Here is a 72,089-nt window from a genome sequence, read left to right as displayed (position 1 = left end):
TGCTCTGATTTAATGGTATCCGTCCTATAACAGCAAAACCAGAACCGGACACAGTATTATAGAAGAGGCCTCCCCAACATCCTGTACAACCTCAACATAACGTCCCAACTCCTGTACTCAATAGTCTGAGTAATGAAGGTAAGTGTGCTGAACACCTTCTTAACACCCAGTCTACATGTAACACAAACTTCAAAGACGTGAAGCCCTCGGTCTCTTTGTTCCATGTCACTACTCAAGGCCCTACTTTTAATGAGTGTAACTCCTGCCCTCGTTTGTTTTATCAAGATGTAATATTTTGCATTTATTCCAATCCAAACAATCCTTTGAGTATAAAGGCAGTATGACTATAATTAAGAGGGAAATCAGGAGGCAAAAAAGGGGACGTGAGATAGCTTTGGTAAATAGGGTGAAGGAAAATCTGAAGAGTTTTTATAAATACATTAAGAACAAAAGACTAACTTAGGGAGAAAATAGAGACCCTCAAAGATCAGCAAAGCAGCTGCTGTGTGGAGCTGCAGACAATGGGCGGGATAGGGAAACAAGTATTTTGCAGAAGTACATGAGAGACATAGAATTTGGGAAAACAAATGGTGGCATCTTGAAAAAATGTCCATATTACAGAGGAGGTGGTGCTGGATGAGTGGCAAAAGAGCTGGTACAGGGGAAAAGGATTCACATTTTTGGATCATTGTGATCTCCTCTGGAGTAGAGTTGACCTGCAAAAGATGAATGGATTGTACCTGAATTGGAGCGTGTCTAATATCTAGGCAGGGAGACTTGCTAGTGCTGCTATGGAGGCATTAAACCAGTGAGGGAGTGTGGGAAAACCCAAATAGATAATGAGAAAAGAGGTATGTCTGAGGCTGGTACAGTTCAGAGGTCAAATAGTCAAGGCAGGCAAGGGCAAGGCACAGAACCAGATAGAACTGACAAGTTACACTGCATTTACTTCAATGCAAGAGGCCTGACAAGGAAGGCAGATCAGCTCAGGGTATGGTTTTTAAACATGGCACTGGGATATCATGGGTATGACAGAAACGTGGCTCAGGGATGGATAGGACTGGCAGCTTAACGTTCCAGGACGTCAATGCAAGCGTTAGGCTAGAAAAGGGGACAAGAGAGTAGGGTGAGTGGCATTTTTGATTAGGGATAGCATTATGGTTGTGCTTAGGGAGGATATTCCTGGGAGTACGTCCAGTGAAGTTATTTGGGTGGAACTGCGAAAGAAGAAAGTGATGAATTGGAGTTGTCTGCATGGGTTTCATCCGTGTGCTCTGGTTTCCTCCCACAGTCCAAAGATGTGCAGGGTAGGTTGGATTATACTGGCTGAATTGCCCACAGTGTTCAGGGGTGTGCAGGTTGGCTGGGTTATCGAGGCTGAATTACACACTGTGCTCAGGGATGTGCAGGTTGAGTGGATTATGCAGGCTGAATTGCCCACAGTGTTCAGGGATGTGCAGGTTGGGTGGATTATACAGGCTGAATTTCCAACAGTGTTCAGGGATGTGCAGGTTGGCTGGGTTATCGAGGCTGAATTACACACACTGCTCAGGGATGTGCAGGTTGAGTGGATTATGCAGGCTGAAATGCCCACAGTGTTCAGGGATGTGCAGGTTTGGGTGGACGACACAGGCTGAATTTCCAACAGTGTTCAGGGATGTGCAGGTTGGGTGGATTATACAGGCTGAATTTCCAACAGTGTTCAGGGATGTGCAGGTTGGGTGGATTATACAGGCTGAATTTCCAACAGTGTTCAGGGATGTGCAGATTGGGTGGATTATCCAGGCTGAATTGCCCACAGTGTTCAGGGATGTGCAGGTTTGGGTGGAGTATACAGGCTGAATTTCCAACAGTGTTCAGGGATGTGCAGGTTGGGTGGATTATCCAGGCTGAATTGCCCACAGTGTTCAGGGATGTGCAGGTTGGGTGGATTATCCAGGCTGAATTGCCCATAGTGTTCAGGGATGTGTAGGTTGGGTGGCCCTGGGAAATGCAATGTTACAGGGAGACGTTAGGAGGCTCTGAGGGCCACTGTCGATAGAATTGTTCCCTTCTAACTGTTGGGATTCTCTGAAAATTCTACTCGTTTTAAAATAGTTACAGAAAATAACAGACCAGGTCTAAAAGTTAAGTTTCTAAATTGGACCAAGGTCAATTTTGATGGTACAAGGCAAGAACTTTATCTGGCCCCTCATGCCTGCTCTACCATTCAATAAGATCAGGGCTGATCTTTTCATGGCCTCAGCTCCATATTCCTGCTATCTCACCATAACCCTTAATTCCTTTCCTGTTCACAAATCTACCTTTTGCCTTAAAGGCAAATAAAGTTGATAGCCTCAACTGCTTCACTCAGCAGGGAATTCCACAGATTCACAACCCTTTAGCTGCAGAAGTTCCTCCTAACCTCAGTTCTAAATCTGCTACCCCTTATTTTGACGCTATGCTCTCTAGTTTGACCCGCCCCTAGTGGAAATAACCTCCCTACTTCCATCTTATCTACTCCCTTCATAATTTTGTTTTTTCCTACCCAACCGCCCATTCTTGTAAATTCCAATTTTTATAGTCCCAGTCTATTCAATCTTTCCTCATAAGGCAACCCACTGAACTCCTGACTCAAATTAGTGAGCCTACTTTGCTTCCCCTCCAGTGCCAGTTAATACTTGCTGAAGTAAGGAGACCAAACCTGTACAAAATACTCCCGGTGTGGCCTCATCAGCACCCTGTATAGCTGCAGCATAACCATCCATCTAGCAATGAAGGACACTATTCCCTTCGCTGCCTTCATTACCTGCTGCACCTGTAAACCAACGTCCTGTGATTCATTCACAAGGACAACTGGCTCCCTCTACAGAGCAGCATGCTGCACGTTTTCACCCTTTCATCATCCAGTTTGCTGTCAGTCCAACCAAAATGCATGATTTCACATTTCCCAACATTGTCCTCCATCTGCCAGATCCTTACCCACTCTCTTAACCGATCTGTGTTCCTGTGCAGACTTACGTTGACCTCTGCACACAATGCTCTCCCACTCATTTTAGTTTCAAATGTGAACTCTGACACCGTACACTTCGTCCTCAACTCCAAAACATTTGTGTAAGTTGAAAACAGTTGTAGTGCCAACACTAATCCAAACACCAATTTATCCCCATTCTTTAAATTATGTTCGTTAACCAATCCTCTATCCATGCTAATACATTACCCATAATGCCGTGCATCTTTAACTTGTACAGCAGCCTTTCCTGTGGCAACTTGTCGAATACCTTCTGGAAATCCAGGCACACCACATCCACCGGGTCCCCTTTGTCCAATGTACTTGTGATGTCCTCACATAATTCCAGTAAATGGGTTAAACATGACCTGCCTTTCATGAATCCATGCTGTGTCTGCTCAGTGGGACAGTTTCGACCCACATAACTCACTACTACTTCCTTTAGAGGTTCAAGCATTTTCCCCACTACATAAGTTAAGCTAATGGGTGTTTTTTTTTAAAAATAGTGGCATCACATTTGCAGCTTTCCAATCTGTCAGATACGTCCCAGAGTCCAGCAATTTTTTTCGAATGATCGTGAGCACATTTGCTCTTTCCCCCACAATCTCTTTTAGCCCCTGGGATGCATTCCTTCACAGCCAGGTGACCCATCTGTCTTTAGGCTGATATCTTTTAAACATTACCTCTGTCCACATCTGGCAATGCCGCCATAGGCCTTTAAAAATGAAACAATGAGAGTAACCAGATAGTATGTTTCTCTTAAGGCCAAGGCTGGGAGGTGTAGAGAATGCTGCCTATCGAGAGAAATTGAGACTCTCGTCAAGAAAATGAAGGAGCGACATGGCAGCTACAGACAGCTGGGTTTGGGTGAATCCCTGAAGGAGTATAAGGGCAATAGGAGTATACTCAAAGTAAACCAGGAGAGCACAAAGGGGACAAGCGATAGCTTTTGGAAATAGGTTTCAGGAAAATCCAAAGAGATTCTACAAATACGCTAATGACAAAATAATAACCAGGCAGAGATTAGGGTGCCTCAAAGATCAACAAGACTGTCTATGGAACCGCAAAAGATTGGAGAGATTCTATATGACTACTACGCATCAGGTTTTACTGAAAAAGGATATGGACGCTAGAGGGTTTGGACAACGAAATAGCGATAACTTGGCAAGTGTCCATATTGCAGAGGAGGTGGTACTGGATGGCTTAAAATGTATAAAGGTAGATAAATCCCTGGGACCTGATCAGGTGATCCCAGAAATCTAGGGAACTGATTGTTGGGCCCCTCGCTGAGATATTTGTATCATCAATAGCCACAGGTGAGGTACTGGAAGATGGGTGCCATTATTTGAGAAAGGTGGTTGGAAAATCAGGAAAATATAGACCAGTAAGGTCAGAGGCAGGCAAGTTGGTGGACGGGATTCTAAGGGACAAGATTTGCATGTAATTGGAAAGGCAAATCATTGGGGAGTGTCAGCATGGCTTTGCACATGGGCATCATTAACTTGGACTTCAGGAAGATATAAGGTTCTACATAACAGACTGGTTAGCAAGTTCAACACCATAGAATACGAGGAGAACTAGACCCGAGCTCTGGGGATGCCAGGGTGCATGGAATTTCCATTGGATACCCAGGGCAGTACAGATCAAATGGTGTAGCCTAGAAACAAAATGTGTCCCGCAGTCTGAGTCGATAGATTCCATTATGCCATATCTCGGGACTATGTTCTTTAACAACACTCGGGCCACGGTTGGTGCATCGGCTTTGGCGGTTGGGAAAGCCTCTACCCAGTGAGTGAAATGGTCTACTATTACTAGCAGATACTTCCATCTCTGTACTGGGGGTAAGTCTGTAAAGTCAATTTGGATCCTCTGGAATGGCCTAATTGCGAGGGGCTGACCACCAGCTGGAATAGAACGCATGGCTTTCTTGTTAATTCGCTGGCAAGTGGGGCATCCGACTATTTCTTGTTGGGCTAACGTGTATATCCCCCTACATACATAGTCTCTCAGGATCGTGTCACACATGGCTTGCACTCCCCAGTGGGTCTGATGATGTAATCGGTGCAGAATACTCCGGGTGATCTGTTTGTTTAGTACTTGTCTCCCATCAGGAACCGTCCACTTCCCGTTAGTTTCTAGCCGGGCACCCAATTGATCCATTTTATCAATCTCCCCCTGGGTGAAGACGGGTTGTTTAGCGAGCCCTTCCCTCAACGGTATTAATGTTAATAATTGGACGGCTTTTTCGACCGCTGCCCGCTTGGCTTCCTCATCTGCCAGCCGGTTTCCCACCGCTTCCGGTGTCGACCCCTTCTGGTGACCGGGTACATGGACTACTGCGAGTTCTGTAGGCAACGCCAGGGCTTCCAACGTTAGGCTGATCATTTGTTCGTGAGCTAATTCTTTTCCCCGGGAAGTTATCAATCCTCGCTCTTTCCAGATTTTCCCGAAAGTATGAACGATTCCGTATGCACACTTTGAGTCAGTATATATGGTCCCCACTTTCCCTTCCAATAACTTCAGGGCCCTCTGGAGGGCGTACAACTCACAGGATTGGGCTGACCACTTCCCGGGCAGTCGTCCGGACTCGATCGTCCGTTTCGTTGCGCCATCTACGACAGCATAGCCACTGTACCGTACCCCACTGATGCACCAGGAGGACCCGTCGATGTACAGTTCCTGTCCTTCACCCAGCGGGGCCTCTTGCAGGTCCTCTCGGCTTTTGGTCTGTAAGTCTACAAATTCCACACAATTATGCTCCTGTTCCCCATCTGCAGGACGTCCGTATAGAAACTGGGCAGAGTTGCAACTGAGATCTTTTGCAAGATTGAGATCGTCTCCGGTCATCAAAATCGTCTCATACTTCAGGATGCGAGAGTCTGTTAACCAGCGGTGAGCCTTTTGAGCCAGTATGGTACTAACCGAATGTGGGGAGTATACTGTGATTCTTCCTCCAAAGGTAAGTTTCCGGGCCTCTTCTACTAACATTGCCGTAGCTGCCACTGCCTGTATACAGGTCGGCCATCCACGTGACACGGGGTCTAACATTTTTGACAAAAATGCAACCGGCTGACGTTTCCCTGCCCGCAGCTGGGTAAGCACACCTTGGGCAATTCCGCCGGCGCTATTAACATATAACTGGAACGGTTCCTTCAGGGTGGGTAAAGCCAATACCGGAGCTCGGATCAGTTTATTTTTAAGAATATTAAATCGCTGCTCCTCCTCATCTGACCAGTCCAGCTTTTGTTCTTCTTGTCCCAGTTTGTCGTACAAAAACTTTACTAGAGTGGTGTAACTTTCAATCCATATCCGGCAATACCCTACTAGCCCCAGGAATTGTCTGATTTCCTTCTTCGTCCTGGGTATTGGCATACCCGTAATCCCCGATATTCGTTGTGGTGTGATACGGCGATGCCCCTTACTGACCTGATGGCCCAGATACCTTACTTCTTGCTCCACAAACTGGAGTTTTGACCTGGAGACGCGTAGGCCCTGTTTCCCCAGGAAGTTCAGCAGGGCAACGGTGTCTGCTCGTACTTCCTCTTCTCTTGGTCCTAAGAGTAAGAGATCATCGACATATTGGAGCAATTGATTCTCCGCGTTACACCGAAATCCTCCTAAGATCTGCTCCAGTATTTGTCCAAACAAGTTGGGTGACTCCGTGAATCCCTGCGGCAAGACTGTCCATCTTAACTGTCGCTTTCGTTCTGTGAAGGGATTCTCCCATTCAAATGCAAAAAGTTTCCGACTTTCTTCATCAAGGGGGCAACTCCAGAAGGCATCCTTCAGATCTATTACGCTGAACCATTCATGTTCGGGGGGAATTTTACTCATTAACGTGTAGGGATTGGGCACCACCGGGTATCTAGCCTGGACTACTTCATTCAACCCCCGCAAGTCTTGCACCAGCCTATACGTCCCATCCGGCTTTCTCACAGGGAGTATTGGAGTATTGAAAGAGGACATACATTCCTCCAGTAGTCCATCTGTGATTAATCTTTCTATCACAGGTTGTAACCTTTCCCGTCCTTCCATAGCAATCGGATACTGTTTCCTTCTTACCGGGCCTCTTCCTGGTAACATGGTGATTTGGAGAGGTTTGATGTTTAGACCCCCTCTGTTCCCCTCTCGGTACCAAACTCCCGGGTCTATCTGTTGATCGTCTTCTTCGGTGAGGGCGAATAACCTTACCACCATTTCCCCGTTACTTGGTACCGTTCCGATCCCTAGTTTGACCTGCAAGTCTCTTCCTAACAAATTAAACCCCGCCGATGGCAGTAGAAGGAGGTCTCGTTTAGTAGTTCTGTGTTCATACCCAATTTCCACGTCCTCCACTTCTGGGACTTGCAATGTCTTTCCTCCAATACCAGATACTCCCATAACTGTTCTTCCTGCTCGGGCGCCGGGGGGTATTTGGATTATACTTGATCTTTCGGCTCCCGAGTCCACCATAAATGTGATCTCCGACCCTTGGGGCCCTACTTTCAAGTTTACCAGGGGTTCCTGTCGATAGTCCTTTTGCCCCAAGGGTAGGAACCCCCGACCTCCCTAATCTTCCTCCATCAGGGCGTACGACCGCACTTCCCGCTTGTAGCGGGGGCACTCTCGCTTAAAATGTCCCTGTTCATTACAGTAGTAACATCTGAGTATCCTCCTCGTTTCCCTGTCGCGGCCTCGAGCTCCTCCACCCTTCCTTTGTTCCGGCCCCGGTCCTCTTTTCCTCTGCTCTTGTCACGACTCTCCCCTTTCCTGTTCCTGCCACGGCTCCCTCTTTTCCCTCCTTCCAGCTGTCACTTGTTGCACCGTCTGCATCATTATCTTTGTCGCCTTCTTTTGCTTCTCATCGTCCCTTCTCACAAACACCTTTTGCGCCTCCCATAGTAGTTCACTCAGAGGTTTACTATCCCTATCATCCATTTTCTCTAACTTCTTTCGTATGTCTGGCCAGGGTTTTGATACAAACTCTACCCGTATGAGTTGCTGTCCCACTTCCGTCTCAGGGTCCACCCCAGCGAACTGCTGCAAGTTCTTCCTAATCCTGTCTAGGAAGTCTGTGGGGATTTCTTCCGGGTTTTGAAGATTCCCAAAGGCCTTGGTAAAATTGTGCCCCTTCGGGGCTGCCTGCCTTATTCCTTTTATCCAATATTCCCGCATGTCCCTCATGTTGCGTCTTCCTTCTTCAGTTTGTTTATCCCACTCGGGGTCGGTGAGGGGAAATTTCTGCTCCCCTCCTGCTCCTCCCTCTCTCTCCCAGACCAACAGCGCAGCTTGTCGTATCATCTGTCGCTCCTGGCTAGAGAACAATGTTCCCATGATGGAATACATCTCATCCCATGTGTAAGTATTTGGCCCCAGGAACTGATCTAATTGTTCAGCCAGACCCATGGGGTCCTCCAGTAGGCCCTTCATCTCCCTCTTGTAATTCCGTACTTCAGTACTCCTTAAGGGGAGGTTCACATATCCCGTCCCTCCTTCCGCGCCTCCCATGGGCACTTCCCGGAGTGGATTCATTCTTGCAATCGGGACAGAGTTTCGTCTGTGACTCTTTTCAGCTTGAGATCTAGTCTGTACTCCTGAGGCACCGGCTGGTTCCTCCCTGCTTTCTTCCCCTTCCCCTGAATCGTCGCCACCCGAAGGACTATTTTGCGGGGCAGACGGGGTCACGTAGGGCGGCTGTAAGTGATCTAAAGGTTCCCAATCTTTCTGCCCTTTCGAGTCTTCATTGGCTACCTTCATTTTGCAAGATATTGCGACTGGTAGCCAACAAAGGGCGTAATCACTTTCCTCCCGAGTAACATTAGGTTTCGAATTGACATATAAAATTAGAGCTTGCCGGACCCAGTCTTAATCAGTGCCGAATTTAGGCCACCACACTGAGTCTCCCTGAATAGGTTTTTGGGACCACGTTCGACAGTATTTCACCATCGTCTGTCTAGATTTTCCTTTTTCCCTACCCTGACCCCAATTATTTAACATTATACCTAACGGACTATCGGCAGGTACCCTGGGGTATTTTTCATTGTCTACGCTCAAGTCTACCTCTCCCTTATCCGCCTTGGATCCCTTATTTCCCATTGCCGAGGACTTTGTAAAATCGGAGATTCCTGTATTATCCCGTGCAAATTATCACTATTTAGCCAATTCCCGGACCTTCAGTCCCGTGATCGCCCAGGTCCCTTTGCAGGCACCCCCGGTCTTTGGATTCCTGTGTCCCACGTCTCTGTAGAAAAATCTACAGGCACCCCGTAGGTCCACGTTCCTCCGCAAACACAGTCTCTGCAAAATCTCGCACAGACGAGCCCCGGTCTCTAGATTCCTGAGTCCCACGTCTCTGTAGAAAAATCTACAGGCACTCCGCAGGTCCCCAGTCCTCTGGAAAGACGGTTCCCGCAAGTCTTTTCTTACCTGGGTTCGGTGCACCGAAACTACTCGATCGTTAACCGTCCCCACTGCCTCGGCCACACCCCTCCTTTGTTCTCCTGATATCAGTCGCTCAAGCCGCGTGGGGCGACAAGCAAGGAATCAGGGACTGCCGAACTCGGCAGGGTGCACCTTCTCCGATGTCCTTCCTCAGCCCCCCTCGCGGCCGGAGTGTTGATCGGACGAGCCCCCAAGTTTATTAGAAACGAAAATCGCTTCTCAATAATCGCTCTCGACAAATTCAGGAAAACGAAGTTTTATTAGCTAGTCTGCAGAGTTGGGCACCCTTCTGAGAAAAGCGCGCCGAGGCTAACAATGTCTTCTGATTAAATACAGGACAAGTCCCTCCCCTCTGTGGCTCTAAAGAGTCACAAGGTTCACATTCTAAACCGTTCAGTAATTTTCCATTCTGCATCCTTATCTTAAAGTCTACAGCAGATGTCTCCCGAGTTTTTTTTTTTCTTACCCTGTAGTCTTATCAGTCAAGGACTTGTTCTTCTCTGTCAGAGTTAGTGGTCCTATCAATCAAGGACTTGTTTTTCTATTCTGTGTGAGTGGTCTTATCAATCAAGGACTTGTTTTTCTACTCTGTCAATGTGAGTGGTCTTATCAATCCGTAGCAGCAGATGTCTCGTCTTTTATTACAGAGAAGCATGTTTTACCCTACCCCTATGGCTCTATTCCCCTCAGACTCTGGGGTCATGCACATCTCAATTGTTTGTACCGAAATCGTCTCTCACACTATGTATATTTCATCTGTATGACTGCAACATTCTCAAATATTTTCCAACGAATAATGATTGAGTGGAATTAGATACATTCTGTTATTAGTGACCTGAACAAAATAAATAGCAAATACTGTGATTATTGGAATGAACAACAGATGGAAGCTAATCTAATTTTGAACTGAAGGCAATTCAATTGATTCTGAGATATTTTCTAATCAACATTCAGAGCCGCTCTGGCACAACTCTGTGCAAGATGGGAATTGAAACTGTACCTCCTGGTCTGGTAACAGAGACACTATCAGAGCTGCACAACATTCCTTCATAATGTTCCCAACCAGGCTGGGCAGGTGGAGAATCACATGCTCACTGTGGTTACTCAAGTGAAATTTAATCAGATGTTTATTGTGATAATTGGATTGGAATTAAATGGATGGATCCTGTGTGTAATGTACTGAACATTAAATAGTAATTTACAATAATGATGGGAGGTAACAGATGTCTTAATTAAATATGATTTTTATGATCATTTGCAGAATGACAACTTGACAGAATTGTGTGATTACTGTAAATTGATAAACAAAAATGAATACAATCATTCTATTTGTTCATAACAGTTTCTCATTTTATGAAATGCAAAGTAAAATCTTTTTGTTCTACACGTAAATTGGAACAAAATGATGAATTAGTCAGTCAATGTGACTATTCAGCTGAAGACAACTTTCATTTTTTCTGAAAATGTATGATTTCTAAGAAGCCACCATTTCCTGTGATTGTTTAATGAAACAAGAAAGATGTCAATCCTTTTTTGGTGTACTTCAAAAAAAATCATTGGAATTTAAATAATTTTGCACATGAAAAATATTCAACCATTATTGTGATGTTAACATAGAAGAGAATTACACTCAAATCATTTCAAAAGTGTTTCCAACTTTAAAATGAAAAGCAATATTCACAACGATTGAGAGATTTTACATTGACATGTCCTTGTAATATTTATTATATGGAACCATAATTCCACAGTTACATCCTTTGCCAAATTGAACAATTATTAGATATTAGCAACAAACTGATTTTGAAATTACTATTAATGAATTTAACAATAAGGGGCTATCTCATCTTACTATTCCACTGAGTAATGTGCAGAAATGAAGAGAAATATTGCAGTGTAAAGTAATTGGTGTTCTTTGAATATCAATGCCTGAGATGACTGTGATCTTTCAAATGAGCAAAAGTCAGATATTTACAAATTATGTCGCAAGGGCAGTTATTGGTCTTTTCTGGGTGTATTGGCCCGACCAAACAGGTTTGTATATTGTAGCAATCACAATAAGAAACATGGAAAATATTAAAAACACATTAACTTAGACTTCGTAACAAGCACAAAGTGCTGTGTAATTATTATAATTGTTCATTGTTTCTAGAATATTGATAGATAAATTAACTTAATATTTTGAAAGCACTTTGCTCTGACGTCGGTTGTGTAATAATTAAGATTTATAAACAGAAAATTAATATATAAAAAGTTGCTTTAATAATTCTAAAAAAAACTCAGCAACAATTGACACAGTTCAACATTGGGGATGTTTGGTGAGTCATATTTATTTACTAAATTTTTATCATGATAAATGTTTAGATATCTATGTCAGAATAAGGAAGATAATAATTAGACCTGGAAAGTGAGTACTATTGTGAACAAAAGGTCGAGTTAATGACCTTTTTGCTCAAAATGACTGATAATTACGTTTTATTGTTCATTGACAACTAATGCTGAAAGTAAAAGAAACAGATTCTAACATTTCCAAAGCAGGTTTTTTTTCTTATAATAAAAATTAAAATATAAATCATTTTAGAGGTCACATGATTTGAAAAAGTGTCATTTAATGTGATATTTGAGATGAAGAATCGTTCTTTTTCCCCCAGTGTAGTCTTTTCAATAATTTAAAATTTAATGTTATTTGAGCTAAAGAACAAATGGTTGTACCTACATTGTTTTCTTGCATCCAAAAGAAGTAAAGTCAACAACATTTTTAAGTTTCGTAGAGTTAATTAGCAAAATGCATTGAAGCTATCATGCATGAAGAGAGATAAGTGAGAGAGAGACAAATTAAATGTTCAAATGAACACGTCAATATTTTGAAAGCATTTCAATCTTATGAATTATGAATAGGTGAATGGAAAATAAAAACAAATTCCTGACAATTCAAGAATGAATAGTGAGAAGAAATTTAATTTGTTCAAAGCACATCACAATATTTAAATGAATTGCAATATTTAGTTACAATTGTAGGTGATTAACTGACCAATAAATAATATGAAGTTGCATTTGGTTATTTTGCTGAAGAGGAATTTCGACTGTTTATTTTTTCATCTTTATAATACTGGAGAATAAGGATTTATGTGCTTGAAATGTCTGAACTAGCTTCTTTCAAACAGAAAAACAAATCAGTGAGTATCATTTCTTAGACTCTTCCAACTTTAAGATTGCAACATTCTCAATTACTTTTTCAAGGAATGTCGAACCAGCAGAATTAGATGCATCGTTTTATTAGTGACCTGAAGAAAATAAGTAATAAATATGGTGATGACTGAAATGCACAGCAGATTAAAGTATATTTCATGTTGTTTTGAAAAGCAGTTCAGTCTATTCTCAGGTATTTTCTCGTGAATATTTGGAGCCGTTCTGACACATCTCTGCTGAAGGTGGGAATTGAAATCATTCCTCCTGATCTTGTCGTAGAGACACTGTCAGAGCTCCACAAGGACCCTTCATAATGTTCCCACCCCCGAAGGGTCAGACCATAGTCACATGCTTACTGTGGCAACACAAATGAAAATGAATCAGATGTTTATTGTAATAATTTGTATTGGAATTAATTACATATTTCCTGTGTGTAATGAACTGACAAAATGAATTAGTATTTACAGTAATGATGTAACAAAGCAGTAATGACTTTAATTAAATATGAATCTCAGGATGATCCATGAGAGGAAAAAATGCCTAATCATTTGATCATTGCACACTGATGAACAAAAATCAATAAAATAGTTCCATATGTTCAAAGCAAGTTTTCACAGAATAAAAGGAAAATTACAATGTTTTTGCAACATAAATTAATAGGAAAATAAATGAATTAGTCACACAATGTGACTATTCATCTGAAGACAACTTCCCTTCTTTCCAGAAATGTTCAAATTCCCAAAGTTCAAAATGTACTGTGACTATTTCATGAAACAATAGAGATGTTAGTTCCATTTGTTGTACTTCAAAACGTCACAAGAATTTTAAATGATTTCGTTCCATGAAAAATGATTCATTTGTATTGTGTTTATAAATACAGTAAATGTTAACATGTAAGTGAAACATAATTAAATCAATTCAACTTTTGCTAGGGTTAAAATAAAAATTGATATTTACAACGCACACTGCAAATCTTTACATTATTTCATACATGAGCCATATTCCACAGGTATGCCCTGAACTATATTGAACAATGATTAGATAATAGCAGCAATTGGATTGTCAAAATTCTATCAGTTAATTTAAGAATACTGAGAAATCTTAGTTGATTATTTCACTGAACAATGTGGAGAAACGACCAGGAATTATTCTAATGAAAAGTAATTTCAGTTCTCTGAACGCTTCAGGCTGAGATTACCGTGATCATTCAAATGAGCATCATCAAATATTTACAATGAGGCATTGAATGGGAAGTCATTGGTTCCAGTATGGGATCGTTCACCTGAACAGTAAATTGATTTTTATATTGTAGTGTTCGTAGTCAGAAACAATTGATGTAATTAAAATGCGATTCTCACCAAATTTGTTTTAAAGATTAACTCCAATAATTGTGCAATTATTGTAATGGCAGTGACTGGAAAAATAACATTATAATCTGAAAAAATAAATTGATTTAATATTCTAAAAGCACTTCGCTGTGATGATTATTGAATATTCATTAAGATCGGTAAACTGAGGAATACAATATAATGGCTAGCTTTATGGATTCACAAAAATGATCCATTCAGTTATTATTCAGCAGAATTGTTTTTGGGTCAAACATACAAGATTACAAGAATGACATGTTTCCATCCATTGGTTTGCTTCTTGAGACGTACTTTTAATTTATATACTTTTGTTCATGACCAATGTTTAGACATTCCTGTCAGAAGTAGGAAGTTAATCAGTAGATAGTGAAAGTGCGTATGACAGTGAACGTAAGATACAGGGAACTTCCATAATTTTGTGATGATTGTACATTGATAAATAACTTTGAAGTAAAAAAAGTAAATCAGCATGTTCAAAGCAGTTTTTTTGCTCATAACAAATTGAAAATTAAAAAAATCCTTCTGCAGTGCACATGATTTGAAAACACATCAGTCACTAGTCAAAAAAAAAACCAGTTACAGAAAACATCGGCTCGAGACAATAAGACCCTTATGAAGAGTATTCTACTCAACAGTAATTCGAGGACCTGGAACATCTTCATGTCGTTCTTACAAAGAACACTCTTATTATTCCTAAAGTTTTATTATCGTAAATATTTCGACATTTGGATCAGAACTAGGAAGGAAATGAGAAGCGATTCACATGAGTATTTTCGTGAGTGAAAGTCAAAGTAAATTTACAGTGCCATCTTTCACTATTTTCTCTGAATAAGCAGATAAAGATTTTTAATGTGCAAGCTCAACATGTTGACACCTACAGGTTGTACTAAGCCAAAATACATTATTTTATTTTGCGATACTTCAACTGGATTCGAAATCTATGTATGCTGATGTTTGCGTCCTCGCTCATTTTTATTGGTTTTAGCGAAATATTTCGTGTGCAATTACCGAAGTGAAATGTTAGAAATCAAGTGCATTTATTGGATGGAACTGCTCACCAAATGTTTACTGTGGTTCTTGTTCTCAGAAACAATAAGATACTCAGATTTTTCTCTTGAGCAGTAATTAGATGACCAGGAAGACATTTGTGTGGCTGTGTGTGTCGTGTTCAGTGAGCATTTCTTTTCAATTACAATTATATTTTACGAACATAGGAAGGGATTAATAATCGTGTGTTAAAGATCATAATTAAGATAATATTTTCTTTTAAAAATTACGAGAATTCCTTTGTACAACAATAATTTGGAGATGTCGGTGTTGGACTAGGATGGACAAAGTTAAAAATCATATGACACCAGGTTATAGTCCAATAGGTTTATTTGGAAGCACTAGCCTTCAAGGCTATGGCTCTGCATCAGGTGATCTGGTCTCTTAGGAGACACACTACTAGAGCTACACAAGTGACTTTCCAAACAAGGAAGGGTGGGATTATAATCAATTGGGATTACTCAAATGAAAACTAACCAGTGTTCATTCCGATAATTGGGCTGGGAATTAATTAGACTGTTTCTGTGTCATGGACTGAGAATGAACTAGTAATTCACGTTAATAATGGTACTAAGCACATATGCTCTTACTTACATATTAATATCAGGATAATTGGAAGAAAGATAAATCGACATATCATGAGCTTATTGTAAATTCAAAACAAGTACAACTGCTGAATACGTTTAAAGCAGTTTTTCTTATAGAGAAAAAGATAATGAGAATGTTTAGCAGTCGGACAGAATCGGAAGAAAAGGTCATTCACTGTGACTATTCAGCTGCAGCATCTTCTCTCCTTTCACAAAAGTATAACTTGCAACAATTCCAAATGTATTCTGATTGATAAAGGAAAGAGCAAACACCTGTAAATTCTATTTTTTTGTTTACAAAAAATGTCACGAATTTAATTTTTTTTAGCTTTAAAATATTTAAATCTTACTGTGATCAGAATTACAATAAATCTTTGTGTTGAAGAAAAATATAATCAAATCTAATCAAAATATACATCGATATTCACAATAATTGGGAGAGTGAACACTGCAATATCTTTCCATCAGTTGATGTACTGAGCCATAATTCCACTTTTCTATCCCTTACTGGATTGATCAGTGGTTAGATATTAGTAATAACTAAATTATTAATATGCTGTCAGTAAACTGCATGTTAATGAGAAACTTCCCATTGCTGTTTGTTCGAATTATTGGTGAAATGTCATTAGATATCTCTTAATCGATGAGGTTGTGATTACTTTGATTGTTGAAATGAGTAGTATTCCAATATTTCTAATGGGTATTGGATGGAAAATCGATGCTTTTTGGTGTAGACCTGATTTTTTTATATTGTAGTATTGGCAGTAATAATCAATGGATTAAATTATGATGTGCATCACACCTTACTGAATATTTTCAATATTTCTAACAGGTTTCTAGTCCAATCTTCAGTTTAAAAAGGGTAATTTTGGCTCAGCACACCAGTAACTGCAAACGTTTTCAACACATCTCCAAAGTTATTAATGCTTTAATTTAAAAAAAAATCAAAAAAATACCTCTGTAAATGTCATTGACTCTAACTTTAGATTATAGTCAAGTTCGTTCTCTACTTATTTTCTTCCTATTTCTGACACCAGTGGCTAAATATTGATTAGATTAAATGTCTTATGAATGAGACATTAGTTTTCTCTCAAAGATCTTTACAGCACAGGAATTGGTCCTTTGGCCCATAACGTTATGCTGAACATAATGCAAAAGAAACTCATCCCTTCTGCTGACCCTTGATCCATATCCTTCCAAATTATCTAAATGAACATTAAATAGCCTTAATGTATCGTCCTCCACCACCAACCCTTGAAGTTCATCCCAGACATCAACCACTCCCTGTGTAAAAAATAATTGCCCCTCACATGCCCCTTGAACTCCCCCCCCCCCCCCCCCCCCCTTAAATGCATGTTTTGACATTTCAACTCTGGGGAGAAACTTCCTGACTGACAACTCTACCTATGTATCGCATGATTGTAGAGACTTCAATCAATTCTTCCCCCAGCCACCGCCACTCCACAAAAAAACAGCCTGAGTTTTTTCTCGCCTCTCCAAATCCAGGCAGCATCCTGGTAAATGCACTCTGTACCCTCTCCAAATCCTCCATATCCTTCCTGTAATGTGGCGAACAGAAGTGAATACAATACTTTAAGTATGCTTTAACCAAAGTCTTATGAAGTTGCAACATGATATCCTGACTCTTGTAACCAGTTCCCTGACCAATAAAGGCAAGCATGCCATTTGCCTTCCTAACCACCTAATTACTTGCATGGTCACTTTCAGGGAGCCATGGTCTTGAATGCCAAGATCTCTTTGAACGACAAAGCTGTTCAGGGTCCAGCCATTAACTATCTACTTTTCCTCAACATTTGAGCTCCCAAAGTGAGACACCTCACACTTGTATGGATTAAGCTATACCTTTAATTTCTCTGTCCATAGCTGCAGTTTATCTTTTTCCTGCTGTATTCTTTGACAACCTTCTACATTATTCACAACTGCACTGAACTTTGTATCATCTGCAAGCTTATTAACTCACCCAATTAGATTTTAATTCATGTCACTTCTATATATTTGTACTGTAACCAGAAGGGTTCCAGTACAGATCCCTGTGGAAAAAAGACAGAAAATGAGGGAAATGCAGAATTCTTGAATAAATGAGTTTTTTTCAATGACAAAACAATTCTGATGAATAATCTCTGAAGTTGTGATTTTTGTTTTCAAATTAACCCAATATTTTAATTCTCAGTTTACTGATCTTAATGAATATCCAGTACAAACTGCTTTGAATATATTGAATCATTTTAAGTGTTGAGTTCTAATATTAATTATTATTTAATTGTCATTTCAATTCTCACACTATCATGAGATTCACATTTTAGTTGAATCCATTACTTCTTAGTGCCAGTGTCATAATGAAATATTAACATTCTTTTCAGGTCAACACACCTGCAATCAACCAAATTTTTTTCACCCAACGCTCATAGTAACTATCTCATTCTCTTTCATTTGAATTTTCATATTAATGGAAGGATTATTAATTAGCCTTATCAATTAAGAGATGGCTAATTATTTTTCACTTCAATATTTCCGTTTTCCCGATATACTGCACAATTACATTGCAATAAGGATTTTCTTATCAACCTTAAATTTGTTTTCAGCCATTTTAAAACTAATTATTGCTAATGTCTAACTGGTAATCATTGTTTAAATGCAATATATCCAGCTGTCAATGTGGAACAATGGCTCAATACATCAACTGACAAACAATATTGCACTCTACAATCTCTTAATCTTAGCAAAATAATTTTCAGTGTGGAAGCTTAGTTGAATTGAATTGGCTGTGAGCAAAAATACATTCTAAGGAAGGGTCACTGGACCCAAAGTATTAACACTGAATGCTCCCCACAGATGCTGCCAGACCTGCTGAGTTGGTTTCCAGCAATTACTGGTTTTGTTTCTGAGTTCCAGCATCCACAGTTTTTTGCATTCTTGTACTGATTGTACTTCACTTCAATGCTAACATTTCTATATTTCTGATTATTACAAAAGAGCTAACTATTTTTCACGTTAAACATTATTTAAATTTCACGTGTTTCTTGTGTACACAAACCTGAATTAACAAATGTTTGATCAATTCTTTTACAATAAATCACAATTTTGTGAAACTGAGGGAAGTTGTCTTTCACTGAGTAGTCACATTGACTGACCAATGCTCGATTTCCAAATCATGTGCTTTACAAAGCAGTTTAATTTTAATTTATGTATATGAATAAATGCTTCAAACATATTGAATTATTTGATTATCATGAGACATATTTATTTAAGATCATTGTCGCTTCGTTCCATCATTATTAGAAATTACTAATTCTTTTTATCCATTGCACACTGGAACTGTCCAATACAATCCTAGTCTATTTATCACAATAAATATTAGATTAGATTACTTACAGTGTGGAAACAGGCCCTTCGGCCCAACAAGTCCACACAGCCCCGCCGAAGCGCAACCCACCCATACCCCTACATTGACCCCTGACCTAACACTACGGGGAATTTAGCATGGCCAATTCACCGGACCTGCACATCTTTGGACTGTGGGAGGAAACCGGAGCACCCGGAGGAAACGCACGCAGACACAGGGAGAACGTGCCTGAGTCGCCTGAGGCGGAAATTGAACCGGGGTCTCTGGCGCTGCGAGGCAGCAGTGCTAACCACTGTGCCACCGTGCCGCCCACAAATGTATGAGCAGATATCCCTGAGAGTAACCACAGTAAGTATGTGATTCTAGTCCTGCCCTTCCTACATGGGAACATTATGGAGGGTTCTGGTAATGTCTGTACTAATAGACCAGGAGGCAGGCTTTCAAGTCCTACCTTAAACAGAGATGTGTCAAAGCACTTCAGAGTTGATTAGAAAATATCTAAGTGTCAATTGAATTACTTTTCAATCCAACATTTTCTCAATTTGTATCTGTTGTTCATTATAATGATCACAATATCGTGAATTTATTTGCTTCAGGTCACTGATTAAAGTGTGAATGTCATTAAGGTGAGGGGGAAAGTTTTAAAAAGGATCTGAGGGGCAACTCTTTTCACAACGCGTGTTTGGCATATTGAGATGAGCTGTGAGAGGAAAGGCAGCGGCTGGTACGATTACAACATCTAAAAGACATTTGGACAGTTACATGGATAGAAAACATCCAGAGGGATATGGGAAAAACACAGGAAAATGGGACTAGTTTAGTTTCAGAAACCTGGCCGGAATGCCAAGTTGGGCTGAATGGCCTGTTTCCGTGCTGTATCAGTCTAACTTTCTACAATTCAAAATTGACTGTGATGGGTAAAGGAAAGCAAAAACGGGTGTTAATTCTATTTTGTGTCCATGAAAAAGAGACATAAATTTTAAATAATTGTGTCACATGAAATAGTTCACTCTTATTGTGATTAGAAATACAATGAATGCGAACATTAAAGTGAAATATAATGAAATTAATTCAACTGTGTTTCCATGGTTAAAATAAAAATTGATATTCACAATGATGAAGAGTTTGTACACTGCAATATATTCACATCAGTTCATTTACTGAGCTATTATTGCACATTTATACCCCTTACTGAACTGAACAATAATTACATATTACCCACATAGGTTAGCAACACATAGATTTTTGAAAATATATCAGTGCACTTCAAAAAGGAGATATTTAATGTTGCTATGTGACTGTGCAATGTATAGACATGAACAGCAATCATTGCAGTGAAAAGTAATTACAGTTCTCTGAATTTATAAGGCTGAGATTGCTGTGATTATTCAAATGAACAAAAGTCAGTTTTCAAAGCGTGTTGGATGCAAAATCATTGGTTCCACTGTGGGATAGTTGACCTGAAAACAATAGCATTGCTGCAATGGATTAAATGAAACAATGGATTAAATTAAAATATGGATCTGACTATACACATTAGAAAGACAAACAAACTATTCTGTAATTATTATAAGGATAATGAATTCATAATAAATGTTGTAATCTGAACAAATAAGTTGACTCAATATTTTAAAAGCACTTTCCTCTGATGTTGATTAGACATCATTAAGATCGGTAAACTGAAGACTAAAATATAACAGCTAGATTGATGGATTGAGGACAATAAATGAGCCATTCAGGTAATTATTGAAAAGAAATGACTTTTGCTCAAAATGCAGACAATACAGAAGTAATGTATTTCATTCAATTAGCTTACGTGTAGAAACGAATGTTTTTATTTATTTAATTTTATCCTGATCGATGTTCAAACATTTGTGCCTGTATTAGGAAGAAAATAAGGAGATAATGAAAGTGAATATCAGAGTGACCACAAGATACAGTCCATGACATTTGATAGAAAAAGGAATTTGCATAATTTTGTTAATATTGAACATTGATAAACAATTAACTCCTCAGGTACTGAAGCAGTCCAACAGCAAGAACAACAAGATCTGGACAATATCCAGGTTTGGGCTGACAAGGGGCAAGTAACATACATGCCACACAAATGCAGGCTGCGACCATCACGTATAAGAAATGACCTAACCACCATCACTTGACATTCAATACTGTTACCATCACTGAACACCCACTATCAATATTACCCTGGGGATTATCATTGATCAGAAACTGAATTGGTCTCACCGCTCAAACACAGTGGCTACAAGAGTAATTCAACTCCTGGCTCCTGAAAGCCTGACCAACAGCTACCAGGCACAAGTCAGGAGTGTGATGGAATACTCCCCACTTGCCTGGATTAGCGCAGCCCTAACAACACTCAAGGAACTCATGGCCACTTCCATCTCGAAGGACAAAGGCAGCAGCTAGATGGAAATACAACTACCTTCAAGATCCCCTCCAAGGTACTAACCCATCCTGACTTGGGAATATATCGCAATTCCTTCACTGTCCTGGAAATCCCCATTCTAATGGCATTGTGGGTCAACCCACAGCAGGTAGACTGCAGCGGTTCAAGAAGACAGCTCAGCACCAATTTCTCAACAGTAACTAGGGACGGGCAATAAATGCTGGGCCCAGCCAGTGACAACCAAATCACATCAAATAAATATTAAAATAATGTCTAAAAGATCAAAACAGCTCCAACTCTGTCCTAGCTGCAATCTCTGCCTCTTCTTATTGACAAAGATAAAAGGTTACCTTGCTCGACTTTCTCATCAGTACAGTATTCAACCCAGCCTTCTCTTATACCAACCAGCAGCATTTTCATCACCAGCAGCAACTCCGCTTAAAATATTTTGTCAGTGACTTTTCATTAACTGGTTACTTCAATTACAATGCAATCTCTACAAATACCCCAAGTACCTTTTAGGCGACAACAAATTTTCTAACAACTTTTCTTGATCTCTCTCTGCCATTCTTTTTGGTTATATGAGTTAGGGAGGGATGGGATCACCACAGTGATGTAAGATATATGTAACAGTGAGAGAGGAAAGCTAGTATGGATCACGTTGACTCTTAGATCCCACACAGTGGAACAACACATTCACTGCATAATAAACACAACACACCATTTCAACACGGCGTGACAGTAATAAAATGTGGATCGGTTGGACAGGCTGGATTTGTTTCAGCTGGAGTTTTTGAGAGTGAGGGGTGACATGACTGAAGTGTCTAAGATCCTGAATGGTTTGTTTCTTCTTGTGGGTCATACATAAACTCGAGAGAACTGGTTTAAAATTGGATTCACCCTTTCAGGACAGACATGAGGAGATTTATCTCCTCTCAGAGGGCTGTGCAACTTTGGAACTCTCTGCCCCAGAAGGTGGGCTCAATGAATATTTTTAAGACACAGGTTGATAGGTTCTTGTTAAGGGACGTTGGGGGAAGATGGAACACAAATCACTAACAGATCAGGCCTGGCCTTATTGAATGATGGAGTGGACTTGAGGGGCTGAAAGGTCACATTCTGCTTCTTTCTCACATGACACAGGACTAAGAGCTTTGTTGAAAATTCATTCACTGGATGTAGGTCCCACTGGCTATGGGCAGCATTTATTACCCAGAGGGCAGGTAAGAGTCAACCACATTGCTGTGGCTCAGGGGTCACATGTAGACTAGATCAGGTAAGGATGGAAGCTTCCTTCCCTAAAGGACATCACTGACCGAGATGGGTTTTTCCTGACAATCCGAGAATAATTTCATCAATAGACTCATAATTCTAGATGATTATTGAATTCAAACTGCTGAAACTGACTGACCATGTGGTTGTCAGTGAATCCAACACAAGTGAATGGAAACATTGCTCAGAGTCTGGTTCTGGAACATTCAACACAACTAGGAAATGGAAAGTGAATAATTAGCTGAAAACAAGGCCACTGCTCTGTTAGAGACAAAATCATTCAATGTTCAGTTATTGACCATTATTGACTCACAGAATATTCTAACCTGCAGAATCACAGTAAAAGGGGAAAGTAAACAACATTCTTGGCAAAGACACAATGAACCAACTGCTTGTATAAAAACAGCTCAGAACAAAGGGGCTGAATCTTCCACAAACTGACAAATCAGATTTGTAGATAGAGATTGGAATTCTTTAGAAAAAAACCCTTCCCTGCTGATGGTGTGTGCTAGAAACCATTCTCAGTGTGAACTGCCACTTATTTCCTTTGAAGAGAATCTGTTTCCCCTCACAAAAGGAGGTGTGTTGCTCACTTACAGACTGACTTACAGACAAAGGAAACCTAATCAGGGACTCGCAGGTTAATTAAGCTATTAGTGACAGTCCACTGCACACAACAAGAGCTCAGACCACAACAGATTCTAGTGAAACCAACAATGCAATGAAAACGGCGAATTGGTCTTTATAATCATGCAGCCTGTCTCAATCAAATAATCCCAGTCAACTTCTCAACATTTTAAAACTATTAATATCAATGAATATATATTTATTTCCATTCCCAATTTCCTCCAAAAATGTATCTGATTATTCTCTTCAAATTATATTTTAAATGGTGTATTCCAAATCACAATTTATTTCCAATTATTCTTAGTGCAAAACAACTTGCAAACTAAAATAGTTTTCACGTCAATAATGACACTGGAAACTTTGTTATGTAGTTTACCCATATTTCCAAATATTGTTTTGTTTCATTATTGTAGTGAAGCTAAAATTAAAGTCTATTTATTTTCTCTGATATCCTTCCATTACTTTATTCCCTAATAACAATGCCCATGGTGTAATGGGTGACAAGCTTTAAATAAAATTGAATTTTCATTGCAAGAACTTGTACAAATAAGAATATATTATTCAGTTCATTCATTGTTGTTGATTATCAGTTATTTTCATTGTATGATCACGTTAAATTCACTTAAATAATCACAGTAGAATTTTCACCTCTATAGATATGTAAAGTGAATGTCAAAGTATTAATATTTCAAGTAAAACCAAATTCACATTTTGTTCTGTTTGAATCCAGGAATGACAGGATGTGTTACATTATTATGGGAAACAGGAATAAGTGAAGGTTGTGGCTCTCAGATGTGAGGCCTTAAAGCTAAAGGGCCAGGTGGTAGTTACAGTGGGGGAGGTACCTAGTGCCCCGCTCTCCTCAGAAGGCAGTCAGGATGGTGACACTGACTGGAACAAGTTAGATGACAAAGCGCCCACATATGGACAGAGCGACGACAATGGGTGGGATGACCCACCACCCTGTAATGCCCAGAAGGCCGTGTCTATGGCACCACTGGGCATCAAAGCTCAACTTAGACAGACAGGAGGGGGGGAAGAAAGGGAACTGACAGAAACTAAACCTGAACCGTTCACCCACTGAATGACAGATCTTGGTGAATGAACACCCAGCCTGATTGAGAAATGGTAATAATGGGCCTTATTGGGACAATATGGATGAATTAGTAGAGGTACACAGTCTCACCGAAGATGATGTACCGACCCTCCGTCGGCCCAAGATGCCCTGAAGTGCAGAAACTGTACCTGCAATGAGAGGGTGGGGTGCAAGTCGGTTCCCCCCAGAGTACAGCTGATCAGTGGCTCCAGGCATTTACAGATATTGCAGGGACATACTGGGGAGGAGACAGGCTGAATGGGCTAAAATAACCTTGGTGGCTCAGGGACCCAAGGGTAATATCGCAGATCATAGAGAGGAAGCCTGAGGTGTGTAACGACCACAGGGGATTACCAAACCCGAACATGTGATGATGAAATAGGTTTGATGTATTTAAAAGATGACATAGGACCCATTTAACTGTAATTATAAACATGGGACTCCCAGCGGGAGATAATTCTAACCACATTCTGAATTGGGCCATGAGAGCTGAGGTAAACACAGACACACAGGGGAATAGCTGCAGTACAGGGAGGGTAATCAGACCCACAATGTTACAAGGGAAGCAGGAAAGGGCACATAGACAAGGAATGTAGGCACAGAGTGGGAGATAGGTGTTCACATTATGAGTGGCCTGTGTTCATGTAGGTATATGCATAGCCCCTGAATATTCATTGACGTGCTGTTAAGGAGCCAACACTTGCATGATTCTAACACCGGAGCGTCTTTGTCAGTTACCGATAAGCATTTACCCCTCACCCCCTCAATTACTAAAATGAGAGCAGTCGGAGAGGGAATCTAGGAAGCTGGATGAAGCAAACCTGTCCGGATGTAGACCGGGAGTATGACAAAATGTATTCAGATATGGAGGTGTGAAACTCAAGAAGGGACCATTCTTGGAGTTGCTCCTATTTATTCTAAAATGGCAACTATGGACATCAACACCCGAATTTAAACATGGGGATGCTCCGGCCAGGACTGGGACAGAAAGAAAAGGAGAGGCAACCTCTCCAGAGTAGCTACATTGCAGGGAGACTGGGACAGTCAGAGAATCAGGTAGGTTATAGCTCGGACGAACTCAGCGGTGTGCGTAACTCAAACAGGAAAGTGGGTTGTTATCTATCGACCCTGCAGAGATCGAGGGCCCTCTCACTCCCCACACAAACAGGATCTCATCAAAGCTGCGCCTGTGGAGGCAGTAATTGTGACAGTGATAGATTGACAGAAGCTGGAAATAGTCTGGCTCCATACCTGTGGACATTGAATGGCAGATGGAAGTGGTGTTTACTGACTGAGGAGAACAGGCCACCAGGATACTATTACCTCAGGGATCCTGCAATATTCCAGTATATCCCACCGATGTGTGTTTGATGGATTTAGTCACACTGATCTTACCAACACCTCATCACCTCAAACAGTGAGAAAGAACATATCCAGATATTATACAGAGTATTGAATCAGGTTAACCAGGCCAGGCTTAAAATTAACGCACAGCGAGTGCAAGTGGAAAGGTAGGGAGAGACGGAACTGGGACATCATATTGGGGACATCAAATCAGGAAGGGAGAGGGAACAGTCCCAGCGGGAACAAAAACTATGATTATAAAACTATCCACCCACACACCGTAAAGGAATCAGGCAAACTTTAGGATTGTTTATTTATTGTGGGAATTTTGTGAGGAATTATCCAGAAATAGAGAACCATCACGAGCCCTGGTAGAAACGCGGACATTAACCAAGGGTGAGGGAGGCAAAATGCACACAGTCAGCATGCCTTTGGTATAGTTCATGACTGGGCTCGGTGAAGGTATATCACCCTGTCTGGGGGCCACATTGAGCATGAAGAACAGGTCAGAGAGTTAGTGGAAGCAGCTAACTTTCCCAGGGAAGCAGCAATAATGAAGATTAGAGCTCACAGGAAAGTAGAAAGCCCACAGCAACGGGGTAGTTGGTGACATGGGTGAGCATACTTACTGAAACAGTGCAGACATTTGAGGAGGATGCAGTAGCAGTAGCTACAGAAGCGAGAAAGTAAAGTTTAAAGACATTTCCAGAAACAGTCCTACAGCAGGAGAAACAGGAATGGGAAAAGGGTGGGGCAGTAATAGGACAAGACAGAGTCTGGATGATCCAGCAGTGCCACTGTATAAGACAAACATTATGAAAAACATATCATGGGCTGGCCCATATTGAGCAGGATAAAATGCAATATCGGATGATCAACTACAGGGGTGTTCTGGAACAAGAAGGTTTTGTCGAAGGGGTGTAGTCTGTACACAGTGTGAGCCAGGGAAAACAATCAGGATAAAATGGAGGATGTGTGTGTGGGACTGTACCCCAGAGAGGGTCAGTGTGTGTGAGACCTGTACCCCAGGAAGAGTCAGGGGCCCACGGCAACAATTACAGATGGATTTTACGTACACCCCCATCCCAATCCCAGGGAAGGAAATCCTACTGGGTCTTAATAAACAGGTTTACTCAGTGGGCGGAAGCATTCCCCTGCAGATTCTGACCAAGGGGCACATGTTCCAGGAAACTAAGTTAAGCAGCTCTGTGGCCTGTTTGGTACTGAGCAGAAATCCCATCTCACATCCCACCCCCAGAGCTCAGGGACAGTAGAAGGAATGAAGCAGACACTGAAAGCTAGTCTGACTAAGGCCCTGACAGAGACAGGCAGAGATGGGTTAGTGTACTCCCCACAATCCTAATGAAACTGACTTCAACCCCAGCAAAGGGAACCGAGCAATCCCCCTTTGAATTAGTGACCGGATGGACTATGCAGCTGCCAGAGGGTATGGTAGTGGGAGGGCAGGAGATGTACAATGGCAAGGATAGGGTGAAACAATTTGTGAAAGAACTGACAAAGCAACTGCATGAGCTGAGAGGGGAAGTTGCAGACGGACAGAGAATCAGAGACTGGGAAAGGGAGCTCATAAACATCCGAGCTGAAATTCCGAACCCAAGAGATCGGGTCGGGGGAGAAATATTAGTGGAACGTATGAAAGAAACACATCAAAATGCTGGACTTGGCTGGGGGAGCCACAGAATTCCAGAGAGGGAACTCTTCCATCATGTATTAGTAAGGAGCTCTGAATAAACATTGGTCGTGCTGATCAGTACAGAACTCAGGCTCCTCTTTGATACTTCTCCCAGCAACAGTTATGCAGGGGTATGTTGCTGGCTGGAGGTCTGTGACCAGTGCCTCTGTTCCACAAATGTCAGAGCTGGGACATCAGTTGTTTGTAATACATATAAATGATTAGCCTGAAAATGTAAACGATTTAATTAGCAAGTTTGTAGATGGCACAAAGTGAAGAAGCTGTGAATCATGAAGAATGTTGTCAAAGGAAACATCAAGGACGTGATCAGTTGGAAGGTTATGCGGAGAAATTGCAGATAGATTTTAATTCAGACAAGTGTGATGTGATGCGTTTTGGACGGCTCATTGTAAAAGGAATGTATACACTAAAAGGAAGTGCCCTGAGCAGCATTGATATACAGAGGTGCAAGTTCACAGCTCCCTGAATGTGGTGAAGGAGGTGGATGGCAGATTTGCCTTCTTCTGTCAGGGGACTGAATATAAAACTGTCATCAGGCCACCTTTGCAGTATTGTGTGCTGTTTTGAGCACCGCATTATAAGGAGGATGTGGAGGCTTTGGAGAGGGTGGAAATGGGTTTACCAGGATGTTGCCTGGATTGGGAGAGGTTGGAAAATCTTGGATTGTTGTCTTTGGAAAGTCAGTGGCTGTGAAGTGATCCGAGAGGCACAGACAGAGTGAATAATCTGAATCATTTTCCAAGTGGAAATGACCTATTCCACAGGCCATAGATTTAAGGGGAGAGGGGGCAAGTTTAACGGAAATGAAAACCGAAAGAACAGCAGATGCTGTAAACCAGAAAGAAGAACAGAAGTTTCTGAAAAAGCTGAGCAGTTCCAGCAGCATCTGTGAAAAGAAATTAGTTAACATTTCTGAGGAAGGGGGACTGGACCCGAAACATTAACTGATTTTTATTCACAGATGCTGCATGACCTGCTGAGCATTTTCAACAACATCTGTGCAAGTTAAAAGGGAGTTGTGTCAGACAAGTTTATTATGCAGAAGGTGGTCAGTGACTAGAATGTACTTGCCTGAGAGATGGTAAAAACAGAAACAATCACAATGTTTAAGAGGCATTTGGACAGAGAGATAAGCAGGCATGGGTTGGCAGGGATATGGATCATATACAGGCAGATGGAATCAGTTTGGAATAGCATCATGATCCACACAGACATGGTGGGCCGATTATTCAGGTGCTGTACTGTTCTGTTTTCCAGGGGGTAGAATGATAATATTTTGAGTATAATATGTCTCTTCTTTAGAACACACAGTAAGTTGATGCATTTTGAGAGAAGCAATGTAGAAAGGGAATATATATTTGAATGGCACAGACACAGGGAGCAGGACAGCAGGAATGGGGGACAATGTGTACAAATCCTTAAAGGAGAGAGAACATAAAGTGTTTTGAGTAAACGTATAGGATGCTGGGCTTCATTAATAGAGGGAATGATAACATACTCATGCAAAAGATGCTGACCGTTGACAAAGTTCTAGTTAGGTCACAGTCAATCATTGCATCCAATTGTGGTCAACAGATTCCTGGTCAGGATGAGGAAGTTAAAATACCACAGAGGGGCCTGTTCCATACTTTGCTTCTCTTTCAGGATGCATTGGTGACTCAGGGGTAAAACATCCTGCCAAAGGTCTTACTGCCGTATTGTAAGAGTACAAGGCCTGTACTCTTCCAATACAGACTGAACACCTCAGTAGGGGTGAGGCAGACCGTATCTTCGAAATAGAACCTCTTGGAGCCACACATGTGGATTCCACCATAACCCCAGACAGAGCAATTTACCCTTTCCAGACAAGACTGAGAGCCCTGGGCACAACCCTGTTAAACTGCCTCCTGCTCTCATTGTCTCACTTCCCCTCCATATGAGCATAGGTAAGTGAATCCCCCATTTACTGAAAGAAGAACCCTTCTGCCTTAATCTCTTCCCATCAACATATAATCATGGACAATACGATAATCAGTTTCTGTAATCCATCACACATTATCACAGGACATTGGCATTCATCAAGCTTTGTAAATTCATAATTACCAGCTTTAAACTATGTAGTAGCAATCTCCCATGTGACTGATATGTCTTTGTCTAATTCTTATTAAATATACTGTCTCTGTGGGTAAGGCAGAGGTTCGTGAAGATGAGTCTGTACAGGTAGACACTCGGCTACTTTAGAGATGCTTTGAAATTCTTGCCAGCTGTCTGATAATAAAGCTACTGCTGTTGTACAGAAAACTTGTGTCGTCTGGATTTGTGGAACAAAACACACATTAACAAGGAAGGATATGAGTGATCTTCAGGGTGTGGAGTACAGACTTACTGGAGTGGTTCACTGATGAAGAAAATGCAGTCACTGGATTGATTTGAAGAGATTGCTATTTTCTTTGAAATAAACAATTTAAATACATTTTTGATAAAGCGGTATAAGATTATAACAGACCTAGATATAGCAGACAAAAATATCTGTATTTGATAGGTGATGGCACAAGAATTAAGACCAGATGTAAGGTTTTGAGACAGCGGAAGATGAGCAAGTGTTTCTGTTGACTGTATTGGCTGGAAGTATGCAGAACATGTTGCCTATTATGATGGTGCAAGTAGAGAATATCAATGATTGATAAAAACAATTAGATCAGTCCAAAGATGTGCAGGTCAGGTGAATTGGCCATGCTAAATTGCCCGTAGTGTTAGGTGAAGAGGTAAATGTAGGAGAATGGGTCTGGGTGGGTTGCGCTTCGGCGGGTCGGTGTGGATTTGTTGGGCCGAAGGGCCTGTTTCCGCACTGTAATCTAATCTAATCTAATCTAAAAAAAAAAGTTCTGAGTGAAATAACCTTGCAGAGTTTGGGGTACGTATGGGGAATGAGAATATGGGATTCTGCAACAGAGAGCCAGCTTGGATTCGATGGCCTCTTTCTGTGCTATAATGATTTTATTTGGACTTGCTTAACTTGCTCTGGTCACCGATTAAGTTGTCATTTGGGTAAATCTGCTCAGTGTTCCCACTCAAACCAATGCAGGGTGTCCCTCCACAGCAGGAGATAATGTTTACTGCTTTATACTGGGTTCTTTTGGTGGGGGGGGGGGGGGGGGGTGGGGCGAACGGTGTGTGTAACAGTCTGCTAGCATTTATCTGAAATGGCAAAACAACAGTGCAGCCAGACTTGGGATCGACTCTGGAAATGTGGGGAATGCCAGAAGGGAATTCTTTGCGCATCCAACCTGGAAACTGGCCAAATCAGTCAGACTGGGGAGCTGTTCACTTGCTCTGTGTGTGTGTGTGTGTGTGTGTGTGGGGGGGGGGGGGGGGGGGGGGGGAGGGGGGGTGGGGGAAGGGATTCACTCAGGCATGCATCCTGCTGAGACACCAGTCAATTTACTGATAGCCACAGTTGAAGGATTTTTTTCTCTTTTTCACGCCAAGTAATGAACAATGGTTTTGGCAGCTCACAAAATTGTGCACATAGAGATCTAAGCTTTAGAAATGTTCACAACATTGTTGAACATGCACAGGTTCACACTGGGTACAGATTTTTATTTTCCTTTATTAATTCACAGGATGAGGGTGTCGCTGGCCGGTAGCATTTACTGCCCATCCCTAATTGCCTAGGGGGCAGGTAGAAGTAAACCACATTGCTGTGGGTCTGAAGTCACAATGTTGGTCAGACCAGGTAAGGATGGCAGCTTCCTACCTGAAAGGGCATTAGTGAACCAGATGGGTTTTTCTGACAATCGATTAATGGTCATCATTAGACTCTAAATTCACAAGTTTTTTTTATTGAATTCAAATCCCCCCTTCTGCTGCAGCAGGCTTTGAACCCAGGTCTTCAGAACACTATCTGGGGTTTTAGATAAACTGTCTCACGACAATACCACTCGGCCAATACTTCCCCACATCGCTGTCCATCTGCACAGAGTGAACTGCGATTTTCTGGTACATCAGATCTGGGTAATCACACATACGTTTGCTCAATGATTGTAGGAGTTGGATGTTGACGGGCTATTGACATCCATCTCCAAACCATGTATTCTGGGGTTTATTTCTGATGATGATTGGAAGCACAATCAGTCTTGTTATCTTTTGGGGATAAAACCAGTTTCAATTAGCTTTCTGTTAAATGCATGGCAATCAATTCTATCTCACAACTCTCAGGCAGATTAGTTTTTGTAGAAGGACTCTCCATCTCCCCAACCTCCTCCATCCACATCTCCAACAGTACAATAATCTCAAAGAGTCTCTTTATGATTATGAATGAGAAAATCTGATCAGCTGCTTCTTTCCCTACTCCTATGTCAAGTTGGATCTTAAACTCCCCTTTCTGCAGCTGTGATCCTGCATCATTGTACAGTGTTGCTCGTATTTCATGTCTTGGCCTATCAGTGTTCATGATATTGCATGTAGTATATGGGGCCAACAGTGTAAGAGTTTAGCTCTTTATTTCCAACAACAGCAGTAGAATTATACTCCAACAAAACTTATAGAATCACGGCCAAGAATATCCCCCAACTTACCTCTTACCATCAAACCAGAGAATCAATCCTCATTCAACAGAGAGAATTCAGGAGGGCGTGTCAGTAACAGAAGCATGAATACCTAAAAATGAGGTGTTAACCTGATGAAGTTCCCAAAGAGGACTACTTGTGTGCCTAACAGCATAAGCAGCAAGTGATAGACAGAGTGAAGCAATCCAGGAAACAACAGAACAGACCTAAGATCTGCAGTCCAACCAAATCCAGTTGTGAATGAAGTCAGAGCACAGCTGGAGTTCTGAGAACAGTTCTCTTCAAGATATTAACCAACAAGAATGTCAGACTGGATTAATTATCATAAAACGCAAGTCCGTTTGATATTCATATATTTACAATCAGTGTTCAATTCACCAAATGTAGCTGAATGTAAAAATAATCTTCAAGTGATTGTAACCGTGGAGACATCTGAATACTTGATCAGCAAATTAAAGCCTGTTGTGTTAAGATAGTAATAATTTTAAAGAGATTTTAAAAAGTAAGGTGACTTGGGTACAATGGAAGAAGTTGATTGGTGGGTAGCTGATAATGTTGTTTTAATCTGAAATTAATTTAGGATTAGTTAACAAATAAACACATGGTAGGGAATTCCAGCCCCATGGAGTGCACATCCAGTTCCATGTGGGAAAACCAGGACACTTCTTGTGTGAGTGACAACCACAACAACACGGAGGTGACGTGGGAAATGTCAGGAACACTCGTTTGACCACAGTTAAAGTACTGCACACATTTCTGATCCCCACATTCCAGGGTTGATGTGATCACACCAGAGAGGGTACACAGGAGACTGATCAGAATGTTTCTACAATTGGAGAATGTCTGCTCTGAGGAAAGGTTGGATAGGCTGGGGATGATTTCCGAGGAGGTTGAGCTGAGATTTAATTGAAGTGATAAAATGCTGAGGAATCCAGATCGAGTGGATAGGAAGGAGCTATTCATTAACTGGGAGGTCAGAAACTGGAGGTTTTAGATTGAAACTAATTCTCAGAAAGAAGGGGAGGGAAGAATTCATTTCACTCGGAGATGGTGGGCAGCAGGAACTCATTATTGGGTGGCAGAGGCAGTAACCAGCATCACATTAGAATAAAAGGACATGGATGTAACTGAGATGCTGGAGCACACAGGGCTGCGGACTAAAGTCTGCAGAATGGGATCATTGTGATTTATTTGACATTTATCCAGGATACTAAAGTCAAGTCCAATTTGAGAATTTATGAACATCATCCGACCTGAATTCCAAATGTCAGAATAAATTTATCAGAAAGTTACAGCACAGATTGAGGCCACGTGGCCCATCCTGCATGTGTTGGCTGTAATAGAACTACCCAGGCTTTACAGCGTTCTGTACTCACCAACAATTTCAGACTGTGAACTCTGCCCTCTATGTTGTTATAATCTGTTTTTATACTGAATATCTTTCACAGCTGCACACCTTGTTTCCTGGTTTCTTTCCCAGCCCTCACTCCATTCCCTGTGGCCTTGAGGGACTACCATTTCTGCTGTTTAATCTCTCCTGCCTTCCCCCGTGTGACAGACTGTCTTTTTGTCCTTGTCTCACCCCCATCTTGCTCACAACTTGTTACATTTCTGATTCCCAGACCTCTGTGACTTCACTGCGCCCCCTGGGTCAGTGGCACGAGTTTTGAATTCTCTTCCTCATGAGATAATCTTTCTGGCTGCAGTTTCCCCTCGATTTTATTTTTAAAAGAAAAGAGGATTTGCGTCAGAGTAAAGTATTTTGAGTCCTCATCCACAATTCTGAGCAGTTGGACATAATTTGAGACCCTCCCACGGATGTGCAGGTTTGATGGTTTGTCCGTGCTAACATGGCCTGTAGTGTGTAGGTTAGGTGGGTTGGGTTAGCCATGATAAATGTGGGATTATGGGGGTAGGGTGGGACAGCAGGTCATTGCAGACTCGATGGACCGAATAGCCTGTTTGTGCGCCTAAGAGATGCTGTGATTCTAACTAATTGTGATTGTTGTCACATTTTCCTCATGCCAGTTTCATTCAGCTCAGGTACACATGGTGCGTTTTGTGTTTCTCTGGGTTCTCACTCAATCCTTTCCTTCAGTTTTTCATCAATTTCACATTGTTTGTGAGGGTGGAAATGAATTTGTAAATATAAATACTCCAACCGAAACCCCTCACAAGTCCCGAACTGTTTCTGCTACTAGCATCACTCACAACAGGAAAATAAAGTTTCAGTCACAAATCTGACAGAAACGCAGATATTATAATCACAAGGAAAGGCTTAACAGCTTAAAACTATTTTCTTAAGAAAAGAGGAGGCTGAGAGACAACCTGGTACAAGTAGAAAGGTTTGTGTCTGTATTTTCAGAGATTTGAGGTTGAAATCATTGGGTTGGAAGCATGTTTCATTGCCCCAGGTTATCAAAGGTGCTATCGAAATGTGCATCTCTCTTTCTGCCTATCTGTCTGAGTTAACAATCAGATGGATAGGTCATTGTCTGAGTATTTTCCCAAATCCCTGATTGAATCTGCCTCCCCCCACAATCTCAGGTGCCTCACCACTCACTGGATCACGGAGAAACTTTGCTGTTATCATGAGAGCTTTCTTTGCTGTCACCTCTCTTAGTGTTTCTGCCTAATCCCCACTTCTCTTCATTAAATCCCAGCTGCCTACAGTCCACCCACATGGACATGTTGAAGAGCATGACAGGAGAATGGATTGAAACTGACAGTTCAATAGCCAGAATGAAAGAGGAAGGAGGAAATAAACAAGTTTTGTGGATCCCAGGGATACAGACTCCAGGATTAGTCCTTGTGGGCATTCCTGCAGTAACACGAGACAGCATTCCATAATGAGAGTTAAACCCGGGTGGCAGGAGAGGGTGCCACTGAACATGAGCAGGTTTAGCTCAAACACAGGTGGTTTGTTCAGTCAGTAACAGTGTGTTAGACATGGATGTGAAGTGAACAGTGAGGGGAAATGTTACCACAAGCTGCAGATGGACAATTTTCATTGGAACAGGGGGAGGCCATTCAGCCCCTCAACCCTGCTCTGCCATTCAGGATGATCATGGCTGATTTGTGGCCTAACTTGCAATTTTGAAAACCCTCCAAACTCATCAATAAACTCCTCTGCAACAGACAAGATGAATATTAAAAAACTGATCAGCTGCAAATGCTGGGATATCAGGAACAAAAGCAGACATTGCTGGAAAAATTCAGCAGATCTGGCAGCATCTGTGGAGAGTGAACCTTTGGGTCCAGTGACCGGTCAGGTGACCAGCTGCAGCTGACCATTCTGCCTTTTCTGTAACATTCTCTGGAAGAGGTTCTGGTGCGAGGGGGATGAGACTGTCAATAACAACTGAGAAAACAGGAGGACGTGCTCAATCAGAATAAAACACATTCACTTTTAATTCAACTGCAAACATTATTAATTAATATTTCTGAAATAGGATAATAGACCAGAAATCTTCATGTCACTGGGTCTGGGAAATTGTGCTAATTCTGACCTGGTCCAACCGATATGTGAATCCAGACCCTGAAAAATGTTGTTGACTCTCAACCATCTCCTGGGCAGTTAGAATGGATGACAAATGCTGCCCCAGCAAGTGATGCCGTGATCCCATGAACAAACTGAACAAATACAATTGCTGTGGTTGCTTGTGAGCTTGCCGATGTTTCATCAAGCTGGATATCTGAGTGCGTGGCTTCCCACATTCAGAGCAGGTGAATGGCCTCCCCCAGTGTGTATTCACTGGAGTACAGTGAGGCTGGATGGTGTACTGAACCCAGCACAACCCACCCATTCCCCTACATTTACTCCTTTACCTAACACTACGGGCAATTAAGCATGGCCAATTCACCTGGCCTGCACATCTTTGGACTGTGGGAGGAAACCGGAGCACCCGGAGGAAACCCACGCAGACACGGGGAGAACGTGCAAACTCCACACAGTCAGTCGCCTGAATCGGGAATTGAACCCGGGTCTCTGGCACTGTGAGGCAGCAGTGCTAACCACGGTGCCACCGTGCTGCCCACATATTCACCATCCCAGGGGATACTGGGTAAATATACCTCAAAGAGGGATCTAGTGAGAGTAGATTGGGAGAAACTCTTCACATGCATGGAAGAATCAATAATGAGGAGGCACCGATGTAAAGGGATTGACAAAGGAAGCACATGTGACATGAGACTTTCATGCAGAGAAAGTTTATGGAATGCACTGCCAAAGAGCGAGGTGGAGCCTGGTACAATGAAGAGAATAGAATTGAACAGCTATTGGAAGGGGATGAATGGGAATGTTTATGGGGTAAAGGTAAAGAATGGCATTTGTTGAGGTGATCCTTTGGAGAACTGATGAGTCAATCAGCCTCCTTTTGTCCTTCTGTGAACATTTCATTCTGAGCCCTCTAAGGAATTATCAGAACAGGGATTGTGAAGAGGTCAGATTGAATGAGAGTCTCGGTGAACAAAAGTGAGACACCTATACAGAGAGGTTTTGGGATGGAATAAATCAAATGTTATAAATTTGAACGGCCACCAACATTACAGCAGTTACAAGTGGGAGTGATCAACAGAGTGGACTTAGAGCAGCACATAAATGTTAAACATTTATGCAGCTAAAGGGGATGCTGGGTAAAGATACCAGAGTTAGTGCTGATTTCATTCCAGACACACCAGCCAGGGCACACATCCTTGCAGTGTCTACCATATTGATCTCTTTAAGATGTGTGTTCATTTGAAGTGTTTCATGTTTAGATAGTCCAGAGAAGACAGCTTAATTCTCCTCAATCTCTTCTGCCAGGGCAATGCTGCTGTTAGAATTCAATTCACTAGCATGTTACTGGCTGGAACTGGCAATTGAGTCTGAAAGGTTACTGTATAAAATATTTTCGATTGTATTGCCAGATTGCCAGACACATGAGGGGCTTTGAGAAATAACTTAAATGATGGGCATTGAGTGTCATAGCGCCTACTGTTGTGGGGGCATCCCGTTCAGATACAAATCTGAATTGTTAGGATTGACTTGCACTGGCTCCAGAGAAGTGGTCAGAGCATTATAAAGGTCATCGGAGATGGTAACAAATTTCCCATGGGTTACAAATCGGAAATGACAGAGTAAGTACGAGTTCTGCTGGTAAAGTGTATAAAGTTATTCAAAATGGCGCCAACTTACTTTCAGATACAAGTGAGAGAAAGGCACATTAAGTAGGTCATTGCATTAGTCCAAATTTAGAAATGCAGGGGAACTGGACGGAGAGCTGGTGTTGGGAGTTGTAGTAATGATACCTTGTTTTACACACAGAGAGAGTTCCCAGATGGGAAACTCAGCTTTAACATCACATCAACTGCAGTGTCGTCCAATTCCGCAGGTCCTGATCCTTATCGGTAATATGGAAGGGGAAAGCAGCATTCCCAGGCCATAAAAATCATTCCTATGTTATGCACGTGGTCGAATATTTAACTGGTCATGTGATCTGGGAAGACACCAATGTGTTTGGACAGGGTGAGTCTGTGTAAGTATAAGGTCTGTGGGAAAGGATTCACTTACACCTCCCAGCGCGACACTGACTGGCGCAGTCACACTGGGGAGAGGCCCTTCACCTGCCCCATGTATGGGAAGGGAAATACTCGATCTTACAACCTGCTGAGGCACCAGAGATGGCACAGCGGATTTAGACCCTAAACCTGCTCCATGTGTGAGAAAGGATTCATTCAAATCTCCCACCCGCAGAGACATCAGTGCATTCCCATCGGGGAGAGGCCATTCACCTGCACAGTTGGTGGGAAAGGATTCACTCAGTGACCTGCTGAAACACCAGGGAGATCACTCTGGGGAAAGACCATTCACTTGCTCCCAGTGTGGGGGGAGAATCACACAAATGCACCACCTGCAAAGTCCCAGTGAGCCCACACAGGGGGAGAGGCCATTCAGGTACTCAGTGTAGGAGAAGGGATTCAGTTATTCATCCCACCCCGAGACCCCAGCGTGTTCACACTGGGTAGGAGCTGTTCACCGCTCTGTGTGACAAGGGATTTGCTGCGTCTTCAACACGATTGAGAGACCAGTGAGTGCACACAGGGAATTGGTCATCCCCCTGCTCCATGTGGACTGCAGGACTCTGATTCTAATGTTACTGTTCATCAGAGTCAGGACCTTGTACATGATGACACTGTTAGAGTATTGATGTTGTTGTTAACCACATTAACTGGGCTGAATGGGACTGAACTTACATTGCCCCTTTCTGAACCTCAGGATGTCTCTCGGGGCAGTAAGTCTCCACAAACAGCAATGTGACAATGAACAGGGATCATCTGCTTTGATTTAAATTGTGATTGTAGCACTGCTGCTTCACAGCATCAGGTACAAGGTTGGAGTCCAGCCTTGGCCAACGGCCGGTGTGGAGTTCCCACATTCTCCCCATGATAGTGTGGGTCCCCTCCAGGTGCTCTGGTTTCCTCCCACAGCCCAAAGATGGGAAGGCTAACTTGTCCACAGTGTCCAGGAATGTTCAGACTAGGTGGATCAGCCATGGGAAATGCAATGTAACAGGGATGGAGTGCTCTGGGCGTGATGTTCTTCGGATGGTCGGTGGGGTTTGATGGGCCAATGCTCTCCTCCCACACTGTAGGGAATCTATTCTATGGTTGAGGATAAAGGCTACATAGTCGGGTGTCCTTGGAGAAGGAACATGTGGTGTGTATCAATGCTTTCGATGCCTTCAGATAGAGGTGGGCACCGCAGGAGATATAGTGCTTTATCTCCACCGCTGTCCCCTCCCCACAACCCTACTTTTATTTAGTCCCTTCTCACTCTTGCAATGGTTTGCTTGGCCCGTAATGGGCTTTGTTTGGAAATATTCAATTGGTTACACAAATGGTTTACTGCTGGTGATTATATGTCTCGATTAGAGTGATGCTGGCAAAGCACAGCAGGTTAGGCAGGATCCGAGGAGCCGGAAAATCAACGTTTTGGCAAAAGCCCTTTTCCAACACCCCTCTAATCTAGGCTCTGGTTTCAAGCATCTGCAGTTCTCACTTTTACACTGCTGGTGATTATATGTTAACCAAAAGCAAAATAGCATAATGATGATTTTGATGGTGGGAAGGTTGCTATGATCACATTTCTGGGTCGGAGAAATGGGGAAAAAGAACGCTTCACAGCTCATAGAACGAGAACTGAAAAGCAGCTAAATCAAACCAAAGGTTCAGACAGGGAGGGAATATTTCCCTGGAGTTTGCGTAGCTGGAAAGTGATGGTGTCCGGGAAGACAGGATATTATTTTACAGAGGTTGAAAGCATTAAAACTGTTATATTCAGACAGTTTAATTTATTTTCTTTAATTTTATTTGCTGTGCAAAAAACTTTTACAACATTTTAAAGTCAAAATTTACAAACCTTGTGTTAAAGATAAATGTTAAATAAAATCCATCAAACCATCCCTCACTGAAAATTGTTGTGGAAATGCAATCTCCTGGAGAATCCTTGCCCACGTCTTCCTACCCGGGCTCCATATACATACCTGGGAGATAGCAGCAGCAGGAGACCATTCGGCCTTTCAATCCTGCTCCACCATTCAATGGGAAACAGCTGACCATCCAGCTCAGGCTCCTGTTCCTGCTGTGTTCCAATCCCCTTTCATGGCTTTACCTCGAAGAACTATAACTAAGCCCTCCTTTGGTTTCACTGCCTTTTGTTCCAGTGACGTTGCGGTGTTACTGTGTGGGTGTACGCAGGTGTAATGTGATGGTGTTCTCTCTTGGGAATGCACTCAGCGTCGCTCATCATCCTGCAGTAACATCAATTGGATTTCAGCAACTCGAGATAGAAACCATTTCCAGGATTTGGGCATCACTGGATCAGCCAGCATTTATTCCCCATCTCTAGTTACCCTTGAGAACATGGTAGTGAGCTGCTGTCTTGAAGCATTCACAGTCCATTTGGTGCAGATAGACCGACAATGCTGTGTGGGAGAGTGTTGCAGGATTTTGGCCGAGTGATTCAAAATTTTTGGTTCTTCAAATGCGAGTTAACTTAATCACCATCTGCACATGATTTTGAGATTTCAGTCTGTGAATCTTCACCATCTAGCACCCTGTATAAAGGAATATGTACAGATTAGAAATTCAGAACAGACAATTCTAGTTTCTCTGGAATATCTTTTTCCACTTTCTTCCCCAAAAGCTGTAACCCTCCAGCCCATTTACTCTCTCCCACCATTCTGACTCTGCTACCCCCTAATGTACACCCTCCCCATTCTCATGGAGTTGCTGATAAACAGATCCATACCACCACTTCCCATCCCTGGTTAGACTCTGCACCCTTTCTGGGTTCACTTCCTTTCCCTTCAGTTGCTGCAAGTCAATAATGTAACAGCAGAATGAAACAAAAGGAAACAGACAGGGAGGTGGCAGATCCTGGACAGAAGAGGAACCTTCAGTCTGGGAGAATGGGTCAGATCTTTCTTTGTTTCCCATTAGTTGATTCCCACCATTACAATGAATTGGGGATGGAGAGTGGTCCTACATGGGTGTGGTGATACTTTGACCCCCAACTGATCAATACTATGAGCAGATGCATTCCTCCTCCAGCCAATCACAGTGTGAAATACTTTCTGCAAAGTATACTTACCCAAAGCACATGCTCCAAAACCCGCCCACATTCTGTACATGTACAATGCTGGATTTCCCTGCACATGTGTGGTCCCTGCTTCAGGGATTGTGGGAGTTGAAGTTCCCATGAACCCACTGGAGCCCTGTCTCTGGAAAGTGAAAGAAAAGTGTGAACTGGAGGGTGTTATGTACAGGATCCCCATTCAGAACATATGGACTGTCACTGGGTTTTACTGAGACACCTGCTTCCACAACCTGATTTTCTGATGGAAGGAATATAGATTCAGCCAACTGGGACGTGGGGTGGTTCATAGGAGGAGCAGATTTTAAGCAGAGGTGGCTCAATGGTTAGCATTGCTGACTCACAGCGTCAGGGACCTAGATTTGATTCCAGCCTTAGGCGACTGTGTGGAGTTTACATGTTTTCCCTGTGTCTGTGCGGGTTTCCTCTGGGTGTTCCAGTTTCATCCCACAGTCCAAAGACGTCCGAAGGTTAGGTGGATTGGCTATGCTAAATTCCCACAGTGTCCATGCATGTGCAGGTTAAGCCATTAACCATGGGAAATACAAGGAATGGGTGAGTCTGAATGGGATGCTCATTATAGGGTTGGTGTGGATTCTGCACTGTGTGGACTCTGAACGATATGGAATCTATTCTATTCTCATGAAGAAGAATGGACCTATCTCAATGTGCTGTGAATCTGTGGAATTCCCTACTCAAAATGCGGTGGATGCCAGGACAATGAGCAAACTTACCGAAGAGATACAGATGTTGAATTTGCAATGAGTTGAAGGGTGAGAGAGACCAGGCAGGAAAATCCAGCTGAGACAGAGGTGAGCTCAATCATCATGGTATTAAATGATGGAGCTGGTTCGAAGGGCTGCATTGCCTCGCCTGTGCCCAGTGCTTATCTTCTTACGGGAATAACTGGAAAGCTGAATCCAAAACTCACCACCTTCACCAAAGGAGATTTTCGGAAAATGCAGGATAGTCAGGTGGATTCGTGTTCCAAACGTAGTGCGGACGCATGTAGGAGATAATAATTTTGCAATTTTAAACTGAGGGGAGTTAAAAATCACACAACGACAGATTATAGTCCAACAGGTTTAATTGGATCATGATGAAGGAGCAACTCTCCGAAATCTAATGTGCTTCCAATTAAACCTGACGGACTATAACCTGGTGTTGAGATTTTTAACTTTGTACACCCCAATCCAACATCGGTATCTCGAAATCATGTAAACTGAGGGGAGACAGTGATTTATGGTTTTAGACTGTGTAGGACATTCACACCGTCCAGAATACGGTGTTGTGAATATCTATCCTGTACTTTATTACAAAGCCAAGGTCTCTGACAATGAATACCAAAACACCCAGGTAACATCGCCTCACCTCGTAATCTGATAAAAAGACTTGTGATAAGTATGGTTGAATTTAGAATACAGTTTGAAAGCGGGAAGATTAAATCCAATCCTAAGATCCTGTGCTTAAACAAAGGAGACTACAATAGGATGAGGCAGGTGTTGGCTAATGTAGACTGGAAGCAAAGACTTTAGGGTGGGAGAGTTGACAGACAGTGGAGGAATATCAAAGAATTTTTTCAAACTGCTCAGCAAAAGTATATATCAGTGAAAAGGAACGACTGTCGGAAAAGGAGTAATCTGCCATGGGTGGCTAAGGAAATAAGGGAGTCTATCAAATTGAAATAGAAAGCATGCAAATTGGCAAAGACCAAGGAGAAACTAGGAGATTAGAAAAACTTCAAAGATCAACAGAAAGCTTGATGGGATTGGGGGAGAAAAGCGATTAGTAGCTATCCCCAGGGCCGGAATAGCAGTTTACCCTGCTAGAGGGGAACCTATTATGTGGGGAACATATGGCCTCTGTAATTGTTGAAGCACTTAACCGTTACCATAGAGATAATCCTGATCAAGTTAAAACTCACAGCACACTCCAAAAGCTTGTACTTCCAAATAAACCTGTTGGACTATAACCTGGTGATGTGTGGTTTTTAACTTTACCCACCCCGCTCCAACACCGGCTCCTCCACATCAGAATCCTGACAGACAGCCCCACTGAAACTGAAGTGCCTGTCAGATACCTGACTGAGCCACAGGGGCATGGGGGAGGGGTATGTGGTTTAACCACACAGTGCTGGGCTGAACTCAACTTTTTAACTGCCAGTGCCATGGAGATAATATTGAGACACAGCATCCATTCAAAACCACAAACCACAAAGGTATGAGAATGGGAGCGGCACATCGGACAGGCGGGGAGTTACCTGATGCTGCCTGGAGGTGTTCTGCATGTACACTATCCAGGTAACTGCCATGTCTCATCAATAAAGACTCAAAGAAGACCTCTCAGAGTTCTGTGCCCAGTTATTGCTATCCAGCAGGGTTTAGGAAGTCTACACAGCAGTCAGTCTTCACAGTGAAGAACACGAAGAAGATGCCAGTAATTGATAAGGAAACTGAGGAAGGTGAGGAACAAGAAACAACCATCATCATGAAAGTGTTAGAGCTGGGCAAGTTAATGGAGCTAAAGGTGGACAAGTCTCGTCGCTCGGATGGAATACATCCCAGGGTGCTACCAGAGATAGCGTGAGAAATAGTAAATATACTTGGAGTCAGAGTCCTACAGCAAAGACATGCCCTTTGGCCCAAACTGGCCCATGCCGACCAGAATGTCCATCCATGCTAACCCCATTTCCCTGCACTTGACCCATCTGCTTCTGACCCTTTCCTATCCATGTATTTGTCCAAATGTCTTTTACATGTTGTTAATGTACCCACCTCAAGCACTTCCACTGATAGCTCAGTCCAGTTCTCTGTGTAGAACTGTTGACCCTCAGGTTCCCTTTCATAATTTCTCCTCTAACCGTAAACTGATGCCCTCCACTCCTTGATTCCCTGGGCAAAAAACTGAATGCATTCACCTTACCCAGGCCTCTCATGGTCTTAAACACTTCCAGAAAACATCCCCCCTCTGTTTCCTCTGCTCTAAACAAAAAAAATCATCGCTTGTCCAACCTCTCCTTACAACTCAGACCCCTGAGCCCGAGCAAAAATTCTTGTAAATTTCTTCTGCACTTTTTCCAGGTTAATAATTGAAACCTACACTGCACTCATCACATTTCCAGTGTTTCCCCACGGCACTGGAACCGACGTGACAACGCCAATGGATTACAAGCCATGATCGATAATTAACTCCTTTACAACAATCCCGTTTTCATCATTTGTTCCATGGTGCAGGTATCCTTGTGTCTTTCTGGTTGCATGGTTAATTAAAATTTGTCCTCATACAAAACAAATCTGTAGCTTAATTCTTTTTGGGAAATGTGCCATGTTTTTTTCAGACTTTTAACAACAAATGAACTCTTTCTCACAGTCACCACACTAACATGGACTTGGCTGTGCCTCAGTAATGTTTCCAGTCACACTGACATTTGAAATATTCGCCCATGGACAGAATACACACCTTTCCTTCCACATGAAAAGGCCAAATGCTATTCAGATCGGCACGGATCAAGTAACTATCAAAACGGAAAGTGAAGTTCAATTTGAATTTCTCATCCACAAATCCGCCCTTTCAGAACCCTACAACAGAGAAAACAGGTCACCACCGTTAACACAGGATGGAAATTCATAAGACAGTGATAGTATTAAATTGTAGGTTCTTTGTTCCCCCAAAGCTTTAAATCTCAGTCTCACAATTGCTCTCTTCTGTGAACTGAAATCCAAACCAATCTCCTCACCCTTTTCCTCCACACCCAGTTCTCACACACACTCCCTTCTCTTTGAAATCAGCTTCCTCGCTCCTGCCTGCAGACTAAGAACCAAAAAAAGGTCTCCTCCCACAATCCAAATATGCGCAGGTCAGGTGAATTGGTCATGCTAAATTGTCCATAGCGTTAGGTACATTAGTCAGAGGGAAATGGGTCTGGGTGGGTTACTGTTCTGAAGGTTGGTGTGGACTGGTTGGGCCGAAGGGCCTGTTTCCACACCGTAGGAAATCTAATCTAATCAAATCAATGAGTCTGACTCGGAGCCTCCTGGATGTTGGTGAATCCTTCCCCCACCTCCCAGGTTTCCTTCCTGGTCAGAACAAAACTGATTTTTTTTGCCCCAATCTGGAACATTTTATTTATTTCCCCCACACGGACCCTCTGATGAGAACCATCCTGCATACACTGGCCAAGACATATCTGATTGAACTAAGATGAACCAAATTAGAACTTTAATTGCAGGCCCATCTGTGTTCCTTTCAATAGCATTCCTGAATCTTCACACGAGTTCTGATAACTTTCTGCAAAATGCTCCCCCCACTGATAACCGACCACTTGTCACGATATCAGGGACAGGGGCCATTTCCCTGGGTCCTATTCCCAGAGGGAGGAAACTGCGAATGACAGATTAATCCCATACACGCACAGCCTCTCTCCTGGCCCTGACCAGCCCTGCACATACACCAACAATTGGCCAGCACTGTGCCCGTGCACTGTATCCCCTCCTACAGCACATGCTCCAGATCACACACGAAGCTGGGTGATTGACAGCAGCTGCTGCCCAATAGGGTGGAGGGGGCGGGGCTGGAGATTGTGAGCAATGAATGAATGTGGATGACACTGGGGGATGGACAGGTCAGTGAGGGACAGGAGCAGTGCAGCAGTGGGAGGGGACCCTGGACAAAGTTAGCAATGGGAGAATCTGACAGGAGAGAAACTACAGGAAGGTTCTGTTGAGGCTCAGGCAGGGACAGCTGGGAGACAGGATGGCCTGGCGGCTTGGGCACGTTTTCCAATCAGCCTTTTCAAAGATGCTGTTACTCAACTCTGAGCCCGATCCTCCTGGTTCAGAGGTAAGGACACTATCACCATTTCCTGGTGAGCTAGTGGAAAGAAGGGAAGATTTTCTCATTCTCTCTCACGTGGAAACTCTATGAGCTCCTCCCACTTACTGTCTACGGTGGGGATGGAGACAGAGAAGATGGGAGCAGGGTTCAGGATATAGGGACTGCCTTTCAAATGGAACTTTCCTGAGTGGATGATATTAACAAGACTCAATACACAGTCACTAACACAAAGCTGGTGTACTTGAACTTTATCCAGAATATTAACACTCATAACTGGGTGACACAGATCCCAATGTACAGAGTTAAGTCCTGGATATTAATAAAGGCTTTGTGTATGAGAAATCACGGCTCATGAACTTGAGTCAAATTTTTTGAAGTAACAAAGAGGATTCATGAGGGCAAAGCAGTGGAAATGATCTACATGGACTTCAGTAAGACGTTCAACATGGGAGACTGGTTATCAAGGTTGATCCCATGGAATTCAGAGAGAACTAGCCATTTGGATATAAAACTGGCTCAAAGGTAGAAGACAGATGGTGGTGGTGGAAGTTTGCTTTTCAGATTGGAGACCTGTGACAGTGGGGTGTCACAAAGGATCGGTGCTGGATCCACTAATTTTCATAATTTATATCAATGATTTGGATGTGAATACAGGAAGTATTGTTAGTAAGATGACACCAAAATTGGAGGTGTAGTGGACAGTGAAGAGGATTACCTCAGATTACAACGGGATCTTGATCAGAGGGTCGAATGTGCTGAGGACTGGCCGATGGAGTTTAATTTAGATAAATGTGAGGTACTGCATTTTGGGAAAGCAAATATTAGCAGGATGTATACACTTAATGGTAAGGTCCTCGGGAGTGCTGCTGAACAAAGTGACCTTGAAATGCAGGTTCATAGCTCTTTGAAAGCAGAATCGAAGGTAGATAGGATAGTGAAGAAGGTGCTTAGTATGCTTTGCTTTATTGGTCAGAGCACTGAGTATAGGAGTTGGGAGGTCATATTGCGGCTGTACAGGGACATTGCTAAGGTCACGCTTGGAATATTGCGTGCAATTCTGGTCTCCTTTCCATCAAAACAATATTGTGAAACTTGAAAGTGGGCAGAATAGTATTACAAGCATGTTGCCAGGGTTGGAGGATTTGAGCTACAGGGAGAGGATAAATACATTGTTTTCCCTGGAGTGTCAGATGCTGATGGGTGACCTTATAGAGGTTTATAAAATCAGTAGGGGCATGGATCGGGTAAATATACAAGGTCTTTTCCCTGCGGTGGGGAGGCGGCATGATGGGAGGTGGGAGACAGAGGGGCGGAGACCGAGAGGGGAGGGTGACCGTTATTTTGTAGATCTACAACACAACCCTGTTCCTGTTTTCTCCGCATCCACTTCAATCCCTCTGAAGGGCTCAGAACAAGTGTACAGTCCCTGGAAAGTAGAGTTTCAGGGTGATCAAGTGCTGAAGGTTGCATTTGGGACGCTGACCTTCATTGGTATGTGCACTTATCAATAAATGGACCAGGGTTCAATTTCACTGTCCTGGATTCATGTCTGTGGCCACAGACGCGCCTGTCACTGACCCTGACTACTGCATCCCCTGTCACTACAGCTCTGCCATTCTCCTTCCTCCCGTTCTGTGCAGCGGAGCTATCTGTGGTGTCATGTCATCATCTGTTGCTGATTTCCCCTGAGAGTCCACACCCCTTATAGAATCCCAAGCGGTGCACAATATCTGTTTGAGAAGCGGAGCGATCAGTGGAGAGTCCTGCACTTCCTCCCTGAGCCTCTTACTTGATCTGATGGTCACCCATACCCTTTCTGCCTGTGTAACCCTCACCTGCAGTATGACAAACTCACAAAACGTACTGTCCATAACATTCTCAGTATTGCTCCACAGTGAGTCCACTCTCAGCTCCAGGTCTGAAAAGCAGTTTCCCAGTAGCTGCAGATGGGCACTCTTCCTGCACACATTGCCGTCACGGACACAGGAAGTGTCCCTTATTTCCCACATTGTGCAAGAGGAGCACACCACTGGTCTGAGGTCTCCAATCACAATGTCTCTCTTGTTTCAGTTAGTTACTCCCATTAGGAGAATTTAAATGAGCTAGTAACCTTCCTTCTCTTCAAACATTTCCATTATAATCAAAAGTCCCGATCTTTACTTAAGCTGATATTTTATACTTTAAAAACTGTTTTAAAAAAAACTCAGCAGGTATCGCTTACAACTTGGCTGTTCCCAGTGGGACCATGTGAATTTCTGAATGGCCTGCACTAAAACTGAAGCTGTAGTTCACATTCTCCCTGTCTCCCCTCACTCTGTTTACAACCAACTCCAAAACACTCATTGAGCCAATCAGCACCCACAGTGCAGCCCTATCATTTTCATTGTCTACTCCCACTACACTGCCCCAACCTCCAATGCATCTCAATGGGAGCTCAGGAACAGCATCTCATCTCTCAATTCAGCCCTTTGTAATCCCAGAGTCAACAAGGACTTCAGCAGTTTCTGAATGAACAGACAGTTGTCAGAACCTGGAACATTCCACCTGAAATGGTAATGGAATTTGAGTCCATATGGAATTTTAATGAGAAGTTTGCAGGAATTGAAAATAAGGAGTTTACAGATTAACATCATGAAGTGGGTGGTTGGGTCTAAATCTGACAGTTCCTATAAAGAGACGAGGTGTAATTTGGATAAATCTTTGCTCCCTCTCAGGCCAATATCTCCTTCCACAGCTGCAGGGCCCAGAATTGAACACAAACCCCAAGGGTGATCCAACCACAAATTTGAACATCTTTCTGCTTTTTGCTTGAAATAAAAACCAGATACTTGCCCACAGACAGAACAGATACACCTTTCTCCTTCCACAGTTAAATGTCAATGGTATTCAGATCCTGATGACCCTGCTGACGATAGAAAATTGCTTTTGAGATCCCTGTCTCAATTATTCTCAATTAATATCCTATAAAATGAATTGACAAAACAAAACTCACAGTCAGTGCAGGCTGAACAGTAAAGACAAATATTTCTCTTGGTATGTGTTTGATGTGTAAATGCTCCTCTTTCAATCTACATTTCTCCTGACTAATGCACCTAATCTATACATCCCTGAACACTACGGGAAATTTAGCTGGGCCAATGCACCTAACCAGCATATCTTTGGAGATAGGGATATAAAGAGTAAATAATAGGTGGGGATGGAGCCCAAAAGTGTCAGTAACATTTGGAAAGACAAAGCAGTGGATAACAATCTGGCTGGGAGGGTGCATAGCTGTTAATGGAGGGGACAGGTACCTGTGTCTGGCAGCATCTCAGTGGAGGTGCTGGAAATGGCAGCTGATGATCTATGTTCTGCTGCAAAACAGACCCCGTGCTTCCAGTTGCCTGCTACTTTAGCACACGAGTCTGTTGCCTGGCCAACATCTGTCTCATGCTTACTGCAGTGTTCCAGTGAAGCTTGATGCAAGCTGGCAGAACACTCCAGAACATACCAAAACACCCCGTATTTCAAGGACTGCAATTTCCCCTCCCATGTGGTCAAAAATACTCTCCAGTGTATCTCCATCAGTTCCCACACATCTGACATTGAACCACACCTCTCCAACTGCAACAAGGATAAAGCCTCCCTGTCCTCACCTTCCACCCAGGTACAATGCATCATCCTCCGCCATTTCCACCACCTAAAATCAGATCCCACCAGAGGTATATTTCCCTCTCCATTCCTTTCAGCATTCCACAGAGACCATTCCCTGTGAATTCCAAGTCAGATCCATGCTCCCCAACAACCCCACTCCCAGCCCCTTCACTTGTCAATGCAAGAGGTGTAAAACCTGTGCCCAAGCCTCCCCCCTCACCCCCAAAGGACCCTTCCACATCCAGCAGAGATTTTCCTGCACATCCAAACACCTCACCTATTACGCCCTTTGCTTTCGATGTGGTCTCCTCTCCACTGGGGAGTCAGGACACCAACTTGAGGAATGTTTCAGGGAACATTTCTGCGATGCATGCGCCAACCAATCCCACCATCCTGTGGCTGACCACTTCAACGTCCCCACCCACTCCACCAAGGACATGCAAGTCCTGGGCCACCTTCACCACCAAATCCCAACCACCCGACGCCTGGAGAAAGAAAACCTCATTATCCACATTGGGACCCTTTAACCACAGAATCAAGGTTTCCTCATCTCCCCGCCCCTGCCTTATCCCAGATCCAACCCTCCAACTCGACACCGCCCTCTTGAACTGTCCCACCTGTCCAGCTTCCTTTCCAATTATCCACTCCACCCTCTCTCCATTACCGTTCACCTACATCTACCAATTGCCTTCCTAGCTCCCTTCCCACCAACCACACGCATCCCTCTTATTTTTCTCTCAGCCCTCTTACTACTCCCCCTCCCCCACCAATCCCGGCATTCCTGATGAAAAGAATATGCCCAAAATGTCAATTCTTTTGCTCCTGAGATGCTGCCTGACCTGCTGTGCTTTTCCAACGCCACACGTTAACGCAAGCTGGAAGAACAACTCATCTTCTACTTGGGGACCCTGCACCCCTCTAGCCCCAGTATCAAATTCAATAATTTTAGGTTCTGAACTCTCCAATGTCCTTGCGCCCTAGCCTTTTACCCCACATACCAGGCCTTGTTATCACATAGCCTACCATTACACATTACCGATGGTTAGCCACTAACAGTCCCCATAAACAACTATTCACCCTCCACCAGCCAGATCGTTATGCACTCCTTTGTCCAACTGCTCCCATCTCTTTGGACTCGATCACCACCTATCATTTACTCCTTAACCCCTACCTTCTGCGTATAAACTGACATTTCTTTTCAGTAACATCAGTTCTGAGGAAGGGTCAGCGGATCCAAAATGTTAACTCTGATTTCTCTTCACAGATGCTGCCAGACCTGCTGAGCTTTTCCAGTACCTTTTGGTTGTTGTGTGAGATTTAAAGCATCCGCAGTTCTTTTGGTTCTAATTTACAAGGAATTTCTAATTCAGGTCTAGCAGCCTAAAACCGTGCATTTATAAACCCTCCCAGTCCACAATAGCTCCATTTCTTCCCCAGACTTTGCAGTCTCTCCAATTCCCTTCACACTCACTAGGTCCCCTCTCACCGTGACACTGCGCCTGCACAGCTCATGGCCACATGTTGGCCTGCTGGACCCACCCCAATTCACTCTCATTGGCTGGAGGATCACGCAAATTCTCCTACTGGTCTGACGCTGCTGTCAATCACCCGGGCCCCATTGTGACATGAGTGGGCTCCTCCCAAGAGCATCGGATGCTGAGGGGTGACCTCATAGAGCTTTATAAAATCCTGAGGAGTATGGATGGGAAAAATAGACAAGGTCTTTTCCCTGGGGTGGGGGGAGTCTAGAACGAGAGGGTGTATGTTTAAGGTGAGAGGGAAAAAATTTAAAAGGGACCCCAAAGGCACCTTTTTTCACACCGAGATTGGTGCAAGTATGGAATCTTCTGTTCAGGGAAATGGTGGAGGCTGGTACAATTACACCATTTGGCATCTGGATGGGTATGTGAATAGGAAGGGTGTAGAGGGATACGTGCCAAGTGTTGGCAAATGGGACTAGATTAGTTTGGGATATCTGGTCGGTATGGACAAGTTCGACCAAAGGGTCTAATTCCATGCTATAGGTCTCTATGACTCTGTCCTGGGATGAGCTTCATCATTCACAGTGAATGGGGCAATAACACAGAGCACAGGGGTTTGGGGCTATTCAGCCCATTGGGGCTGTACTCTCCCCCGCTGGAGATGGTGCCAGTCTATCCCAACTCACCTCCCATTTGTCTGTAGCCCTCCAAATCCTTCCTTAAAAAAGTTAAAATTCCAAATTTGTTTTGACAATAACTACTGAATCTGCATCCAGCTGTCGGTCAAACTGTTCCAGATGATCAGAACTTATTGAGTAAAATAATCTTCACATTTTTAACCTGCATTATTTGCCAGTTATCTGAAGGTAGTTACTAAAAATTGTGACGTTAATAATTTCTCCCTGTCTCTCTGTGAATTAAATATCCTGGAAACAAATCTGCTCCTGGTCAAAATCACTGCCGAACCTTCTCAGCTCCAAGGAAAATTATCTGATCTTCTGCTAACTCTCCATAAAAGAGAAACCCATCTTAATTTTATTAGTGCCATAAAGATATACAGCAGAGAAACAGACCCTTCGATCCAACTTGTCCATGCTGACTAGATATCCTAAATTAATCTCATCCCATATGCCAGCACTTGGCCTATATCCTTCTAAACTTTTGCTAATCACATACAACATCTCAAAGGCATAATTGGGTAAATGTACCAGCCTCCACACTTCCTCTGGCAGCTCATTCCATAAACGTACCATGTTCAGCTAGAAACATTACTCCTTAGATCCCTTTTAAATCTTTTCCCTCACACGTGAAGCCTTTGCCCCCAAGCTTTGGACTCACATATCCTGGGAGTAAGACCCTGGGATTTCACCCTATCCATGCCCCTCACAATTGTATCTGATGCTCCAGGGAAAACAGCCCCAGCCTATTCACCCTCTACCTACATAGCTCAAACCCTCAACCCTGGCAACATCTTTGCGGATCTTTTCTGAACCCTTTCAAGTTTCAGAATATCATTCCGATAGCAGAGAGACCAGGACTGAAAGCAGAGTTCCAGAAGTGGCTGAATCAATGTGCTGTGCAGCCACAAAATGGCGTCCCAACTCCACTACTCAATGCACTGACCAGTAAAGGCAAGTACACCAAACACCTTCTTCACTACCCTGCCTATGATTCCACTTTCAAGGAACTATGAACCTGCACTCCAAGGTCTCTTTATTCAGCAACATTCCCCAGGACCTTCCCAGTAAGTGTATAATTCCTGCCCTCATTTGCTTTTCCAAAATGGAGTATCTCACATTTATCTGAAATAAACTCGATTTGACAATCCTCAGCCCATTTGATTGAAGTCCCATTATACTCTGAGGTCACCTTCTTCGCTGTGCAGTGCGCCTCCAATTTTGATGTCTACTGTAAACCCACTAACTATACTTCATATATTCACATAGAAATCACTGATATAAATGAAGAAAAGCAGTGGATCCAGCACCGATCCTTACACCATATTGCTCATCACAGGCCTCCAGTCCGAAAAGCACTACCCTCCGTCTCCAACCTTCCAGCCAATTTGTATCCAAATAGCTGGTTCTCTCTGCATCCCATGGTGTCTAACTTGCTAACCAGTCTGTTATGTGGAACCTTTTTGAATGTCTTTCTGAAGTCCAAGTTAGTGTTTTATGTACAAAGTCATGCTGACTATCCCTATTCACTTCTTGTCTTTCCAATTACATATAAACCTGTCCTTCAGAATTCCTTCCAACACCTTGTCTGCCACTAACTTCAGACTCACCAGTGTATTGTTCCCTGGCCTTTCCTCATCCCCTTTCTCAAATAATGGCGCATCTCACCTGTGGCTATCAGTGATAGAAATATCTCAGTGAGGGCCCGGCAATCACTTCCCTAACTTCCCACAAAGATTTGGGATACACCTGATCAGGTCCCACAGATTTACTCAGCTTTATGTGTAAGAAATCCAGTACAACCTCCTCTGTAATATGGATAGTTGTCAAGTTATCACTAGTTATTTCTCCAAAGTCTCTAGCTTCCATATCCTCTTCCAGTAAAAGCTGACATGAAATCCTCAGATAATATCTCACCCACCTTCTGTGGTTCCACAGACAGACTTGTTGATCTTTGAGGGTCCCTATTCTCTGCCTGGTGACTCTTTTGTCCTTCGTGTTTTGTAGAATCTCTTTGGATTGTCCTTAAACCTCTTTCCCCCCAAAGCTATCTCACGTATGCTTTTTGCCCTCCTGTTTTCCCTCAAGTGTAGTCCTACTGCCCATATACTCCGAGGGATTCACTCAAACCCAGCTGTCTGTACCTGCCATATCCCTCCTTCATCTTTTTGACCAGACCCTCAATTTCTCTAGACACACAGCATTCTCTACACCTACCAGACTTGGCAATAACAGGAACATACTGTCTATGTTCTCTTGTTGTCTCATTTTCACAGGCCTATGGAGACAATGGCAGATGATGACATGGAAACAGTCATTCTCAGTAAAGAGGTAGTGTTGGGAAAGATAACAGCCCAAAAGTACATGGGTCTCCTGGCCATGATGGAATGCATCCCAGGGGACTAAAAGAGATGGTGAAGGGTCTATTGACCTTCCTTGCTAGAGGGATGGCTATGCTGCAGCTGTACAGGGTGCTGGTGAGGCCACACCTGGAGTACTGTGTACAGGTTTGATCTCCTTACTTCAGCAAAGATGTACTGACACGGGAGGGGGTGCAGAGGAGGGTCACTAGTTTGAGACAGGAGTTGAGAAGGTTGGTGTATGTGGAGAGACCGAATAGACTGGGACTATACTTGTTGGGATTTAGAAGAATGGGAGGTTGTATTGGAAAAAATAAAATTAAGATGTGAATAGATAAGATAGAAGCAGGGAGGTAATTTCCATTGGGGGGTGGGCGCGCGGGTCAACCTAGCGAGCATAGCGTCAAAATAAGGGGGTATCTGATTTAGGACAAAATTGAGGAGGAACTTCTTCAGCTAAAGGGTTACGAATCTGTGGAATTCCCTGCTGAGTGCAGCAGTTGACATTATCAACTTGAATGTCTTTAAGGCAAAATGTAGATTTGCCAACAGGAACGGAATTAAGGATTATGGTGAGGGAGCAGGAAAGTGGAGCTGAGGCCACGAAAAGATCAGCCCTGATCTGATTGAATGGCAGTGCAAGCTTGAAGGGCCAGATGGCCTACTCCGGCTCCTATTCCTTCTGTTCTTATGTTCCCACTTTCCAGCCGTCCCTTTACCTGGAGGTTGCAAAGAAATATTGAAGGTTCTCGCCTTGTACCGTCAAAATTCACCTTTGTCCAAATTTGAACACCAACTTTTAGATCTGGCCTATTATTTTCTGCAACTATTTTAAAACTAGTAGAATTATCATCAGAGAATCCCAAGTGTGGAAGCAGGCCATTCGGCCCATCACATCCACACTGACCCTCAGAGCCTCCTATCTTATCCCTGTAATGCTGCATTTAACACGGCCAATCCCCCCAACCTGCACATCCCTGAACAATATGGGCAATTCAGCCTGGATTATCCACCCAACCTGCGCATCTTTGGAATGTGGGCGGAAACCAGAGCTCCCGGACGAAACCCACACAGACAACCTCAATAAGGTGATCATCCTGTTCCTATTTCCCAGTTCCATCCAAGTAAGTTCACCGGGCGAACTCCCATGAATATCCCCCCTAAGCACAACAATAATGTTATCCCTAATCAAAAACACCATTTCATCTTCTCCCTTTCTTTCCTTCCTCTTACATCTATTCCCTGGAACATTAAGTTACCTGTCCTTTCCAACCTAAGCCACGTTTCTTGAATACCCACTATATCCCAGTCCCATGTTCAAAACCATATCTTAAGCTCATCTGCTTTCCCTGTCAAACCTCTTGCATTGAAATAAATGCAGTGCAGTGCTATCAAAAGGACAGACTGATGGGCAGAGGGGGTAAGATGACCCTGTTGGTGAGGGATGACGTTGAGCCCCTTGCGAAGGGAGAGACACAGAATCAGGAGACGTCGAGTCAGATTGGAGGGTGGCTAATGTTGTCCCACTTTTCAAGAAAGGTGGGAGAGAGAAAACAAGGAATTATACAACGGTTAGCCTGATGTCAGTGGTGAGAAAGATGCTGGAGTCAATTATAAAAGATGAAATTATGGGTCATTTGGATAGCGGTAATAGGATTCGTCAGAGTCAGCAGGGACTTACAAAGGGGAATATACTGACTTGGATTGAAAATTGGCTGGCTGACAGGAAGAGTAGTGATAAACGCTTCCTTTTGGAATGGCAGGCAGTGACTAGTGGGGTATCACAAGGTTCGGTGCTGGGACCGCAGCTGTTTACAATATACATTAATAATATAGATGAACGTATTAAAAGTAATATTAGCAAATTTGCTGATGACACAAAGCTGGGTGGCAGGGTGAAATGTGAGGAGGATGTTATGAGAATACAGGTTAACTTGGACAGGCTCGGTGAGTGGACGGATGCAAAGCAGATGCAGTTTAATGTGGATAAATGTGTGGTTATCCACTTTGGAGGCAAGAACAGGAAGGCAGATTACTATCTGAAAAGAGTCAAGTTTGGTAAAGGGGAAGTACAACGAGATCTAGGTATTCTTGTACATCAGTCAATGAAAGCAAGCATGCAGGTACAGCAGGTAGTGAAGAAAGCTCACTGCACGCTGACCCTCATAACAAGAGGAATTGAGTATAGGAGCAAAGAGGTCCTTCTGCTAAGACCGCACCTGGAGTATTGTGTGCAGTTTTGGTCCCCACATTTGAGGAAGAGCATTGTGGCTATTGAGGGAGTGTTGGGTAGGTTCATGAGGTCAATTCCCGGAATGGCGGAATGATCATATGTTGAAAGATTGGAGCGACTGAGCATGTATACACTTGAGTTTCTAAGAATGAGAGAGGATCTGATTGAGACCTACAAGATTATTAAAGTGTTGGACACTGTGGAGGCAGGAAGCATGTTTCCATGGATGGGTGAGTCCAGAACCAGAGGACAGAGTTTAAACATAAGGGAGAGGCCATTTAGAACAGAGTTGAGGAGAAACGTCTTCACCCAGAGAATGGTGGGTTTATGGAATGTTCTGCTCCAGAAGGCAGTGGAGGCCAAATCTCTGGATACTTTCAAGAAAGAGATGGATAGAGTTGTTAAAGATAATGGAATCAAGTGTTACAAAGATAAGGCAGGAACAGGATACTGATTGTGGACGATCAGCCATGATCATAATGAATGGTGGTGCTGACGCAAAGGGCAGAATGGCCTATTCCTGCACCTATTGTCTATTGTACCTTGTCAGTCCTACCTCATTCTGTGCCTTGCCCTTGCCTGTCTAACTTCTAAACTGTATCAGTCTCAGACTTACCTCCTTTCTCACTATCTCTTTAGGTTTACCCCACGCCCTCACTGGTTTAATGCCTCCTGAGTAGCACTAGCAAATCTCCCTGCTTGGATATTAGACACTTTCCAATTCAGGTGTAATCCATCCTTCTTATGCACGTCAATTCTACCCCAGCAGAGATTCCAATGATCCAAAAATGGGAATCCTTCTCCACTGTATCAGATCCTTGGCCAGGCATTAATCTTCTCTACCCTGCTGTTCCTACTCTCACTAGCATGTGGCACCGGGAGTAATCCAGATATTACTACCCACAAGGACCTGCTTATTATCCTCCAGGCTAATTTGCAATATTGTCTCATCAGGACTTCATCCTTCTCTCTTATGTCATTGGTACCAATGTACAATGACCTCCCACTGATCATTCTCCCCTTTCAGAATATTCTGCACCCTCGGAGCCATCCTTCACCCAGACAGTAGGAATGCACCAGCCCATTCTGATGTCTCACTGTTAGCTACAGAAACTGCAGTCTGTGCTGCAGACTAGAGTGCCCCCTATCCCATCGATCGCGTGTAACCTGATATACCTCACATTACACGAGATACTTGGCTGTCAGTGCGATATTCCCCGGACAGTGTGATCCCCGACGCTTTCCAAAACAGTATACTTGTTTGAGACGGAAATAACCACAGGATACTCCTGCACTACTTGCCCTCCGCTCCTCCCTTTCCGAGAGGAAACCCATCTACCTGACTGGATCGGCGGTTTTCCTAACTTTCTGAAACTGTCACCTATCACCGCCCCCCCCCCCCACCCCGGCTCCTGTAAATTCTTCATTACCTTTAATCATCGCTCCATCTGATCCATGAAATCCTACAGGATTTGCATCCTCACTTCCTGCAGACAATCAGGATCACTGAAACTTTCCTTAATCTCCTACATCCAACAGGAAGAGCACATCACTGTACGAATGGCCATCTCTGCACCTTAACAGTCCACAGACCCAGAAAAAGGCACACAGTCTTCCAGCTTTACAAAACACGACTCTAGAATAAATTAGTACCAATATTTTATATTAAAAAACTTAATCAAAGTATCATAAGATGTGTATTTAAAGAAATAAACGGTCGCCCTACTGAATGTTGCAGCTTTACTAAAATAAAACAGACTAAGATTTATCTTTGAAGAGACTGAAACCCACCGAGCTGAGAGTCACAGATGAACAGCACGAAACAGAACCTTCGCTCAAATTTGTCCATGCCGACCAGATATCCGAACCTAATCTTATCCCTCTTGCCAGCACCTGGGCCATATCCCTCTAAACCTTTCCTATTCATGTCAAGTATCCAAATGCCTTTAAAATGCGGAAACTGTCAGCCTCCACCACTTCTTCTGGCAGCTTATTCCATACACGCACCACTCTCTGCATGAAAAAGTTGCTCCTTAGTTCCCTTTTATATCTTTCCCCTCTCATCCTCAACCTATGCTCTCTACTTCTGGACTCTCCTACTCAGGGAAAAGACCTTGTCTGTTTACCCTATCCATGCTACTTCTGACTTTATAAACCTCTACGGAGGTCGCTCCTCAGTCTCTGATGCTCCAGGGAAAGAAAGCCCCAGCCTTTTTGCTCTCTTCCTGCAGCTCAATATTCTACTAAATCTTTGTTGAACCCTTTCAAGTTTCACAACATCCTTCCGATTGCTGGAGAACAGAATCGCACACAATATTCCAAAGGTGGCCTGACCAATGTCATGTACATGACCTTCCAACGTCTATACTCAATGCTCTGATCAATAAAGGAATGTATTCCAAACACTTTCTTCAATATCCTATCCACCTGAAACTCTACGTTCAAGGAAAATGAACCTTCACTGCAAGATATCTTTGTTCATCAACACTATCTAGGAATTTGCCACTAAGTGTATCAGTCCTGTTATGATTTGCTTTTCCAAAATGCAGCACATCACATTTATCTGAATTAAATTACATCTGCCACTTCTCACCCATCTGAACAACCTCCTTTTTGTAATCTGAGGTAATCCTCTTCTCTGTCCACTATACCTCCAATTTTGGTGTCATCTGCAAACTTACTAACTATACCTCCTATGCTCATATCTAAATCATATATATAAACGATGAAAAGTAGTTGACCCAGCACTGTTCCTTGCGGCATTCCACTGGTCACATGCCTCCAATCTGAAAAACAACCCTCCACCACCACCCTGCCTTCTACATTTGAGCCAGTTCTGTATCCAAACGGCTAGTTCTCCCTGTATTCCATGAGATCTAACCTTGCTAACCAGTCTTCCATGGGGAACCTTGTCGAGCGCCTTACTGAATTCCATAGATCATGTCCACCTCTCAGCCCTCATCAATCCTCTTTGATACATCTTCAAATAACTTAATCAAGTTTGTGAGGCATGATTTCCCATGCACATAGTCATGCTGACTATCACTAATCAGTCCTTGCTTTTCAGAATACATGCGCATCTTGTTCCTCAGGATTCCCTCCAACAACTTGCCCTGCATCAATGTCAGGCTGACCGGTCGATAGTTCCCTGGCTTGTCCTTACCACCTTTCTTAAATAACGGCACCACGTTAACCAACCTCTAGTCTTTTGGCATCTCACCTGTGATAATCGATGATACAAATATCTCCGTAAGAGGCCCAGCAATCACATTCCCAGCTTCCCAGAGTTCTAGGGTACACCTGATCAGGTGCTGGGGATTAACCAAGCTTTACGGGTTACAAGACACCCAGCACGTCCTCCTCTGTAAGATGTCGACATCTATTTCCCCACATTCCATATTGCCCATGTCCTTCTCCACAGTGAACACTGATGCAAAACATTCAGTTAGTATCTCTCCCATCTCCTGCGGCTCCATGCATAGACTACCTTTCAGATCTTTGAGGAGCCCTATTCTCTCTCGAGTTACCCTTTTGTTCTTAATGTATTTATAAACACCCTTGGGATTATTCATAACCCTATTTGCCAAAGCTATCTCATGTCCCCTTTTTGCCCTCCTAATTTCCCTCTTAAGTATACTCCTACTGCCTTTAATGCTCAGGGTTTTTGGGGATTTTTGGATTGGAATAAATGCAAAATATTACATCTTGATAAAACAAACAAGGGCAGACTGACACTAATTAAAAACAGGGCCTCGAGTAGTGATATGGAACAAAGAGGCCGAGGGGTTCGGGTCTTCCAAGTCTGTGTCACATGTAGACAGGGTGGTTAAGAAGGTGCTTGGCACACTTGCCTTCATTGCTCAGACCTTAGAGTACAAGAGTTGGGACATTATTTTGGATGTTGGGGAGGCCTTTTCTGGAATTCTGTGTCCAGTTCTGGTCATGCTGATATCGGGAGGACATTATGTAGTTGGAGCGGATTCAGAAGAGATTTACCAGGATTTGATGGGAATGGATAGTTTGAATTATAAGCAGAGGCTGGATAGGCTGTGACTTCTTTCACTGGCGCGCAGGAGGCTGAGGAGTGACCTTATTAGACGTTTCTCAAATCATGGAGGGGTGGTATCAGTAATGTGAACAGCAGGTGTCCTTTACAGGAAGGGACGTGACTCAAGACTGGGTCGATACCTTTTAAGGTGACAGCAGAACGGCTTTAAAAAGGCGTTCGGGAATTTTTTTTATTTTTGTTCAGATAATGGTTTGAGTGTGGAATGAACTATCAGAAGAAGTGGTAGTTGTGAATCAAATTACAATTTTAGGATGACACCGTGGCTCAGTGATTAGTACTGCTGCCAGGACCCCAGGTTCAATTCCAGCTTTGGACAACTGTCTCTGTGGGACTTGCACATTCTCCCAGTGTCTGCATGGGTTTCTTCCAGAGGCTCCAGTTTCCTCCCTAATCAGAGAGCAGCCTTATGGTCTGGTAGGACAATGCTGCCTTTACCTTTTACACAGCGATGCCACTGTGTCTCTGGGGTGGGGAGTGGGAATGCTGAAGGTGGTGGATGGGACACCACTCAGGCACAATGCTTTGTCCTGGAGAATGTTCACTTTCTTTAATAGTGTTGGGGGGTGCACTGATGCAGGCAAGTGGAGAATATTCCAACACAATCCTGATGTGTGCCTTATAGAGAGCAAACAGGCATTGGGGAATCACGGGTTCGGGGAAACTGAGGTATTCTCCTTGTAGCAAAGGCTATTGAGAGGAGCTGTGACAGAAGGGTTTAGAAAAGTTACACGTTATAATAATAAACCTTATACCCAACAGCTCATTATACAAGGATTACAGGACACACATTAAAGGTTTGGGGAGATTTAAAGGAGAACTTTTATGCAGCAAATGGGATTCGGATGGAATACAATACTCACACACAATGCAAATATCCAGGTCCTGATGAATTGACTTATTCAATCAGAGTTAGGTGTTACAATGACTGAGATTATCGTCTGAATGTCCACCTGTAGTATCCTGTAATACAAGTTTATAAAATCCATCACTATCAGTTCAGGTTAGAAACTCGCACCATCCCCTCCTCCTGGCACATTACCCCTTGTGGAGGTCAGCAGTCAGTTCAGGTGGAAATCTATGTGGGTTTCTAGGAGTTTCCACCTTGGAATTTCATGTGACTGAACAGGGCAGATCTTTGACACATGGGACAGAATGATCCAAGAGTCAGTGAGATGTGGAGAGCAGGATTTGCTTCTTTTTTTCCTTCCGTGCTGCCGCTGTGCCTCATCAATAAGACATGTGGGGGGGGGGGGGGGGGGGGGGGGGGAGGGGGGGTGGTGTGTGAAAGGCTCATGCAGCGCGATGGGCAAGTTGCCTCCATTCTGACCAATGGGCAGCAAGCTCCTCCCATAGAGTATCCCTAAAAACAGAGCGACTCTGCCTGCTTCACACTGCCCAGTGCTCCCAGTAAATGTTTAGAAGGGGGGGGGGGGACTCCTGGAAAAGGCATAACTGTAAAGTTCTAAGAGGATTGTGAAGAGAGAGAGATGCACAGGAGAAGGGGCAACAAGTTGCCAGATGGAGTATAATTTGGGAAAAAGTGAAGTCGGTCATTTTGGAGGGGATAATAAGAGAACAGTGTGCTATTTAAATGGTGGAAACTGTAGAAAGTTGCACCACAAAGGGACCGGGGGCAATTGTGCAGGAAACACTGAAAGCAGCAGATTCTGGGTCAGTCACAAAATCAAGGGTTCATTTCAGATTCATCAAGTTTAAGGTAACACCGACACGGGTAAGGGGTTTCAGTAGCAATGGAGCTAGGGTGAGGTGGAGACAAGCAACATTTGAGAGATTGGAATTCCTGGTGTTTGTGATTGCGTAGATGTCTGATCAGAATGTCACCTTGGGGTCAGATATGACAGCAATGTTGTGAAGAGTCTAGTTCTATCTCAGACTGCACCCAGTGAGAGGGAGGGGCTCAGCAGTAAGGGAAAAGAATTTGTAATAGCAACTGAAGACAATGGGTTTAACCGTAACAATGTTTCTTTGGAGGAAATTGCAGTTAATCGAGTAGTGGGAATGTGATAAGCAGTTTGGTAACTGAGTAACAGTGGAGCAATGGAGAGGGATGGTGGGGAGGGAGAGCTAGGCATTGACAGTGTACATGTGAAAGCTAACACAGCGCTTTTGTTAATGTCATCTCCTCGCAGTGCGTAGATGAGAAACAGGACGGACCAAGGATAGATCCTTGAGGGACACCAAATACAAGGAATTCAGAAAGGAAAGGGAAAGTGGAGATGGAGCAGGTTTTACATGAAGGTGAGGTCAAATTTTAGGTTTTTTCTGCAGAATGGATGAGAAGGTCATAACCAGAAAAGACAGACAGACAGAACAAGGAACAATACCTGTGAATTGGCGCGGGGGAGTGATGAGGAGGAAACAGAGTTGGAATGTCTGTAGTTTAGCGAGACTAGTAAAAGATCAAGATGAGCTCTGATAAGGCTTGACAAGAGACTGGAGAAAGATGTAAGTTTGGGACAAATATCAGGAACACCATGTGAGGCAGTTTGTCTCGGTGGGCTAGTGGGAGGGGGAGAAGCAGCAGAGACAGCTGATCGGATTGTCTCAGTCTTAGTGACAGAGAAACTCAATGTGCTCCTTGCTCTTGTTGTTGGAGGGAAGGATGAAGGAGACAGAATGATAGACAGTGTTTTACAAAGAAACAAATCCAGGGTTAGTGATATTTAAAATGAGTGAACAAACCTAATGTATTTAACTTTTATCCAGAATATTAAAATGTACAACTGAAGTCCTTGTTCGAATCCCACCTCGGCAGATGGTGGAATCTAAAATCAAGAAAAAATAACTGGAATTAGGAATCTCCTGATCTCCATGGAACCATTGTCAATGGTCAAAAAAATCCTGCCAACCTGACAGTCGCCCAACAAGCTACTCACTGTATTAATCACTGCAAAGTCTCAACAAAGGAATGAAACTGGATGGACCACTTGGCATCTAACAAGGCATTAGGAAATACAACCACAGAATCAGCCCTCTCGACTCTGCAACATCCTGCTCACTAACATCTGTTTTGTTTTGGGCCAAAACGTGGCGAGCTTTCTCACAGACTAGTCAAGGAACAGCCTGACATAGTCATACTCAGAGTAATCCCTGACAGATAATGGCCAGATACCACCGTCACCATCCCTAGATATCGAGAGTGTGATGATGGAAAAGCACAACAGGTCAGGCAGCATCCGAGGAGCAGGAGAATCGTGCCTAAGCCCTACATCAGCCTGATCTGCTGTGCTTTTCCAACACAACACTCTCGATTCTGATCTCCAGCATCTGCAGTCTTCACTTTCTCCTGAAATCTCTGGATATGTCCTGTCCGACCAGCAGGACACACCAGGTAGAGGTGATGGCACAGTAGTGTACACACAGGAACCATTTTCCCTGGGAGTACTCAACATTGACTTTGGACACCAGGAGGTCTCATAGCTTCTGCTGATTACCACGTATATTGCTCCCACGGCTGATGAATCAGTGCTCCTCCATGTTGAATAACACTTGGAGGAAGCACTGAGGCAATAAAATGGTGACAAGCCTCCTCTGGGTACAGGATTTCAACGTCCTCTACCAAGAGTAGCTCAGCAGCAGGATTACTGACTGAGCTGGTCGGGTCCTCAAGGACATAACTGCTCAACGGGGTTTGCAGCAGGCGGTAACGGAACCAGCAAGAGGGAAAAACATACTAGATCTTATCAGTATGAATCTGCTAGCTGCATATGCATCTGTCCTTGACAGTATCGGTAAGAGCGACCATCCCAGAGTCATTTTGGAGACAAAGCCTTAACTTAAAGTTGAGGAAAAACCTCCATTGTGCTGAGTGGTACTATCACCGTGCTAAATGAGACAGATGTAGGAACTCAAACTGGATCTCTCTGAGGTACTGTGGGATAACAACAGCAGCAGAACTGTACACCAGCACAATCTGTAATCTCATGGGTTTGTACATCCTGCACTCATCCATCACAATGGACAAAAAAGAAGGGCATGCCATGAGCAGCACCAGGCATACCTAAAAATGAAATGCCAACCTGGTGAAGCTACCAAGCAGGACTATCTGCATATCAAACAGCATCAGCAGCAAGCAATCAATGGATCAGATCAGAGATCTGCAGTTCTGCCACACCCAGTTGTGAATGATAATGGACAATGAAACAACTCGTTGCAGGAAGCACCACAGATATCCTCACCCTTACTGATGGAGGGGTTTCACACGTCCATGCAAAAGATAAGATGACAGCATTTGCAGTAATTTTCAGCCAGATGCAAAGTGGGATGATCCATCTTAGCCTTCTCCAGTGGTTCCTAACGTCACAGATGTGAGCTTTAAGCCAGTTCAATTTAGTTCGAACAATGTCGAGAAATGGTTAAGTCGTGTAAAGGCTATGGGTCCTGCTAACATTCTGGCAATAATACTGATAGTTGTCCTCCAGAACGTGCCACCCACCAAGCCACGTACCGCTCCAGCACTGGCATCTACCGACAATGTGGAACATTGCCCAGGCATGTTCAACACAAAAACACAGGGCAAATCCAACTCAGGCAATTTCCCTCTGTCAGTCCACACTCGATTAGCAGTAAAGTGATGGATAATGTCATCAACAGGGCTATCAAGCAGCAGCTGCTCAGCAACAGCCAGCTGACCGACACTCATTTTAAGCTCCACCAACAGAGGCAGCAACATTCCGACTTCATGAAGCAACTGCAAACCTTGGCTGAACTTTGCAGGTAAGATTTTACACTGCCGCAATCTGATTAATACTATTAAACTCCACGGCTTAATAACTTGAGGTTGGTTGCTTGTTCCACAGTTATTGATGGTTTTGCAGTCATCTATGATCAGGAAAGGCAGGGTGAATGCACTCAGTCTTTTAAGAAAAAAGGGGGGTGGCTCAACGGTTAGCACTGCTGCCTCACTGCACTAGGGGCCCAGGTTCAAATCCAGCCTCGGGCGATTTTCTCCAGTGTCACTGTGCGTTTCCTCCAGGCGCTAGTTCCTTCCCACAATCCAAAGAAGTGCATGTTAGGTAAATTGGTCATGCTAAATTGCACTGGTTCGGTGCTTTAATCAGGGGAAAATGTTGAGGAATAGGTTTGGTTGGGATAGTCTTTGGAGGTTTGGTATGGATTTGTTGGGATGAAAGGCCTGTTTCCATAACGTAGGGATTCCATGCTCTGAGTAATTTTGAGGATCTAACAGAATCCTGGTATTCAGAGGGTTCTCTGTTTGTTAAAATAGTATTGTGCACTCAGCTTATGTTACTTTCTGAAGCAGTTTGAGGTAGACTGCTCTGTACAATTTCTCAGAACAGATGCTCTGGAACCAAGCAGGGAAGAGCTATTTTAGCCCCGATGATATGATTGATTAATGAGCTCAAAACAAAAGACCCTTTTGGTAGGACTCAATGCAGCATGATAGAATTTAGCTTTAAGGTGAGGAATTTGGTTCTTCAACTAGTAACTAAACAAGGGTATAAAGGAGTAGCTAGCTAAACTAGAATGGGACTATAGTTAGAATGTTAATGCAGAAGAATATATTCAGTTATTGTATAATTCTCAACAATATCCATTGAATTGTAAAAGAAATGCACGATGAACAACGATGCATAGGTGAGGGAATTATGAATGACATCAAATTGAAAGAAAAGATGGACAAAACTGCAAAGATGATGGTAGACCAGAAGGTTTAAAAATTTCAAACTACCGAAGGATGAAGAAAAAAAAACAAATGGAAGATATTTTGTCCCTTGTCAGAGAGCCTGTTATAACATCTTTGCTCCCATTAATACCTTGTTTATTTCCCTGCATTGGGATGTAGCAGTATCTTCCGGATTAGTAAGATAATTGGACAAAATAACCCACTAGTTACTCAGCCTAAAACAAAGTGCTCTTGTGATGCTGTGGTAGTGTCTCCAACTTTGAGCCAGAAGGCCTGGAACTGTCCCACCTGCTCCAGAGGTGTCATAATGCCTCGAAATATGTTGATTAGGAAAGCAATATGAGACAAACTTCAGTAATTGATTGGACAGTCTTGATGGTCTCTGGAAATCCCAAACTTGACTGTTTTGTATCCTCACCTGAGGCCTGATCTCAATTAATCTTCCTCATTTAAACGTATTTGCCTTTTCTTGTGTTGAATATAATTGAAGTTTGTCCTGTCTGCATGCCCCCTTGTGCAAAACCTGTTGCAATCTGTCAAAGAACAAGATTGAAAACTCAGATTAGCTGATAGCCTGTTCAAGGGCTTAAACCAGTGGCCTTTTCCACTGGGACAGAAGGCGCTGTAGAATTGATCCCATTTCCCATTGAACTGAGACAGGAGGTGGTGAGTTTGCTTAAATGTCTTTTTCTAAAACATTTTTGAATTAAAATAAATTACTTTGGTTGCAGTGCAATTGAATTCAGAGACTAAGTGGGGACTATCGAGTGTCATTTCTTCGTTTGCTTCATCGCAGAAGGAATGAGAGCAGCCCAACGCCAGCCGAACCTGCAGAGGAACTGCCAGATATTAAAATGCGTAACTCCACTTCATTAGCCAGTCTGACTGAGTCATCCAGACTCAAACATCATGACTGGAGGTGGACTTTTTGTGTTCACTGTGGATGCTTTTACAGAGTTCAAAATTAATGCATAACATATTTCTTCAGAACTGAAAACAACAAATACTGAAGATCATAGGGTGGAGCCGATGGCCAAATGGTATTATTGCTAGACTGTTTATGCAAAGATCCAGGTTGCATTCTGGAGAACCAGGTTCGAATCGTGCCACAGGAAATGGTGGAATTTGAATTCAGTGAATATCTGGAATTAAGAATCTCATGACCATGAATCCTTTGTCGGGTAACGGAAAACCAATCTGGTTCACTAACATGCTTGAAGTAAGAAGCAACCATCCTTACCTAGTTTGTCCCACATGTGACTCCAGACACACAGCAATGAGCTGGACTCTTAACTGCCCATTGGGCAATTAGGGATGAACAATGAATGCTGCTGAGCCAATGACACCCTCATCCCGTGAACTTTTTTTTTTAAATCGATGGCGAGAGCAAGCTAACAATTTGAGTCCAGATGACACTTCATCAGAGATCTGATCGAGTCATTGAGACACATCGTTAGCTTGCTTGGTCTCCGTGGATGCTTTCTGACCTGCTGTCAACTCCAGCATTTGCTGTTACAGTAGAGATTCCACCATCTATAGTAATTTCCTCCCATACTTCTTCATTACATTGTTTATTAAATGTCCACTAAATTGCAGCTACTACTCAACACCTTACCTACAGAGTACTGTGACCCTGGTGTCAAAAGCCTCCATTAACTTGTTCAATTACACCAGAGTTTAGGACAATTGCAAAATGCCACTGTGGCTGAAAAGAATCGAATCATAGTCATACAACATGGAAACGAACCCTTCGGTCCAACTCGTCCATGTCAACCAAATTTCCCAAACTATGCCAGTGCAGTTTGCCTGCATTTGGCTCATATTCCTCAACCTTTCCTATTCATGTACCTCTCCAAATGTCTTTTAAATGTTGTAACTGTACTTGTATCTACCACTTCCTCTGGCCGTTCATCCCGTGTAGCAACCAATCTCTTTGTGAAAACCTTGGCAACTGATAGTTTCACTGTTGACTATGGTGTGTGAATCACTGGGGATTATTGTTTGTTCAGTACCACCCCTGTCTGAGCACGGCTTGAATGTAGCTTGGGCCTCCTTGTGGGTTACCACATGCTGCTCAATGCGTGGTGTTTGCGCAGCGCAGCTGTCTATGGGTGGGGATGTTGTGGAAGGAAGGAGGAGGCATTAAGGAATTAATGAATTTATGGAATGTAGGTGTCAATGGCTGTGTGAACATTTATTGCCTCATTCTAATGCCCTTGAGAAGGTGATTGTGAGCTCCCTTTTTGAATCACTGCAGTCCGTGTGGGTTGTAGGCGTATTGGTAGTGCTTTTGGGAGGGAGTTCCAGAATTTAGGCTCAATGACACTTTAACACTGCTGAAATATTTTCAACTCCAGATGGTAGTGGCTTGGAGGTGAACCTGCAGGAGGTGGTGTTCTCATGAATCTGCTTCCCTTTTCCTTTTAGTTGGTATTGGTCATAAGTATGGAAGATGCAATTGAAGTATTATGAATTGATGTAAAGTATCTTGTAGATAGTACATAGTGCTGCTCTGGGCATCAATGGAGGATGGAGTGAATGTGGTGCCAATCAAGCAGTCTGCTTTTTCCTGATGCTGTCAAGCTTCTTGAGTGTTCTTGCAGCTGCCCCCAAACCTAGCCAAGTAGCGAATATTCTATTGCACTCCTGAGTTGTCTTGTGGATGGTGGACAGGCTTCAAAGATTCGCGGGGTGGTTTACTTACGGTAGTTATATAGCTGGTCCACTTCAATTTCTAGTCAATAGTAAACCCCCAGAATGTTGATGGTGAGGGATTCGGTGATGGTGGGTTTGGAGAAAAAGGCTGCAAGGTTTTTGGTGAAGGAGCTTCAGGCTGAAAGCGAGGGAGGGGGGAATAAGGTAGAGGCTAAAAATTGATAGGTGTGGAAAGATGCTGCTGAGGAGACATCAGGGTCTTTTCTCTATGCTCGGCCCAGCTAGTCTGCTGACACTCCTGTAGAGATATTGTGCATCACCTCATCAAATTAAACAGCTTCTCACCATAGTCTTTCCAATACCATGCCCATTAAACACCTTGTATTAGTCCATTCTTCTTACTTCCTCCTTTTGAAATAAGAACATAAGAGCATCAGAATTAGCAACAGGATCATTAATCCAGCCCCTTGTACCTGCTCTGCCATTTGATACAGTCACAGCTAATCTCATCTTGGCATGAATACCACTTTCCTGCCAGCTCTCCTTAACTTTTCAACCCATTACTAATTAAACCTGTGTGTCTCCTGTTTAAATTTACTTAGTGTCCCAGAATCTACGTTGTTCAGAGGTAGCGAATTCCACTGATTCACCATCCTCTGAGAGAAGTAATTCCTCCAACTTCCCCTTTATTGTAAACTTCTGACTCCTCATTTTAGGTGGAATCATCTTCTCTGCATCTACTTGGTCAATCCCTTGACCATTTTATAAACCTCAATGACCCACTTCTCATTCTTTTGCTCCAATGAATATGAATACAAATAGTGGTTGTAGTTCAGCTTGTGACATTTGAATAACTGTGGCAGAGGATGTTTGTTCAAAACTGAGCTGGACAGTTAGTGCTTTTCAAATAAGAAATAGTTGATGAGATTAAGTACATTCATATATTGGAGTTTTGTTTTTAGAAAGACTTACTTTTGGGAAGATTTGGTAAAGGGAATATTGCAGTCAAAGCTTTGGAAGATTAACCTCCACCCATGTGTGAGGTAGTACACTGTGGTCAATAGAATAAAGAGATCACTTACTTTTTGGAAATATGTCCTTAAATAGGGCAGAGGGATCTGGAGATAGGAATGTGTCACTAGCAGTAAATGGCACGGATTTGTGAGGTTAGTTAGAAAAGTAGATTATGGGTTTATTTCTGGGGCGACAGAATGGAAATGTATTAAATATGTGTAGAACCACAGACAGATCACCATTGAAGCACTGCAAACTTCATATTGTAATATGGATGTCGAGACAGTAGAGAAGATAGAGAATAGTCATTGGACTTATATCAAAACTGAAGTTGAATTCATCAAGTAAGATTGGACAGTCTTGTCTTGTTGTAAAAGAATGACATGGTCCTGTTAGGTAGGCGTTTGATAGGGAAGACATAGAAAAGATGTTTCTGCTTGTGAATGACACTATCCACTGGAGCTGGGGATATAATTGTAGTCACTATTAAATCCAATGGGGACTTTGCAGAGGGCGACAAAGTTTTTACCCAGAAAGGGGTCTGACTGTAGAACCTAGCTCATCAGGAATAATTGAAGCAAATAACAAATGAATTCAAGGAGGAGTTTGAAATACAAGAAATCAAAGAAAATTATTTTGATGGGTTTCGGTTGAGAAGGAGGCCTGTGTAAATCACAAATACTGAGAACCTGTTTTTCTGTCCTGAAACTATGCATCTGTGTTGATCTGTGATATTTCTATATTAGCAGCAGCGGCAGCAGTAAACAAGACAGCTCACTCTTACCATTCTTGGAGAAAAGCAGAACCTCTAGACACACCACGGAAAATAACTCTTTTGAGGAGGTGGTTCAAACAGTGGCCAATGACTCGATCCGCAGAGACAGTGTGCCTTCATTATCTGGTAGGAAAGGCGAATTCTTTAACCAGAAAAGGTGTTTTGTCCTTCCACTGATCTCATGACTTAAACGGGGAAATGTGTCTCTTCAATCAATCAATCAATCAATCAAATCTATTGCTACGTTAGCACTCCTCCGCTACCCAAAGGATATGTTGGTCAAATAGGCACATGTCCTGCGCTGATTTAATTCAAGGCACATGTCCTGCACTGATTTAAGTTGGATTGAACTTAGGTTATTCAATCCACGTTCCTTGTGTTTCCCTTGGATCTGTGGTTGTGCATAAGGAAACTTAAATAATGTGTGATTCAATATCAAAGTTGTATTGAATCAATAATTGTAACCCAACTCTGCTCCTTGAGCAGATAATTAATCCAACGATTCTAGCTCAGCCCCTAACTTCAACTTCAAATTCTAAACCTTTCAGTGAGCAATGGAAAATAACAAAGAATAATGTCAATCATTTATTGACTCTCCAGACTCTGCTTCTGTTGCCACTGAATACTCTCATGAGTTTGACGAGTCCATGACTAAAGATGAGATTGAAGAGAAATCCTTCCGTTCCCTTCTGCTGTCAAAGAGTCATCACCGCTTTAATATGGGGAAGAAACGCAGCCAGCAGGATGATTCAGATGAGGACATCGTGCGGGACCAATTGGCTTCTCCTATGGATTAGGGTGACTGGTGGTGCCAAATAGTGGAATCTCAGTGCTTGGAATTGTTGTTCCTCTCCATGTTCGAGGTATCTTGCCACGAGATTCAGATGGAGAGGACGAGGAAAATATGGTGGAACGAGTGCGAGTCAACAGTTGGGCGGGGCGTGTATTTTTGAAACAAAAAGTGAGTACCACTCGGTAACAATGTGCCCAGAGTCGATAAATCATGACGGAGAATAAATATTTCACATTGTTAATCTTTGTGATCGAGTTCCCATGTAGTGAAGGCAAAGATTAATATTTACTGGGAATCCTTGCTCCCCAGTCAGGTAAACACATGCTAAATTTGACTGCTAAGAATGTCCCTGAATTTACACCTTTCTACTGTCCATTCAAGGTGATAAGATGCAAAAGACAGGGGGCGTTTGCAGAGGAATTTGATTTGAACAAGAGACATTTGTGCAGATAATAAGAGATATTCTAATTAGAAGGATATAGTTAGTGATATCCTGCACGGATCGATGTAGGAGCCCTAATTATTCGCTATTCACAATGAATGGAAAGCCACATTCAAAATTTGGGGCCACTCTACAGATACACCGATTTCAAGTGTAGGTAGATGGAAGCACAGCATTAGAAAGCAATCTTGATAGATTCAGTAAATGAAAAAACAACGACAGATAAGTTTATGTCTGCAAGTGAGAGTTCGGATCAAAATAGGATATTTCTTGATTGTGAAAATTGAGAGAGTGTGGACTCCAAAGAAACTTGTTGGGATTGATCCAGCTGTATAGTTGACGAAAATGTCTCAAACAGGTTCAGAAAAGTGACCAAGGGGCCATTGTAATGTAGACATTGATCTCGACAGAAGACTAGAAATCAAAGGATTAGAAATCATGCTTCAGCAAATCAGAGCCTAGTTAGACAAAGCTGTCAGGGCTGGGCACCATGGCTTAAGAAGGGTATCACTTTGAGTGGAAGTGCAGTGTAGATTTACTGACGTGATACTTGGATTCCAAGACTTAACTTAAGAAGAAAGATTAAACAGATAAAATGTTCGAGTCAGAACATTGCGGTCTGATATCCGGGAACACTTAAAGACCCAGAAATGGATAAAGTTTGATAAAGTTCCACGAACAGCGATTGATTGAAAATCTTTTGCAAATTTTAAATCAGAGGTTGATCGATTTTGAATGAAAATGCTGATTATGGGACAAAGACAGGGATTTGTCATGATGATGAAGATTACCATGATTTGGGTGAATGGTGGAATAGGCTCACGAAGCTAAATAGCCTCCTCGTGTTCAGATCT

The 72,089-nt window shown here is 42.9% G+C and overlaps 1 long non-coding RNA gene across 1 annotated transcript; it reads right to left on the bottom strand.

The window, feature by feature from the left end:
• Positions 1-44,060: 44,060 nt before the first annotated feature.
• Positions 44,061-60,818, bottom strand: LOC148136701 (uncharacterized). Its single transcript, XR_015754415.1, has 3 exons — positions 60,749-60,818; positions 48,289-48,396; positions 44,061-44,180 (listed from the first exon to the last, which is right to left on the bottom strand). It is a non-coding gene; the product is annotated as an uncharacterized LOC148136701 (long non-coding RNA).
• Positions 60,819-72,089: the final 11,271 nt, after the last annotated feature.

This window comes from Chiloscyllium plagiosum, unplaced genomic scaffold, assembly GCF_037043375.1.
Source record: "Chiloscyllium plagiosum isolate Xiang-an unplaced genomic scaffold, Cpla_swu_hap1 HiC_scaffold_45, whole genome shotgun sequence".
In the NCBI taxonomy this organism is placed as follows: Eukaryota; Metazoa; Chordata; class Chondrichthyes; order Orectolobiformes; family Hemiscylliidae; genus Chiloscyllium; species Chiloscyllium plagiosum.
The sequence above is the reverse complement of the archived record's forward strand: the minus strand, read 5'-3'. Positions and strand labels throughout refer to the sequence as shown.